Source organism: Pseudopodoces humilis, chromosome 3, assembly GCF_049639895.1.
Source record: "Pseudopodoces humilis isolate 2021_Gansu_Grassland_sample_001 chromosome 3, ASM4963989v1, whole genome shotgun sequence".
NCBI classification, from domain to species: domain Eukaryota; kingdom Metazoa; phylum Chordata; class Aves; order Passeriformes; family Paridae; genus Pseudopodoces; species Pseudopodoces humilis.
In genome coordinates, this window is record NC_142202.1 from 33,042,776 (window position 1) to 33,114,864 (window position 72,089).

A 72,089-nucleotide genomic window follows, 5' to 3' on the forward strand; every position below is an offset into this window, starting at 1 on the left:
GTCCCCTGCCACCGGGTGCAGGGTCCCCTCTCGAGCTGGTCACTCGCCTTCGACGGGAAAGGACAAACAAAAGAAGTGCGGCCGGGTGGTGGTGTCGGTCCCCGGGGAATGTCTCGCCGGCTTGGCCCACCCCCGCCAGCACCCAGCGCTCCAGAGGGGTTTGGCAGGGCAATGGAGAGTACAGGGGGGCTATTTTCTCGCAGAACAGAACCCTTAGAGCCCCCCTCGGGCAAGGGCAGCCTGGGTCGACTCCCACACTTAGCTCTTTCCCGGGGGTGTGGAGGGTGTAGGGATGTGTCGGACTGCTTTTCTCTGGAGGGGCAGCAGAAGAGTTGGTGTTTGGGCAGCTGCTGTCACTTCCCAAAACTTTTTAACATTCAGCCCGTGTCCAGAAATACAAAAGATGCTTTTGTATGTGTACGCACAAATAAGTATATATTATAAATAAACATTATACATAAATATAAACCACACTTCTGTATGGAGGCAGCTCTGGAGGCCTCTTGGCTTTTCCCTCTGCAGTTCAATAACATCTCACGTGCTCATGGGCTTCCCTGGCCCTTTGCCTGCCCTTGCCCCTGCTCCTTGCTGCATCCCCCTCCCTAGCCTCATCCCATGCCCACAGGTCTGTGTGCATGCACTATGTACAAAGCAGCAGAAGAGCAAAACCTCATGCATTTCCCTCAAGGAAAACCCAAAAGTGACTTTAAAGAGTAGAAAGGTTGCATTTGTATAACTCTGCACATGAACTGCCGAGGTGATGCTGTGGCAACCATCCCACTCCCTCTCTCTGGCATATTCATCACCCCACCATGCAGGCACAAGCACCTCACTTTTCCAAAAGCACAGCCCAAGATTCAGGCACAGCCAAGCCTTGGCTTGGGGGATTGATCCCACTTCACACCAAGCCTTCACCAGCAAGCAGCCACCACTTGTCAGGAATGGTCAATGGCATTGCATTTCTTCACTCTAGAAACGAGGGGACAGAGGGAGGACACGGTGATGAAGAAAGACAGGCAGTTTTTCATGCTGACTGGAAGCAGAGAGGGGAGTGGCACTCACAGACATCTGCAAGGGAGAGTGTCACCCAGAGAAGTGCTGCTTCTTGGCTCAGCAAGCAGGCATTTACTGTGCTCACCCTTTTTTGGGAAAGGGCTTTTAAAAAAGACCTGGGGAGAAAATGTGCAGGGGCTCTTTGCAGAGGTTTCCCTGCCTTGCACAAGGATCAGCAGCAGTTTTTGGGCACCCTATACACATCTATGGATGGCACCTGAACAAGTGAGCAAACAAAGGGGTTTGGTGGTTGTCTTGAGGGACCTCAAAGTGTGTGCATTTTGAGATTGAGGAGCCTGAGGAGAGCAGAAGTCTGGCAAGAGTCCCCAGCTGGTTTCACAAAATACCTAGCAGAACTGCAGAACCAGCAGCAAATGCAGTGCCAGAGCCGGTGCATAGGCAGATGTTCAGCATCCTGAGGCTCAGGGCTCTGCCACTCAGTATCTCTGCTGCTTCCACTCTCCCCATAGTCCAGACCCAGCCCCTGTTCCCTTTGCCCAAAATCTGTTTGCCCTAAATGGTTGCCTCCTGAACTCAGCCTGCCGGCAGTCAATGTTTGCCCTCCAATGAAATCATCCCCAAGCAGCTGTTGAGTACATTGTGAAATCACCACACCTATTTCTGACTGTTCATGAGCTCTTTTAGCTCTTTTGTCCTTCCTCTGCTGAAACATCCAGCACCGCAATAAAGCTATTTCTGATTCCTGCTCTGTGTCTCCTCTTGTATGAGTCCGCCAAAAGTCAGATGCTGATTTACAAATACGTGACAAAATTCCTTTATTTATGTGAAAGAGAACTGGAAAAATCACCTACAATACAAAGAGGGTCTATTTTCCCACCATACAAGGTAATGTTTGCCTTGCCCTGCTTTTTTTCTTGGAAGCCTGGAAGGATGACAGAGGAGCTTGTCAGATGGAGACAGAAGAGGAAAAAATCAGGTGAAAATTGATTTGCAGGGAAGTTACTTAATCGTATTTTTGTACTTTTCATTGTGCCTCGAGCTTTTGTTTATATCTGCATATCTCATATATTTTGGAGATGCTGGAGATACATGACAGTCCTGTTGATGCATCAATTAAGGACCACAGTGACAAGTGCCATGATCTCTGAGGTGCCCAATGAGCTTTCCAAGACAAGAATCAATGTTCCTGGAAAATGAACCTCAAAAGGAAAACAAATGTCATGGCTGGGATATCTTTTTTAATTTTATCTAGAAAAGTAAAAATTGCTTTGCCCTCGTGGCCATATATCATGAGCAATGAAGCAAGACTGTCCTTTTATTTTTTTCCAGAGAAAGCTGCCTCCAAAACAGGCAAAGAAGAGCTGAAAGACCTAAGTATGAAGGAGGAGGAGAAGCAGAATTGTGCATGCCGATGCCATTGCGTGCATATCAATCTTCCCACAGTTGTACAGAATGGTGCAGACAAACACACGTGCCTGCCTCTGAGCCAAGTGCATCCTCAGTTATGGAGAACTCTTGTGTCCTCCCTGCTGTGGAAGCTGTGCTGGACCCACTGTGCTCATGGCCTGAAAAACATCATCTTAAAACAAAAGGCAGCAAGACACCTTCTGGGGCTGAAAGTTGCTGGAGGTTCTTTGGGGACAGTCAACCATCCTGAGGCAACATCCACCGGCTCCTGCAAGGTGGCCCCTCAGCATCAGCAGCAGACAAGCAGAGGGACCATGTGCAGGGACAGGCTTGTGGTGGGGTCTATAGACCATTCCCAAATCAGCAGTGCCAAAAACTGCAAGGCCCCATCAGCTGAGTCGGGGAGGATAGGCTCAGGCAAGAAGAGTACAGGAAGGGCATGGAATCCAGGAGAAGAGGAGATGGTTGAGGGTACTGCAGACCAGAGAATGCAACCAAGACATGATCTCCACACCAACACATGACCCAGAAAGTTTGTATGGGAGACCAGGTGAATTAGGAGAAAGCAGTAAGTCACTGAAGGGCCGATCCATGCAGTTACCAACAGTGGATCCATCCCTGAACTGCCAAGCAGTGGGCACAGGGGAAGCATTGCAAGGTAGGTGTTTGCCACCTGTCTCCCAGTATCAGAGGGACAGGCTGGAGGGCTGCATGGACCACTGTGCTCCAGCACAGCCTGCTCCTGGCTGGGCAGCACAGCACCTTACTAGGGCCAGGACCGTGGTCAAGGAGGAGAAGGGAAATGCTGTCACTGGAGATGAACAGAGCCAGACTGCAGGGGAGATGGCAGTGGGCGAGGCTCAGCCTGCGTCGTGAGGGAATGCTGGGCTCCTTGTTAGCTCCACGTTTTCCTTTCCTCTCCCTGCTGGTGTGAGAAAACGCACGCTGCATTTGTTCAGCTGCCAGGATTATGGCAGCTCAAGCACCATCTTGTTAGCTTTGCTGTGTGTCTTTTCCCACAGCATTGCTTTAAATAATGAAGGGAGTCATGATCCACCAGCTGGATTAGACGTTATGAACTTATCTGGCTCAAATCCAATGGTGATATATTTGGCCTCATTATTTTATGCACAAATGCCACAAAACAGCACAAGGTATTTTTTTTCCCTAAATACTCTTTTTCTTTTAGCACTGACATTTCTCTTATTTGCATTAAGATTTGCAATGAACAGCCTGTGCCAGACCAAATTTGTCAGATACTTCTGCTTTTATAGATGGTTTGTTCCAGGAAATCAGGGTTGGAATTGTATGCCCTGACCTCGGAAATAGGCCAGCAAGTACTCCCAGAATGGGGAACAAATTTTCACTTTCAGGGACCTACTATGGAACAAATGGAGGGGTAACTGGTGACTGCATCATGGTGCCATGGCCAGGACATCAGTTTAGGAAAATTGAAAACGAGGTTCTCATGTGATGGGGCTTTTAGCAAGCATCTGAGCTGTAGAGGGAGGATAAAAACAATCAGCCTTCTTCCTAAAGTACTCAGAGGCTTACAAGACATTTTTTAAATGTAGGTCTAAATGGAAGTGGTGGGAAGTGCTGTTGCATGAACCACACCCATGCTCTGGCTGCTCCCAGCACAGGGACCCAAAAACGCTCGTGCAGGGTGACAGATGCAGCAGGGTAGGGAAGCAGACACACAAGACTTTCTATCCCCTGCGGTGGGAATCAGCCCCACGTCACTGGGGAGACAGAGACAGGGAAGGTTTTGTAAGGGAGGACAGCTGACTGCATGCAAAAGCCAGAGATACAAGAAGATCAGAGGTCAGGGATGGATGAGAAATGCTTTGAGCACAGAAAGATTAGAGGGCAGAAGCCTTCACTGTGGATGCTTTGAGCTTGAAACAATACAGATCCTACAGAGTCTGGCCCTACCCGAGAAGCATGGAATTGCTCCAGACCAGGCTCTTGCGTCCTTTGCTGTTCTAGCAAAGTAAAATAAAAAATTCACAAAGAGACGCCAGCCACCTGGGATGTTAATGCCCATCAGCTTCAAAATGATGATTTTTTAGTGATAAAAGTTCAAGAAATGAGGGTGCTGTGTGGGATGCTTTACCTAGCCATCCTGGCAAGATCATGCTGTGTTAAATTCAATTCAGCCTTCAGGCGATGCACTCCCCCTCTGCATCCAGAACCAGTCAATGTCTGCTCTGAGTATTTCGTCTGACAATCCAGAGAGAACAGGAGAATAGAGAAGCAGAAACATACAGCATTTAGGGGGAAAAAATAGTCTTTTCCCCTCACTTTTGTTTTGTGTTTCATATAGTGTTAGTCCTGTGCATGCTGTTGTGCTGAGTCTGCTGTTTGAAGTAGCTTCTGAGAAGTCAAGACCAAGTTCATGAGAATCTGGAAAAAACATGAACACAATGAACCTGAAAAGCAAAATCAGGCTTTCCCCATTTTGTTTTTCATTAAGCAGAAAAATGGAAGAGAGTGCTCCATGTATTCAGCCATTCAAGTGCCATGTACTCAGATACCGTCTGGGTGAGCCGAAGCATCACTCTGTAAATATTGACAGTCTCTTCATTTAAGCAAGAGCCCTCAGAGTCTAATTTTAAGTGCTCATTTTGTGTATTCCTCGATAAAAGTCAGGCAATTAGGGGAAGAACAAGCCTGAGTGTGGTTGGTATCTCTTCCAGACATTTCCACCCTGTACGACGAAGCACCTACTCATGACACGGCTGCATCATTGCTATTGTCAGAACCAAGCCTCCTCCCCCAGCAGTTCAGCTCCTACATGGATGTTTTTGTCTCTCATGTGAATCAAATGATTTAAGGTGAAACCTAGAAGCGCATTAAATTAATGAAATTCTCCTTTTTTTTCTTTTTTTTTTCTCTCTAATCTTTTGGTCTTTAGCATACTCTGGGACATTTTACAACCTGATTAAAATGCCTGCTGAACTAAAGATTTCTTCTCAAGGTGCTAAGTGCTGTTCCCAGGCACTTCACAAACCAGAATGACATGTTTGGATCTTCTGAATTCACAGTGGAAAAATTCCCAGCTCTGGGACAACATGAAGAAATTGTTTGATTTCCGACAGTTTATTAACATAACTGGAAAACTCAGGGCAGGAAGGAGGTAATGCCTCTTTCTTGCAGTGTAGTCAGGATGTGGGATTTAGGAAGCTGGAGTGTATTTCCACCTGCACGCAGACACACACACACACCCACACACACACACCCACACACACACACACCCCACCTTGAATGTGCTCAGGACATGGGTATTAGTCCTGCAAAAAGCACCACTGGATGTTTAGTGGCCACAGGTGGCCAGGATTTTGACTACACATCATTTGCAGACAGTTCAATAAAAGAAAGGCCAGTGAGCTTTCTCTGCTGGGACAGTTTAATCCCATGGCTCCTGACGTAAATCGCAGGCCATCTGTGCATTAAGATGGCCCTCTCTCTTTTCCTGGGTTACAGAAATGAGATACAATAATTAGATCCTTTGAGCTGAAAGGACATAGGGCCATGCCTCCTCCTTAATGCGATGACACGAGGCGACAGGCAGAGGTTTCAGCAGCATTTTAAACCCGCCAGATAATCAATACGGAGGCTGAGGAGGAATGGTGGGGTTTACAGCTAAACTGAGGAGGTGTCGCATCACGTTTGACCTATTTCACAGCATAAGCATCACTTCTGCCCCAGTTGTCTTTTAAAAGATACCAGTGGATACTGCTACCACTGCAGAACTAGAGCTAAACATCGCGGTCATCAACAGGGTGTTGAATGGGCTCCCTCAAGAGTTAAATCACCAATCCCCAGTGCAATATCTTTTGTAATATTAACACTGAAAACGAAAACAAACAGTCCAATGGTTCAGTGGTTCAGGGCAGACTGTCAGCAGGCTTCTGCTTTCTCATACCCATTGGTCTACTCAGTCAGCGTCAAGTGTATTTAGGTCCCTCCCAGGCAGCCCCACCCCTATGGAAGAGTGGGGTATCATCACTCCCATTCCCACTCTCCCGGAGCCACTACAGGCTGACTCTTACCAAATTCAGGGCCCTGCCAAGCTTCCAGACTGGAGTAGGCAGGCCCAACAATGTAGGAGTGCAATCATCCCAGCTCATCTTGCGAAATGAATCCTTGCTACTGGAAAAACAAGGCCATGCTGATCAGCAGGTATTTGTGTGTCGGGGTCCTGCCCCAAAGAGGTGTGTTGGCTCATGTCCCAGCACCTATGGAAGGTCAGTCCCAAATGCCATCACATGCCTCAAGGAAGAAGCTGCTAGGTTAGGAGACTCCAGCTATTATCCTGCAAGTGTTGTACTGGAGGTATAAGGCCACTAGGTCAGTAAAGGTGTAGGCAATGAGGAACTGGTCCAGGTTCCTCACATATGGGGGAGAAGGCAAAAGCAGGCACAAGGACCTTTTTTCCAGGTTGTCCCACTACCTGAATGACTGGCACTAATGACTGCCTCCAGTTTTTATGTTTCAATGTACAGAAATACACAAATGATAGATGGTTCTTCTTCCCAATGAGGGCACAGATCTGCCTTGGGTGAAGAGCATGCAAGAGAAGGACTATCCCTCACACGGCACAAAGTGCTTTTCACCGCTGGGACTCCATGCACCAAGTAATTTCCTCCTTAGCAAGCTGATCTTACACTGTGCTCCAGATCTGTCGCTGCAGGGTGAAGTCAAGGCCTATGTCAAGGATATTTAGAAACACAGGTAGCAATTTGTATCCCTCCTTTAATGAACAAAGCCTCTATGCTAGATTGAAACATGAACTACATGGCTTGGATCCTCATCTGGCATTTAATGATCTCTCCTCCTGGTGCTAGTGGCCAGGAAACAAAACATTTTGGATATATCTGACTCATAGGCAGTGGGACTGGAAGTGCCTGAAGAGTACTTTCAGCCTCTCTGAACCCCTCACACATGAAGAGAGGCAGGAGAACATTCCTCCAGCTTTCAAGTTTGCACACCTTTCCACCCTGTTCTCCCATGTTGACTGGGCACTGCCATTCAGTGCAGCTCAGTGCAGTTCAGGACATCTCCTGTGTACCCTAAACTCCATCCTGTCAATTTCAAAGTACACAAACATGTTTCAGCCCCCTGGATGGAGAAACTCATGGGAATTTCAGATTCAGTTTGAAACTGAATTACAAATTACAAATAAATGCTGCTGGGCAGATGAAATTCTGCAGGTTGGATCTGTAACCGCACGTTTTGCTACTGAGTTACCTTGTGTCTAATGTTCTCCCTTTAGCAATTTCTCCATTTTGTGCTGCAAAAGGCAGATATCTGCTGCTTCAGTGCTTGTAAATCTCATTTCCTTCATGGCACCTGCTAATGCTGCTCCTGAGGTCCTGCAGGTCTGGGTTTGTTTTCTTCTCAGGTACCCATTAGGACAAAGGAACCGAACTGCAGGGACTGAACACCTTTGAGAACATCACCTCCCTCAAACTGGGCAGAAAGTTTGGGATTCCTCTGGAGAGAGCTAACAGGATGATTGTCTTGGCCTTGTTTCCACATGAAACAAGGTTAAATAAAAGCCCCACAGATAAAAAATTATGGAAGCCTCTTTAAGCCTTAGGAGAATCCTTTGCTGTCATCCCCAGTACAGCCAGCTGGTGCTCTCACCCTTCCTCTCCTCACAGAAGTGTGCCAGACACCGAGACTATGACCTGTGTCGCTCACAAATAGTCTCAATGTTTAGACTTCCTTCCCAGCCACTGTGTGTCCCCAAGGAGACCCTCATCTTATTTTACAGTAACAGACTAGTTCAATCTGGTTTACAAGTTGCTTCCAGTTCCTGTGTCCTTTCCTCTTGCTGCCACAACCCAAAAGCCAGACAGGTTTCTGTGGGGTGGGAGCTGACTTCTTGCACCCTTTGTTTGCTCCTGCTCATGCCTCACTGATCCCCCTCCAGCACGAAGCTATCCTACATCTTTCCATTCTGTGATAAGGGCAGCATATGTCTGGATCACATATCTGGATCAAAGATCCAAGCTGTATCTTTAGGAATCGCCAAGAAAAAAATACTCCTTGATCCAGCCCATGTGTTGCTTCTCCATCCTGGTGCCAGAGCGTATGATTTGAGCGAGGCACCCACCCACCTTACGCCTCCTGAGGAGAGCTCTGCATCAGTTATGCTCGTGCACGAGAGCTGAGAGCCGCACAGTGCTGCTCCTCTTCCTCTCTGTGAGAGTTAGATCCAGGCTGTCACACTCCTTCGCTTTTCTTGCTATTGCAGGTCAGCCCTTCCTGCAATAGTAGGTGCTTGTCCCTGGCATTGTGGGGGGAGTGTTCTGCCTGGGTGAGCCTTGGAGAGAAGTTTTCCCAGAGCTGCTGTTTATGTTAAATCACTTACTCTGTTATCTTCCAGGGGAAAATTATTTTATTTTTTTTTTTCCCAGATGAAGAACATTAATGCCATTAAAATAATAAGAGAGTTGGAGCATCCCTTTGTTTATAGAGTGACATGCCACAGTGACAGGCACAATATAAATAGCTAAACACTGAGGTAACCAAACACTTAAGCTGATGAAAAAACCCCAGCATTTTTCTCATTCCAAATTCTTTAGAGTAATCTGATTTGACCTCCAGCACAATGCATACTTTAATGATGCCTGAATAATGACTAGGCAAGGAATTAACTCCTACAGTGGGTTAATGCACTCACTTTCACCCAGAAGACCTAGGCTCAAATCCCAAATAAATCAAATGGATTTGGTGATCTCATTCCAGTTCCTCACGGTCCTTTGTTCACATCCCGTGATTTGATGGAGCCAGCAGCCCCTGCCTGCCTCCTGCAGAGAGGGGCCAGCCTTTGGGGAACAGAGATGGTGTGGGTTAGGGGGGGTACAGCAGCAAAAACCAGCAAATCCCTCTGATCCAGGGATCTCAGCTACTGAAACAACAGGGACAGGGATAGGGAGGGCTTTCACAGATCAACAGTGTTGCCACATCACTTCCTGGGTGTGGGACATTCACTGTTGACAAACACCTTGATGTTAAAAAAAAAACATTTTTAACTGCATAACTGGTGCTTGAATATAAAGTGCCTAAGTGTGACCAACCAGATGTTTGTCTCCCCAGGTTTGCATGCCGGAGAGCAAACATAATTCACTTAGCCTCTGGCAAGGTTAAGGGAAGTCTTGAGTAGGTGCCTGTGCTGACAGTATTTATGAATCTTATGAAGGTGTCAGCAGGGTGGGATGAAACCATGCACCTATCAAACAGGAAACACAGAGAAAAGATATTTTTCTGGTGTCCGGTTTTCTGCATTACTTTTGTGATCACTGCTAAGGTCAGTTGGATGACAATGGAACCTTTGGGTGGTATTTCCAAATTCTATAACCAAAAGCCAGACTGCTGGCACCCATACTGGAGCCTACAAAATACATCAGTGAAAACTGAAGTTGTCCACAGCTATGAAAATTACATCACTCCTGCCTAGGAACTCCACTTTGGTTAAAAAAAATTGAAAGGCTGCTTTTGTTTTCTTCTATTTTTTAATTTTTTTTTAGCTTCTCCTGCTAAGACTGTAACAAAGTCACAACCAGTAACACCATAGACAAGTCCCAAGGAAATAACTGAGGGAGAATATCCTTTTACCTTTCCAAAGGTGGGCAGCAAAACATGAAGGTTGATGAAACAAAGGCCGCGTATCCATGCAAATGTAACTGGTATTAAAAACACCATGTGGGTGGTGTGCTCTATCCCAAAGAAGACAGAAACATTGGTAGTTTTACAGATTCAGCATGGAAATCTAAAATGACTAAGTGCTTTTTAAGATATTAACATGGACAAGTTTTAACAAGTTTAACTGTGCCTTTTTCTCGAAGTGCCATTGACTGCAATGCAGAGGCCCCCAAAGCGATGTGAAGAGAGTTTGTGACAGCTGAGTAGCGCCAGCCAGTGAAATTCTGGTTACACCAGCATCCATGGAGGTTGCACCATTATTTAAATAGTGACAGGATGTCATCCTGTGTTTTCAAATTCTTGATGCATGTATTAATAATCCAGTCTTTGTGATGATGCCCATTGCAGAAACACTTAACACTTAAGAAAAGAGTTTAAGTTTCAGTCAGGAAATCAGAGGAATGTTGCTAGCACCAAGCAGGATATCCTTCCTGTGCTGACTTGACAGTGAGAAGCTTTACTTCACATGTGAAACACACAGAATAAACCAATGCAGCTGAATTATGAAGCCCCAATGATGTCTGCCAAGCAGGCACAGTCCTTAGCCTTTGTCACATCAATCCTATTTATTAGCAGTGGCAGGGGGGTGTGCAAGGCTCTTTTCAAGCCGTAGCTCAGCAATTAATGTTTCTGGGCTTAGCTCAGTATTTGTGAACCATACCTGAGGCACAGATGCTCTGTGCTGACAGAGGAAACTAAGGCACAAAGGGATAATGCGGCCCCTCAGCCTGATCTCTGGGAGCAGTCACATCTGGGAAGCAGAGCTGGGAAGTGATCCCAGCAGGGCACCACCCTCTTCCTACCTCCGGAGCACCTGTGGCTCTTGCCTGGGAAGTGCAAGGAAGTCCATGCTGCGTCTCCAGGTATGGAAATCCACATCCAAAACCACATCCACTCTGTCACAGCTCACCACCCTAAGCCAGCACAGGCCAGTCACCAAGTTCTGGTTACTGGCAGGAAGCAGGAGCCAGCAACCACTGAGGTGGGTTGGAAAGGTGGCAAAACCTTGGGTTTGTACCCAAGTGATCCCACAAACACCCTGATATTCTGGGTACTTCATCAGGGAAAGCACTGCCACGCTGGGAAGTCCACAGCAGCTCCCAGGACGTGACCCATGTAAGCCACGGGAGGCTGCAGCCGCAAAGGATGCAGAGGCTTTTAAAATATCACGCAGACCTGCAGGAGCCGGATGGGGTCAGCCTGGCTTCCCAGCAGAGCAGCCAGAGGGCACAGAGAGGATACAGGCTGGCAGAGGTGCTGCTGCCGGCCCGGAGAGATGAAGCCATGGAAGCGGGCAGCGAGAGACCAAGCGAAATTCACCTCGCCCAGTACACTCGGCACATGCACCGGGGGCTGCTGCTCCCACAGAGACCGGCAGTCAGGACAGGCTCTTCTAAGCCCTTCTCTGCCAGGAGGGTTTGCGGCGCTGTAGCTCGAGGTACAAGCCCGCGGCGATGGGTTTACGGCAGGGTCTCCTGAACCTCTCTGGCTCCCGAGGGATTTCCGGAGGCCACCAGGGCCAGGCAGGCTGGCAGCCGGGGAGCCTCTGCCTTCGCCTGTGCCCCCGGGACAGGCACCGCGGCCCCGGGAGCCGCGCACGCCGCACTGTTTGTGCTCGCGCTGTTTACACACACGAATCTAAAGCATCTCCCCCGGTTTCTCCGCAAATTGCTGCATTCAGATGAAGTGGCAGCTGCTGTAATTAAGACACAGTTAATTACATATCCCCTTAATTGCAATGATAGGATTTTGTCAATTTGGTAAATAAGAATTGTTAGGTTTCTTCCGGCAAGTGCAGCCTCAGCAGGGCTCAGATGCGGCTCCCTTTGTCTCCCGGCACGGGGCGAGCGGGCCGGCCCCGGGCAGGGACGGCAGCGCTCAGGTGCCAGCGGTGCCCGCGCTTGCCTGCGCGGCTCTGTCCGGCTCCTGAGCAACCCTTGCAGAGGGCAAATGTTGAGCCTGAGATCCAATGAAAGTGTGGTGCTGGGAAACTTCAGGGGCAGGGCGGGTAAGTTGGTAGGAGAAGCAAATTTTCTCCATTCTTTCTTTTTCTTTATTTATGAAAGAAAAAAATAATGGAAATGAGTTGGATTCCTGAAATCTCCCGCTCACCTGCTGCTGGGCACAGACCGTGGCCCTCAGTACGAGCACTGTCACAATAAATTTTTAATTTTTTATTTAAAATTTAAATTCCAGCTCTGCTCCCAAGAATGAGTACAAAAAAACCCGCCTCTGTCTATTTCTTTATTTACTGTGTCTGTTTTTCTCCGTTACTGCCTCTGTGGAATTTGCAAACCGTTCTTCTAACTCGCCAAGCTCTAGCACATGCCCTCTGTCCCTGACAATTTCTGGCTCTCACATCCTGTGCAGCCCCACAGCTGGCAGGCTTCTCTTCCAGGGACAAGACTCCACCTGCACCAAGATTACCACGTTGATATAATTTTGTCTGAAAGAAGAAAACAGGAAGACAGAAGGGCTGCTAAACGCGAGGGCTGAATCTAACCATCATCACCTGTTTCTGGATGAGAGGCTGATCTGGGCTCCTGCAGGAATGGCCAGAGCCTGGAGCGAGCAAAGCAGACAGCGTGGAGACCCCTTTCCATCCTGCTCTGGAGGCTGCTTGGTACCGATGAGATGTATGTCCCTTTTGGAATTTTAGTGATTCAGTATACAGAGCTGTCATCCACATTAATTAATGAAATGTGGTTGACTGAACAAATATGCTCAGAGTGCTTGCACACAAAAAGAAAAGTGGCAGCAAAAACTTATCTAACTACAGCCAATTACTTAAGATCACCCTAGACTTAGTAGTTAGTTATTATCTAGAAAATAATGAAAATACTGTTTATTTGCCTCCCAATTCTTCATCCAACAGGCAAACTCAACCTTTCCCCTCAAGGGAAGCAGCAAGCACCACCTCTGTGTAAGCAAGGCAAACTGGTTTGGCACAAGGCTCAGCAACCAGAAAGCAAAGATCAGGGTATTTTCTTGACAGCGTTGGAAAGCTGTTGGTATCAGCTGAAATGGTGACACATTCAGACTTGTAGGATGTTTTCATAAGCCAACAGAGGAATGTGGTTAGATGAAACTAATTTGGAGTAGGTGCAGAGTTGGTCAGGCAACAAACAAAAAAAATCACATCAAGCAAGTGGTTCATCTTCAAACAAGGAATTCAGTGAATGGGTCCTGTTTCATACAATTCAAATTTTTCACCAGTGAAGTCAGCAATAGTAAAAAGAGTGTCCTTAGTAAATGTGCAGGTGATGCAAAGCTGAAAGGAACTAAAAGTACATTAGAAATCAGGGTAAGAGTTCAAAATAATTTTAACAAATTAGAGAAATGGTCTGAGAAAAATAGGCTGCAATGCACTAGGGCTGCGGGCAAGTTTCTAAGTGTAAGCAAAAAAAAATATCAATAAAGCAAATGGAAAATGGACTAGAATATGAATCAGCAAAGCAATGACATTGAAAAGCTGGAAAACATCATACCATAATCCATAATTAAATTTCCTGATACAAGATACTTGATTTCATCCATCCCTTACACTCACATGCAAACATCAATGAACAAACTGTGACCATTTTCAGGTCTCAAGTCCCCAGGGACAGAAAAAAATGAACAAAACACACCACTTTGGACATCTCTAAAAATTACCTGCAAGCAGAACCTCAGAGAGTTAATCAGCCTGAGGAAAACACTGGGACACAGCAAATACACAAAACAGTACTGCAGGGAAAAAAAGGGAATAACCTGTCCTCCCTATCCATAGCAACAGACCACAGAAAAGCCAAGCCTAAACTTGCTGAGGAGGGCTCTAAATGGCTGATAGGAAAAACTCTCCAAGGGTGAAACACTGGAACAGATTAGCACAGAGGGCTATGAGGTCTCAGGATAAGAGTTTAGATCTCTGTCACTAAAGGCAGAAATCCTCCTCCTATCCCAGAACCTCACAGTCTCTCCTGGCTCCAGGACATTGTGTCTCAGAAAAAAGCAGAGCCCTTCCTTCTCCCCTGCCCCACCTTGTTTTTCTTGAGGTCTCCCTATTCCAGTGCCAAGATGTGGGTCATAGCTCATATGACAGAAGGGTGCATAAAAAAATCCAGACTCAAATTACACCTAGGCTTCTAATTCCAGAAAGGTTAAAGAAAGATTTACCTTCTGTCTACAGCAAGTAAGATGCACTGGAGAGTATGTCCAATAAGACGTCAGAAGATTTACCCTTTAAGACCCAACCCTGGACTCCCGCCCATGTCACATCTTTTTTATTTTCTCACCCTTTGATGTTCTTCTTTAAACTTCACCAGTTAGGAAATGCTTCTACACTTAGATGTAGGAGTAACTTGAGGAGAATGCAACCTGAGGATTAGCAGGTACTAGCGTCTAATTTACCAAAGTGCAGCAGCACTCAGGATGATGACTCAGGTATGCAGGGACACAAGTTTCCAAGTGATTTGTTGACACATCCTCTCCCCTGTCCAGCTCTTAATCTCCCAAAACACCACTCCATCTTGTTGTGTATATACTCAACTGCAACACTGCCAGTATCCTCACAAGGCTGACAACTGTGGGACTGCTCCCCTTAACCCTTGAAAACCAGTAAGGAAAGAAGGAACTATTACAAAGCCAGGCTTGGTGAGGTCTTGCTCCCAGCAGCTTAGCAAGGCAAAGGGAGCCCAAGCTGACAGCACCCGTGATTGTACCTGCAAGATTTGCCTTTCCTAATTTTCATCATTTATCTAAGTCTGTAACCTCACTGCATGGATGAGGAAAGGTAAGCTCACATGGCAGCCTCAGTCTTTGCCCAGTCTGTAAATAGAAATACCACTTAGTTAAAAAAATATTGCTGGTATGGCCTTCCTTGGTTCTCAAAAGCAGTGTAGACTTCATCCTAGAAAAACAATTCCTTTTCAGCATATTAAGTTTGAAAAAGTTCAAAACCAAGATTAGGCTATTTTTTAGTGGATTATTATTATTTAGCACAAGAAGTAGATTACGGATGGTCCTGCAAGTTTAATTGCATGGCTGTGGTATTTGGATGTACTGCTTCCCCTTGACTGCACATGCTCCCTGCAGGTCCCTACATGAAGTATTTAACCTTTGCCTTAAAACTCCTCTCCTCCTGATGGGGCTGTCTGTTAAGACTGGAGCCACTCTTGCTCACAGCATGATGAGGTTTTTTTAATACAGCAGGTTTGAAAAGGTTCTGAGATTTATAACTAAAGTTTTATGTGCAAAGTTACTAGAGAAAGATGTAACCCAAGCATTCTAATGGCAAATTTAAAAACTATTTCTGGATGTATATCCAGGGTGAGAGATAAAATTCTGTAACGAGGGCCCTTGAATTGTACACCAGGAGACAGACAAGCAACCCAAAGTTTGGAAGAAACCTTGTAGATTCTGTAGTAGACACAGTCACTACTGGCATTCTCTCAGGTAGCTGGGCTGGCAACCTGAATACATGATTCCTGCTGGAGGAAGGAAGATGCAACCTCCCCCATTTCCCAAAGATGAGGGATGAGAAATGCTTCCTGCTGAAGCCACGCCAGGGTAAAACTGGAGAAGAATCACCCCCGGGGACGAGTTGGGGAGAGGAGAGGAATCTCTGTTGGTGCTGCTGACTATGATGAGGACAACAGTTGTGCAGAACTGGCTGACAGGGATATGGAAATGTTGGTAAATATAACAGTGATTCTCAACAGCTCATATTGTGTGTGAGTGTTGGAGTTGTCACTTTTGTATGTTGTATAGCTACATTTTCCAAGATTGACTGAAATTATCTAAAGCATGAAAATACATTCTTTTGTAGACTGGATTGGATAAGGAGTTTTTACATCGTGCTCTGCAACTAAGTGGAAGATGCAGTGGTCTTAGTTTCAGAAAAAAATGGAACTGTGGATGTGTTCAAGGAGTTTCTAAGATGGTTGTGTCATGATACTATTCAAAACAATACTCCTACTTAAGATCTCTGGTGAGAACGAATTTTAACATCCAACTCCTGGAGCTGCAATATTAATTCACACTCCAGTGAAGTATTGCCATGGAATAGCCAAAACATAATTCATCGACTTTGATGGGCAACAAAGCACAGAAAACATCTACTTTGTTTTCCAAATACTGGTGAGTCAGTGTTTTACACACAGCAGCCAAATTTCATTCCTCAGGAGGCAGAATAAATTATTACTTAATTGTGACAAACAAGCAGACCATATCAGACCATGGATAAAATGAATCAGTTTGTGAAGAAATTCTGCCTTGAGTCACAGAACAGCACATTTTTGTCCTGTAAATAAGTCAGCCGGTTCCTGCATTAGTTTCTACTCTAAGACCTGCCACTAATCATGTGCAACTCATTCTAGAAACTCCCTAGTTCTGCAAAATTTAACCTTATGTAGAACCTTTTCTGTTACATGCAGTTGCTGTTTCTTTTCTTCCTGAGGGTTTCCCAGTAGGCATGCTATCCCACAGTGAATTTTGCTATCAAAATGGGGATTAATACTTTCAAGCCACATAAGCATATTGTTTTAGATTCAGCAGCAGCTCCTTAACAAAAGCACAAACCGACAAAACACCCAAATATTTTACACTAATGCTTGTAGGAATTTGGTATGTTACACTCTGCAAAAGAAGCTAAGGGAGTTTAACAGATCCTGCACCAATCTTGCCACCAGCCTCCTAAACCACAGAGCACACAGTATGTGCACAGGTCAGGCTATCAGCTGCATAAAAAACATCCACTAAAGATTCTTAACATTCAGAGTGGTACATTTTTGGAGGGAAAAAGTTTGCTCAGCTTTTAATTCTTCTATTCAAAAAATTGCATTCATCTGCATAAATTCACATTTTTTCAACAGAGGCAAGATTTTTGCCTTGTGATCAATCTCATCCCCTTATTCATTTGTAAGCTCTATACTGGGACAAATGTATTTCTTTTCCATGACCACTATACAAAAAAAAAAAAACCTTTCCACAGCTTGGGTGGGATTCTTGCTCTCTAGTCTGCTGCTCGTACCTTCACTTCACTATCTTCCATTTGCTTCCTTCATCAGCTCAGCTGTTCATCCTGGAAAGGATGTCTGGTTTCTGTCATGAGCAGTTAGGATGGCTCCACAAGTCACATGCATCCACAGGAGCTCCAGGGTAAGTTTGTGCATTGAAGTAAACCCCGGAGACCTGTGGAATAAGCCTTCCCCCTTTTATGCCTATTGTGGTCAACACTGCAACAACTTCTAGAGATTTATTACTTTTATCTACAAAAGTAACAGGCAGAGGAAACCAAAGCTACATTCAGAAGTTTTTTGCCGTAACAGGAGTGCTGCATGGCCTGAATTTATCATAAATTTGAGAATCTTGAATGGAAATTGCTGTAAAGAAACCTGGATTTTTTTTCTCCCCATTAAAATTTGTAGTATTGCACATTGAAGTGTTTGATGAAAAAAAAAGAAGTAAAATGTTGTAGGCTATTTATATTGGGTACTCAAGGCTTTGAAAATCCTATTGATACTGAACTAATGCAGTTAGTTGCTTGACCACAAGAGGCACAACCCTTATCGGGCTAATTAAGTCAGATGGAGCCAATCAAACAATACTGAATTATTAAGGTCTTACTTTACATTCTCAGGCTGTTAATATCTATTAGATTACAGCTGCATTATACTGAGTGCTCATTTCAGCAGGAGATTAGAAAGTACATTTATAACGCTGGCTACCCTTTGGGTGGATCATGGTATTTACATACCATATGTCAGCATGAGATTACAGAATGATTTATGCTTTTTGCCCAGACCTTTCAGTAAACTGCAACTGGCACCAGTAAACTACAAAGCTGAAATGCCATTCCATCCTGACTCTGACAATTCAGCTCTCAGAAAAAGACCACCAGTGACTGGTATCATCACGCTTCATTCAAAGCAAGAAATGACTTGCCCTTTCTCAACACAACAGTTTTCCTGTTGAGAGGGACACAGAAGATAAACTAGGGAGGTGTGCTTCATTATTAACAAGTTAATCCTAAATTGCATGCAGGGAAAAAATTGAATAGTCTTCTCATGTTTTGGAAAAAAGAGCTGCCCGCAAAGCCAGAGCCTACCAACACTCAGGTACCCCAGTTGCTTATGTAATAACCAGACCACCTTTTGTAATCACCAGATTGCTGTCAACCAGCGAACAAGACAAGGAAATTAATCCGTACTTGGGCAATTGTTATCTAAATATAGTTACTCAAATACACTATTGATAATTTCACTATCATGCATCAAAAGAGCTAAAAAGTACCTGGATGTATGCACAAATAGATTAATCAGTGAAAAAATCTAATGGAGTATAAGAAAATACATTGCTTTGATACACTTGACTAGTGGTTCCAAAGTGGCAGTGAAGGACACTGGGATTTAACACAGTGTTGTCTGTCTAAAGCTGAATGGAAGATATTTGAATGTGTATCTATTGCAAGGTATTTTAAAGATAAAAAGTCAAATGGGTTGTTACACTCTGATCAACAAAAAATGGTGTAAAATTTTAAGTCAGTAATGCATCAGCTGTGTGTACAGAGGGATGCACAGCAGTCTACACCTTACCTTCAGTATGTAAAGCTGTCAAACACCAAAAGTGTGTTTGATTACTATACCACCAGGTTTGTTAAGTTTCACTGTTTCAGAGACTATGAGCAGTATGGCCAGGAGAAAAAAACTCACCTGACTGCACTGTCTCTTTCCTTCCCAGCTATTTTGCCCTTTTTTATTTTTTCTAAACTACTCACACATTTATGTTTCAGTAAGAGATCTGGCTGTGACAGCAAAAGGTAACTATCATCTTTTATTAGAAAGTAGATTTCCAGGATGATGGTAGATGAAAGCACCATGACATCAACATCACATCTGCCCCTTCACCTGAAGGTTTCGTGCATTAGCTGCATGTCAAAACCCAATTACATGTGGAACACAAATGCAAAGGCTAAGCAGCAGAAGTATCCCTCACTTTCCCTTATTTATTTAGTAAAGGAGGCTCACTAATCTGTAGGGACATAAGGGCTATTAAATGCTATGGTACAGCACAAGCCTCGGAGATTGAGCCTTGTAAATATTTCAGCGGCAGCAAGAACAGAGTGAGATCAAAATGCCTTGTCTGTCATCAGCCTTGTCTGGTCTAACAGGTATCTGTGCCTCCTGTAAACATCCCATTAGCAGGAGGGGACACTTGGAGGAGAATAAATTTCAATTACTATCCTATGCTGCCATCCTCTCCCCTTACATGGCAGCGACTGAAGAGCCTTCAGAGAGAGAGAGAGAGAGAGAGAGAGAGAGAGTGCCTTTTGCCAATGAGTGGGGCAATTCCTTTGAGAATTAGTTCAATTCCTTTCTTAACTGAAGGTCAAGTATTAGGCTGCTGTTCTCTTCTTCCTTCTTGGTTCCACAGTTGAACATGAGGCTTGAAAGAACCCCTGTAACTTGTGGTATTTGTTCCCACCACACTCAGGGTGATGATTACATCCCATCTATTTCCCCATCTGTACAAGTGAAATAACGGGGAGAAAAGGAGGGAGAAATTTGGAAATTTGGTAGGGTATAACCCAAGGAAAGTGTGCACCAGTCTAAGAATTCACTCCAGGAAAACTTAGGCAAAACTAGCATGCAGAAACAACATAAAACACTTGACAGATGCCAAATGTAACCACCTGAAATTGAAAAATTCTTTGTTCCAGGTCATGGGAATAAGTACACACCAACAGATCCTAGGCCACATATACCTTGGACAAGTTCTGTTTGGAGAACGTTTTCAACTTTCCAGGCCTGCCCTTGAATGGAAGAATCAAAGAAAAATCTCAGCTGAATTTAAAAGACAGAAAAATAACATAAACCACTATTGCATCCAAGGCAATTCTATTTTGTTTCTTTCAAAGTACTGCACAAATACTTAGTATCATTTTAGGCTACTGCTGTATTGCTCAGAAACACTGCTGCATCGGGGAATATGAATTCCTCCACTGAAAAACAACGGTAGTTTGTACAGTGGAGTTACAACAGTGGAAAAACTGAAACCTTGAAGGTCTCAGCTTGGCAGAAGTGAAACACAGCTCTATAGATGTGTTTTATTTATTCACTGACTGAAGGAAACATGGTCCCATTTACTTATTTATTTATTCACTTCTTGAACCCGCTAGGCTCACAGTCTTTGTCTGGTAGTTTCACTGACAGCACAGATCGCCTTGGTGCCTCCTACAGCTATAGGGGAACAACAATACTTAGTAATTATTACCTATTGCTCACATTGCAACATCAATTCCCTCTACTGCCTAGAAAAAAATAACTTTTTTTCCTTCTAAATAAACACTGAAATTCATATTTCCCACAGTTCTAGCCCTCCTTCTCTCCATCTGGGAACTAGGAAAATATTTTCAATTCAAGATGTCCTTTAGCTAGGGAGGGATAGTATGGTTCTCTCCTGGACTGCAAGGCTGACAGCAAAATTAAATCTTCATCTTCTCCAGAAAAAAAATTGAAAATGTATGACATTGCTTGCTTTTTAATACTGATGAGACTGATCTTTACATGCAATGCTGATACAAAAGGTTCTCAGTGTATTTGCCAAATTTCCAGCATTCTGTGGTATCCACCTCTTTCCTCATCTTACTCAAGTAAAATACAGCCCCCAGTAACTGCTCTGTCACATGCAAGCAATTCAGTAGAAAATGCTCCATAAAAATCAGCAGTTTTATCCTTCAACCCTCTTAGGATGAGCAATTTTATTTTGTGTCAGTTTAGAATATAAAAACTGTGCTCACCACCTCAGCAGCAGCATAGTCCAATAAATTATTAAATTTCAGGCAACATGTGGTTAGTCAAGACAAACAAGAAGGCCTCGTATATTTTATTCTGCATTAGAAGTTTCTTATATTCATTCATATATTCTTATATGCAGCCAAAATCTACTAAACTAAATCTAAAACTACTGCCCCACCCTGATACAAACTTGGGTTTAGGAAACAAAGGAAGTTTTATTTGAAGTGAAAAGTAAGCACACGAATACCACAGCACAGTGTATAAAAACAGTGTCATTCTCAGTAATCTGGAAAGGGAAAATGCAGTTACTGGGTTGTTGAAAAAATAAATCAGATTCTTTGGAATAGATAATAATGGTTATAAATTTAAATAATTCTTGAATATTTCCACATTTCCCAACAATAATCCAAAGTATGTCAGATGTCTTGAGGTGAACACTTGTTATTTACCCCACACCCAAAGCAAATACATGGAATACATTAAATGTTATTTCTAAAGCATCTTCATTTTATAAATACTGAAGTATCTGCACTTTGGCAATCCCCCAGAGAAGGATCTTCAATTGACTCTGAATAAAGGAATTTAGAAGGGCATCAAAATGTTAGACTTCTCACAAAACATAAATATAACCCCATTTAATTAGGGGAACAGTTTAAGAAGATACGCTTGGAAGCAGATCAGAAACACAAAGTTTTTAAAATGCCAGGAAAAGAAAGAGTAACATTATAAAACATTTAACTCAAAATCAGAACGGTTCTTTAATAATTGCAAATGAACTTTTTACAATATCAGGTTTCTGACTTTCTGGGCACACTTCCTGGTAAACACTTGAGTATCCTCTGTGAGTTACAAAGAGTAAGTTTCCTGTGTTATACAGCTAAAAAAACCTGGACATTCATAACAACTTGGCATCACATCTTCTTTTAAAAAAGAGATCACACAATAATTTAGACAGCATTTATAGCATTATAAAATCAGACTCCCCCTCTTTAAATCACTCACAAGAGCAGTCATTAAGAATACAACAGCCTTAGGAATACAAATAATGAGGATGTAAAACTATTTGTGCAAAACTGCATTATTTTTACTGTCTAAAATTTCAGGGAAGTAACACCGCCAAAAGCAGAGAGAGGATAACAAAGACAAATAGTCATGAAAGCAATGCTACCTTAGATTTTCAAACAGGAATTACATTATGAAGTACATATTAGGTAAAGAAAAAAAATCTGATGGCACCTTGAACAACAATGACAAGTGTCCTGGTAATTGCAGTTGAACAGGAATTGATACAGGTTCATGTTAAGAGTCTCTTTGAGGAGTAGCAATTGATCTGGGGGTATCAACTCTAGCATTTCTTCCCATGCAAGAATCTATCTTTCCAACATCTTTGCTTTGCGGGCTACTAATGCATTTAAGAATGAGCAGTCTTTTGAGGAGTGTGCTTTCTTCCATGCATCTGAAATCTTTAAAACAGCTGGATCATTGATTCCCTGGATTTCCCTACTCCAATCCATTTAACTGCAGGAGAGAAAAGCAAACTTCTATTGTAAGTAATACAAAGCAAGAGGAGATTGTATCTTAAGATACAAACTCATCTTCTTAAGCACCACATTTTGAACAAAAACACAGCATCTACTATTCACACATTAAGAAATGGTAACTTTGTCTATTGGTCTCAAAGAATACACTGATAACTTCAAAAAGCAGGTATTCCTGAAACTGCATAATACATTATTCACTTTTTCGAATTATAAGAGAAAAGATAGTCAGAAACTATCAGAAAAGTAGAAAATTTGCATCATCTAACTCCCAGCTTTGGATGGAACCACAGGATCACCTTTATTAGGGAGCATAGAGAAATGTATCAGTTCAGGATCTCTTACTGATATATACAGTTCATCATACTAATTAATAACCCATAGTCCCACTGACTTGACAACAGCAGCGAAACTAAATCCCAATTATAACAAGTCTAAAATACTTGAGCAAATTACGAAAAAAAAAAAATAAAATAATTGAACAAGAACTATAGTATAAGCCAAAGAAGGAATGTATATTAAAATTTCTGAAAATTTTGAGTTCAACAACTAAATGAAAAGTAGCAATACCATAATCACCAGTGGCACCAGGTACATCATAATAAGCACAGATAGAAAATAGTTTTCAGTATTTTGCGTGTTTGGCATTAATACAAAATACCAAACAGATTTCATGGAGCAGGAATAAACCTGACAACAAGAAAATTTGTTTTACTTACCAGGAACACCCAACTCCATTTCTATAAAACGAACGTAATTTTGTGCATTTACAGGCAGCTCATCAAACGTCCTGGCATTTGATATGTCCGTAACCCATCCTGGGAGTGTCTCATACTGAACCTCTACTTTGTTTAAGACTTCGTGGTTGGCTGAGAAACAAACAGAAACAAAAATTTTATGTCCATGGGTACTGTATATTCTCTATTATGAAACATTAATGGTAAAGCTTTTATTCTTTCCTTACACACAGAGGTTTGCTCATAAGGTAATACAAGCACTGCAGCCGCTAAAGTGTTGGGTTTTTTGTTAGTATAATCATAGGGGGAAAAAAATCCAGAAACCATCAGGATTCAGACTTTAGGAATTCCAGTGCTCAGTCACATACATATATTTTGCTGAAACCATAATTTTTTCAGTTCAGAAAACAGCTTTTCAGGAAAGCAATTCCCCAAAATGTCCTGATTTTTTTTTTCTTCTCAACAAATACTGAGATCCAGATCCCTCTTAATGAAGGAATTGAGAAAGCAGAATTAAGAACCAGCTTGTAAGTATCAAGCAGCTAAAACATATTTTAAAATGGTGTAGGACTGTACCTTTTACTAAACACAAGATGTAGTTAAGACTTAACAGACTTCTGATGCTCACAGACCCTTTGTCCCAAAACTCTGTGTGGAGTCCCACCGGATGTATGAACAGTAACTGTTCCCACTGCTTCTCAGAACAGAAGCAGTATTTTGTCCTTCATTTAGTAACTTGCTACAATGTTGTCCTATGAATCTATGAATCCTGTGATGATTTCTTATACTGAAAAACATGCTGGGCATACTGCTCTGGAACTGAAACACTCCAGTAATTATCTGAACATTAAGTCTTTCAATGACACAGGGCAGCAAAAGAAAGGGCTTAAGTCTGAAAATGGGAAGAGTCAGACATTCCTTCTTGCCTTCATGAAGAAGAGGGCATAATGATTAATGTTATGTAGGCTCTGTGTCTCCGTTCAAGTCACTCCTGCCAGGACAGCTACTCAGCCTGGAAAAGGGTTTGAGGTACAAGAGGCACAGTAGAGGTGCAATTACAAAACCACATGCTAATCTAATGTGTGCAGCCAGCAAACTCAAGCTCAGCACATTGAACAACTTGTCCTGATGCAGGCAATAGTTCAACAGCAGCAGTGCTGTATCGACTGCCTTAATGGACTAGGCATTTTCAGAAAGGAAGAAGACTGCTCTGCTGTCCTCCAAGTCTCTAACATCAAATAAATGTGTAAAGTTTTGGACCAAGGTGTTCCCAGGTTAAGGGAATCCTGAACCAACACTCGTGGCAATGACAACAGACAGGCACATTAAGAATGTTTGGTTGTAGGAACCAAGCTAAGCACTTTATTGTGAACAGTAACAACTGAGGCACTGTCTGCTGTCCAGGTGATCTGTACAACAGAACAAACACACTCCAAGTGCAAAACCACAAACTGATCTCCCAGCAGGGCAGATGGTTGCTAGCCTCACTCTTTCTGAAGAGGGAAAGTGAATGAACACCTCATCTTAGATGTTGACAGGCCCTTTTTCTTTGAAGCCTCTCTGATGAGGTTATAGGGAGACAGCTGAAAGCATTTGGTACTGAACAGTCTAATATTGACTACAATCTTCCATTAGCCTGTGTTAGTTCAATTCTTTATGTTCCCCTAAGAAAGAAGAAAAAGAAGGGATGCATTGTTCTATGTTCCAAAGGATTCTTTAATTTTGTTCCAGCAGGTGTGATACAAGATGACGTGTGGTAAAGACAAACCAGAAATTGAGCTCAGTGTAGTACCAGATCTAGACACCATCAAGATTTCTCTTAGATTTTCACTGAGGGGATTTATCTTTAAGGGTTTCTAGAATATTCCTTAACAGGTTAACTATATAACAGAGCAAATATAATGATATCATAATTTGAAGAGTGATGTGATATTACTTCCAACTCAGAAAAAAACCCCTCAGATTTGGGACCTGGGAACCTTTGTAAGACAACGATACTCCAGCAATTTCCAGAAACTGAATATGGAAACAGTCATGTAGCTCAGACCAAAGGTGCATCCAGAATAGCGTCCCAGCTCTTTAACCTACAGCAAATGCCCAGGGAAAAAGTGCAAGAAAAAAAATCAAGCATGAAAGTAAAGCTTGTCCAAAGTAATCTCCTAATTTCCTAAACATCTGTGTTTTCAAAGTCTCCTGAGCTAGAGGTTATGTCTCTCCGTGCTGAAATCAACTGATGTCTGAACTCAGACAGGAGACTAGAGAACTAGACCACAGCTTTCACATTTTTAAACTGATTGGCTCAAATCTAGCAGGAAGTTCTGTCTTCCATAAACCCCTGTCAATGGCCAGCAAAAGGCTACAGCCTCAGTAACACCAACTGAAGTCAGCCGTAAATTTACAAGACATTTTAGGTTCTTGCTTAAGAGGCAATTATGAAATGCACACAGAAAACTAAGCTAAAAAAAAACTGAGTGAGACTGGTATGATTCTCTGATCCAGGTGGAAAAAGGAAAAATATATGAAACATGGCACACTTTTCCTGAGATGATGGGTACTGGTGTGCCCTTCAAATTTAGAGACAGTCGTTTCACAAGAAGGATAAATCATGAACATCTCCAAGAGCGTGGGAGGGTAGGAAAGGGAGAAAAAGTCTGCCAGTGAGAGCTTCCCAGACTAGTTTTCTTCTAAATTACATTCAAATGTCAGTGGCCCGTTTGGGGAAAAAAAATAAAAAAATTATACAAGCACATAGCATGCAGAAATGTAGACATCAGAAACAGTCTAATGGTCTGCAAAACACAAAGTGGGAATAAAGTTACCTTCTGTTTTTTATGCCAGGGGCAGGGCTAACCTGCAGCATGTGTGTTGAAAATGCTGCCACATGTTGAGGAATATAGCAAAGAGAGGTGTGGAACACACAGAGGCACTGTGAGAGACAGCATCTTCCAGCTGAAGTTCATCTTAAACTCCTTCCTGACGCTTTAAGGAAGACAGCATGTCAACAGCTTCTACTAAAGTTCTACCAGAATTCTTAGTTGTTCGTACAGGAAAGAAAAATACAGGCAGGCGAGCCACATTGTGCTGCTATGACCAAAGGTCAGTGGTTACCTAGGGGTATACAGGGAACAAAGTTGCTCCCTCAAGAGTTGTATCTAACAAGATTCTGGCCCTGAGACATACAATGAATGAAAAGAAAGACCACAAATTACTGACATCTGAATACTCTACAACATGACCACCTGCTTATGTCATCTTTAAAGATGGACTGTGAGAAAAGGTTTCCCTGGCTTGAGCCCGGTCATACAACAGGCTACAGGAAAAGCATTTACTAAGCAAGTCTCAATTCAAACATGCAAGCTCCATTATGTTCAAAGGCCATTTCAAGTAAACACAAATGTCCTTAATATTTGGTATGAGTATCAATCAGGTAATATTTGAGTCTTAAAAAGGAAAAAGCATTCCCTGGTTTAGTGGAAGACGAGTACTAAATTTCCTGAATCAAAGTCATTCAGCATGCATTCAGACTGGAACTGGCATTTCTGTTTCAAGATCCTGGACAGCAAATCAGTTAGAGAACTCCCACAAGCACATGAAGAAACAAAAGGGTTTTTTTAATTCCTTATGAATTACTGTTAATAGATATGTGCTGTTTTCAAGGACTAGTGGCAGATCACCACTTATTCCTTTATACATAATTACTTTCTACTACATAAATCCTGCTGTGAGTTGTATCCAATCACTACAGTTGATGTCCTCACCCACAAGAAGTTCTCTGATGATGATGTGATATCACATGAAAAATTGTAACCTCTAAAAAATTGTAAACCGTGACCAGCCTCTAACCCTCAGGTACCAATTAAAATGAAAATAGGCATCTATGTGCACATTATGAAAATCAAAAGGCCCAATCTTTAGTACTGTTTTATGTTCTTTTTTTTTTCTGGAATATGTCTACCTATCACAAACTGAACAAGATCCATTACCAATAAAAACACTGGCTTTGTGACAGTTGAATATTTGAACATGCAGGTACACTCTTGAAGTAAAAATTACCACTGTCCTCCTCAGGAACCACAATTTCTATCATGCTAAGCTGATGTACATGGGCCATGCATTAGAAAATTGTCTTGCTTTCACCTAAACTAGTTGTTAGTTTCTTGCCCCACCCCTTGTCTCTCTTTCACACTATGTAACTTTTGTAGGTTTTTGGCTGCTCTGTGAATCATTAAAGGGAAATGAATTGTTAGAAAAGTACAGAGGGAAAGAAAAACTTGGCTTTTCAACAGGACCAGCTCTCTAATGGGGTTTAACGCACGCTTAAATGAAAACCTGGCCTGCTAAAAATGGGCATCAATACAATAGTGGGAACAAGATAATAGAGTTTAGAGTATGAAACAAGCTTCCAATTTAGTTTAAAGGTGATGCAGCCTGTATAAAATAAAAAGGACAAGTAGTAGCAACATTTATGTTTAACAAGCTTTATTTAGTTATTTGGATCTTTCTAGTAGATAAAACCCAGTATTTGGTAGAGGTATCTTTAGGGTTCAGGTACTGGTATGGTGAAAGATATGTCTGGTGCATCTGGAAGACATTAATGGCTTGATGCTGAAGTAAAATACTGCACTTTTAAGTTTTACAAGTAGAAGTCAAATGCATTTAGAAGTACCACATTACATTTCACCAAAATCTAATATTTTTAAATAAGCAGTCTTACCAGGGAAATGAGGTATGATTTCACCATCTAGTTTGTATGCAACACCAACTTTGATTTCTGGAAATACATCCAGGATATCCAATTTGGTAAGTGCCAATCTATAAAGAAACATTGCTCTGGTTAAACAAGATCAACAACTCTTGAATCTTATCACATTGTTAAAAAACAATAAAACAAACCACACAAGAATCAAACAAAACTGATTCCTGCAATTAATTTTATTTCTTTAGAAAAATATCTCATATGGCACTAATCTGTTGCCTGGTCTGACTGAAAAAAACACTCCAAACAAAAAAAAACCCAAAAACAAAACAAAACAAAAAACTGAAACAAGGCAACTGCAACAAAAAATGATTAAACAGGATTAGTTTTTGTGGCATCCTTCAATCTACTACTACATCAAAATGTCCAAAAAAAAATCAAAGAACAGGTATTCTCCAAATGAATGAATTTGTCTATGGCTTTAAGTGTTACAATTGTAATTGGTGAGGGTGCTGCCAAGATACCTAACCATTTAAGGTATAACCATTTAAGAGGACCATTTCATTGCATGATGCCTGTTGGTGTCTGTTCCTGTCCTCTGCCAAATGTTCCTGTCCTACAGTGAAGGCAGAAAAACAATCAAACACTGGCTCTACAAATACCTGGTTGCATATTATTTAAAACAAAACTCAGAAAGAACAAGAAAAACAGAAGTATTTAAATAAAATATGTATTTACACTCTTTGATCTGCTAGAATTTTATAGCAGGTTCTTTCAGGTACCTACCTTTTATTTTTATTAACATCCCAAAGACATATCCATATTTTTAATATTTACACATACTAATGGAGATACTGATGGGTTCCCATCTAGTTTTGAAGATAAACTAAGAAAAGAAATCTCCATAAAGGAGAGAAAAATCTACATGTAAGAATATGTCAAATGTAAAAATATTTAATGATAAGAAAAACGAGGAACAGCTAGTTTATCAAAATACCAAAACAATCAACAGAGCAATATTAACAGTGCAAATGTTACTAACTAGTATATGCACAATTTACAGTAATCCACAACATTTCATGATTTTCTGTCAAGTTGCCAGCAAAACTCAGCAAACAACTCACGCAGTAAATCCATTAATCATATAGACATATCGGAGTGAGACAAGGTCCAGCCAGCCACATCTTCTCTTCCTACCAGTGGTAACACCAAACTCTTTGCCTCTCTGTTGCAGCAATTCTCCAATTTCCTAACAAAGAATAAGACATGTGACTGTGTGGGTTTCTTTTGATTTGCAATACATGATGTAAGTGTTTAATTAACATTTTACAATATATTGTAAATTACCTTGAAAGTCCTTCCCCCAGTTATTCACAATGCTGTCCATTTGGATGAAGACAGCAACACAAAATGTTCTAATTCACGAGAACAATTTTTAGGCAAACTTCAAAATTTGTTCCTTCTCTAACCTTCTATTCCAAAGAAATGTCTAAGAAAATTGCAATCAGGTTTGGCAGTCCTGTAAGCTCAGTCTAGAATCAGAAGATTGAGACATCCAAACACACTGTCACCTATGTACTTGCACTTAACCATTGTTAACACTGACTTAATAAAAGACAGACAAGACACACCAAGTTATTTCACCCAGCAGGTCACACCTGAGGCTGTAATACTCACATTATCCTGTTCAGTAGGAAAGGCACCAATTCCAACTCTGGTTGTGTAGGCTTTCACAACCCCATACACTTCCCCAACATTCTGTGGCGGCATACCCAGACCTGTGCACACACCTCCAACTGTGCAGTTTGATGAAGTCACAAAAGGGTATGTGCCTATTAAAAACCAAAACACTGGCTTTAGAAAGTTATTAAAACACTGGGCTTAAACTGTTTGTTTTTTTAAAACGCCTAACCTGGTGAGAAATAGTATTTGCAGTGCACTTACCTAGATTTTACAATGCTCAAAACCAAAACACACAATAAATGTATTTCACAGTCAAGAACATATTCAATGGGCTCCTAGCTTTGTAGGTACATTGTCTGATCCACCTTCATTAGAAAAGGCAGAAATCTTACTACTTACTTCACCTGGTAAAGATGGACTATATACCAATTCTGAATGACTGTACAGGTAAAAAAATTGGAGTAAGACACACCAGAAAAACATGCCTTACTTTCTTACATTAAATATACCCATTAACTGAACAAGGCAAAAATCTGAAGGGAGACTCTTAAGAAAACAGTATTAAAAGGTTAGAGAATAGAGGTTTACTATTTTTCATTTTTGGAGGAAAAAATAAAATGCAAACACTACAAACTGATTGGCACATTATAAGGATAAGAAATTGCAATGAAATGCAGAATTCTGAAAAGAACAACTTTGTTTGCATAATCAGATGAAAAAAGAAGACTCCTGGAACATAGTCTAGTGGTACAAGTTTGTCACTAGTAAAATATTCAGCAGTCATTTAAAATGCAGCCTGGACTGCAAAGAAAAAGAGTTAAACATCTCAAAATTCTTAGGTTTATACCTTTTTTTTTTAATTAAGTAGTGGAAAATGAAACTGAGCATGCCAGTTCCTCAGCAAAATTGTGAACAAGTACTTCAGCCTCATTATAACTGCACATAAGCAAGAAACTTCTACCTGTTGTGTCAGACTTTTTTGAATGTCTTTTGATATGAATCAGAGATAAATAAGAAAGGAACAACCAAGACAAAAGGAACTAAAAGCAATACAGTTCTTTCAGCAATATAGGCATCTTTACAAAGTCAAAAATCCTTCAGAGACTGAACAGTGAGGTTTCACTCAATGATTATTATTACTGAAGATTAGCTTCAGGTATCTCAAATCACTCCAGAGTAACACTCAGGCTTACAGGTGATATGTAATAGCACTTTGCAAGCATTAATTAGTTTTTAATCTTAGAACACAGTAGTAAAGCTTTTCTTAGTACTGACAGAAGAATTTAGCTAGTGGATGTCAAAAACAGAGTCAATGAGCAGTTCTTACTCACTTTCACCTCCCAGTGATATTTATATATTTACATTTTTTATATTTATATTATATAAATTATATTTATTATTTCTTTATATTTACATTATATATTTACATTGTTTTATCGTTACTCTGTGCTTAAAAAAACACAGAAGACCAAACATGCCCACACCATCCCCCACCATTCCCAAACAAATGCACATGTGAGTTTCATTAAGGCTCCAGGAAAGTGGGATGAACTGCAAGCCTGGGGATTTACTATCCTCACAGCCAGAGAGACATTCACAAAACTTACTTCATGATTAAGACTTCTATGCAACAAAGCACAGACAATAGCCTCATTCAGAATGCTTAATAATCAAATTGGTGATGTCAAACCTTTTGACCAGGGCTTGCCTATTGTTATCACAAGTGTCCACTCCACTGATGGTATCTACCTATGGAGAGCAGATTTTCTCATATGTTTGGGTCTCACAGCAGAGGCGGGAAAAAATCTAACCAATCTGAACAACTCCGTATGTATTACAGACATACCTGGTGTGTTTCAGACTGCCTGCACCTTCTATTCACATGAAATCCAAAATACTCACCGTTTACAAGAAAACAACCCCCTAGACTTTTTTGCAAATATCTCCATTTTGCATCAAAGATTTCCCAGTGACAAGCACATCTGAAGACATCTTTCCTCTTCTTTTTTTGTCTTGTCAAAAAAGGATGCGTCTTCTAATATTCAGATTATCATGACAAAGTTTGGTGCTTATACTTACAGTGACTAATCTAAGACATATACTTACATTAAGACATACTCTTAAAAAAAGAGTCTTTCAAACTGAGTATGTTTGAAAATGCCCAACACCAGAACTCACATTGGTTGAAAGCTGAGTGCATGCCAGTTTCATAACTGTTTGACAGCAGTCCTTACAGGCTTCAATTTCAGGTGTTAGCATCTTCCTAACAATAAAAATTATGCCATTCCAAGGCTAGTGAGACTGAAGAAAAACGTGACTAAATACAGGAGCCAATCATATAGGCTGCTTACGCTTACACAGAGGTAGCAGATTATCTTGTCATTACAACATAATAACCAAACATAATAATCTCATAAAAAAGAAGCTCCTTCTACTACCTAGAACCTGCTAATTTATTAGCAAATTTAGAGTGATTAAAGAAAAACTGCTTCAGTTTGAATATCAAATAGATTGGGATAATCTTTTCAGTCTTGCCTCATTAGCAATCCAGATTACCAACACCTTTCCCAACAATGTGAAACAGTGGAAAACTAAGTGTTATACAACAATAAAGACTTTTTTTAAAAAGCAAGCTGATTTTTCAAGAGTCAAGAAGTATTTTCCATATATGCTTTGCCTCTCAAAACTCTCCATTTTTATTCACAAGCGATTTCCACAGACGCAAAAAATTGTGAGTTATTTAATTTAAAATTTAGAGATGCTGAAGTAATAGCTACACTCTAAGAGAAGCCACTTGATGTTTACTGTCAAGTTATTACCCTTGGGAGAGTCTACAACTTTTTGAAATAATTTAATTAACACACCCACTCACCCACCCCTGTATTATTTGCTAGTCAGAGTGCTGTTCTTCCAAAACAAAAACCGCTTCTGCCATGAGAACAGCTTATTACAGGAGAGTTTATATTTAATGTTCCTTTTTCACAACACAAGTGTATATCAACATGTGTCCCAAAGAGACCATACCTACCAAAATCTATGTCCAGCAGTGCTGCATTTGCACCTTCAACTAAGATCTTCTTTGGTGGTCCATGTAAAGCCTCATACATGAAATAAACACCATCCCTTACCATTGGTTTTACTTTTTCCATGTAGCCCTGAATAACACAAAAGACTATTGTATAGTATAATTTCATTATGATAAAGGCAGCCAGAGCAGATTTGCTACTGTTCCCTCATAATAACGCTCATATTCCTTTTGAAGAGGAAAAGCAAACAAATAAATGTTAAATATGCCATAATGTGAACCTCAGATTTACGTAACAGATATGTACACTCATCCTAGGAGGAAAGAAAAAAGGGGGAAGGATGAGGATGAAAGAAAAATCTAAACTTCTCAAATGCTTTAGAAATATTCAAGCATGAGTATTATCACTGGACTGTATCAGAGCTTTCATTTCCAAGCGTTCAAAATGTCTCCCCCAAAAACAGCATGTAAGGAGTTCCACTTCTGGCCATCTGAAGCAAACAAATGCGTATAATTGTGAACTATAATTTTTAAGTGGAAGTGAAGTTATTTATTGGAATTAAGTATCAAATGCTGGAATAACACTGAGTAGATGGATGCAAGAAGCCAGTAATGTTCAGATTATCACCTGGTACACAGGCTTTCTCCTCCATGAGAACACATGGAAGTTCTCATTTTAACAATTTACTCCACATGAAATGTAACACTTTGTCTTTCAGAATGGAATCAAGTGCATTAGCATAAGACAAGTAATTTTCTTCAAGCTACAAATACATGTGTTTCCACTTAACAAGGAGTTTCAGATACTCTAATCCTGAAATGCATTAAGTAAACTATAAAGCATTATGAAGCAATCAACTGTAACTGGTCTCCAGACCTACATTTTAGTAAAAATACTCCAACATGTGCAACAGACCTTACTTTAAGCAAAACAAATAGAAGTGCTAAGAACTCCCATATATTCTATTACAGAGCTGCAAAAATTGAAGACGGGAAGGATGATTTCTTTGGACTGATTTTCTTGAAGAATTATCATGTAATTGTGTGTGTCCTCCCTGCTCCCCATACACCTCAGTGGCTTTAAACAATGTCACATTTGGTTGACATTTTAAGAGTTAAAAAAAAAATCTAATACAGGTAAGTTTGTATAAAAAGCATGAACAAAAAGGTTGGGTAGAGTGGTAAGACACCTCACAAGACTTTCAGATAACTTGGATGCTGTGCAAATTAAAACCTAATTCCAGCAAGGAAACTCCAAATCACAGGGAAAACATCACATCAGAATCCATAATTAACCACAAGACCAGTCTGCTGGTAATCAGGTTTCATTAGTTCTGTTGTTATCAATTTCCATTTTTCTATGTTGCTAGACAGTATTTTTTCTTAAGGCTAATTACTTAAAAACTATTTACTTCAGTTCTTAACTTTCTGAGACAAGGACTTAACATTCTGCTTTACAACGAAACATACTTCCCCCAGCTACAATCCTGGCTTTTCTCCTAGACTGTATGTTTGAGCAAGTGTAAGTCAAGAAGAAATCACCCCATACAAGCCTTTTTCTTAAAATTCCCAGTATCTGTCTTGAAACCAAGTTTTGAAATGTTGCCATTTCAAACAGAGCCAGGAGCGTCCTTAAGGATAAGCAGCAGACTTGTAACAACACTGATACATATGGTTCCCCATGATATCGTCTAACTCCTCACACAAGCACAAGCATCAGTCACCAAGCAACTTGCGTATCAGTAACTGCACAGGGTGATTATATAATCTAAGAGACAGAAGCAGGCTTACCTTCAGCTTTTCCAATTCCCCTTCAATATCTATCTTTAAGGTAGGATATATTGCTTTGTACTGATTGGCTAACACCTTGAACCTGAAAGGCAAAAATGCTTCACTAAGGTTTCTGTTTGTTTTCCTCCTAAACTCTCCACCAACCCTTGATTTTTAGTGGCTACATATCTGCAGTTATTTGGTAATTTAACCATTTCAAACAATGAATTATGGTAACAATCACAATCATGTAAGTTAATAAAATTATATGTAATTTTTTATTTTAAAATAACTTTTAATTAAGAAAAGTAACAGGAATCAGATGTAATTGCTTCCACAGGGTACTATCCAGAAACTGAAAACTACGATTACAACTGCATACAGTAATTACCTCTCAGAAAAGTCATCAAAATCAGAAACAAGATCGCACATTCTGAGTCCACTTCGAGCTGCCTTTGAAGAATATACTGGACCAATTCCTTTTTTTGTAGTTCCCAGACTTTGAAAAGATAACAATAAAGAGTTATTGATATAAAGGTGTTTTTTCTTTAAAGCTATTCCACCCTTAGGATAAAATGAAATGCTGTTAATTATGAGCATTTAACCTTCTTTTAAGCATTAGAAACAAAAGATACTTTTAGGATACAACCTAGTGTCAGAGTATCTCTGTTTATACACGCCAATATGTTAATCCTCATACTTCTGGTTTTAAACCAATAATATTTGTACTTTAGTGAACGCTTACCTATTAATTTGTACACAATTCTGAACTTTTATACTTAAGGAACCAAATGCCAAAAAAACATCCTTCAGTATTATGAATTGAAACTAAATAAACATCTTCCTAAAACTCTGTCCTGAAGACCTAAGAAAGTCCTCCATAAAGCACAGCACAAAGAGTATGGATTTTAAGTTTGTATATAAGAAATATTTCAATTAATTCTAAATACCTCCGTTGGAGCCAAGAAAACAGAAAACACTGCCAAACATCCAAAAGAGACAGAGACACTCCAAATTCTCTCTCTGTATTACGAGTTCAGGTATGGATTTTCCACTGTAGCTGATTCTGAAAATCTGAATTCTTTTTCTTACCCTTACCTGCCCACTCTGCCTGAAAAGACCTTTCCAGCTCAAGTCCTGATGATATAATATGAAACTTGCTAGCACTGACTTTACTGTGAGAAAAGTAGAACTACTTCAGAGAATGCCTTCTGCCATAGTCATGCTAAGTAGCCATCAAAATGGAGCCCAACTGGACCCATTACAGGCAGATTATCAAATATCTTCCACATCATGCTCAGTGTATTAACTAACTTTTTTAGGAGAAGTGAACAGGTTTGCAGCATTTTCAGAAGTCTGCTACATGTTGCTAAGCTTAACTGTGCACTTAGTTTTAACTGGTTTGGGAGTCCCCCCCACACCGCCAGACAAAGAAAGCCTTCTCCAGTTATAAATTCTGCACATGCAGAGTGTCCCACAGTACTTCAAGCTGCCTTGAAGGTACCACACCATAACTCAATTCAAGAGGGTCTCCAGGTAAAGTAGGAGGCACAGGTAATACCCAAACTTTATGATAGTGAGTATCACTTGGTATGTGTGCGAACAGAAATATAGTTCATAGTTAGTACATAACTCCTTCGCAGTTTGGATTAGATTCAAAAATACCTTGGAAAATAATCCTGAATTCTTCCAATTAGACTCAATACCAAGTAATCTCAGGGAGTGATATTTATTTCCAGTCAAAGAAAAAAAACCTTCTAATGAACTTTGCATCACATTGTATCCTTTAACCAGACCTGGACTTTGTGGCTTTAACAACTGACTCTAGCCTCCACCCCAATTGATACTCTCCACAGAGAATCTTTTAAAGGAAGGGCTGGTTTCCATTTTTTTTTGTTTCATTAAGACATACCAATTAATAAAAAAGTTGTCAGAAGACTGTATTTATAGAAGCTAAAACAATTGCATAAGCAGAATATATTGTGTTAGATTAACTTTTCTATAACCTTTCTGCAAGGGAAGCTATATGATGAGCCATACCAGTGACAGTTTTTGAGATACATTTGACCAGGCAAAAGCATTCAGTTAAAAGAAAAAATAAACTTACCTTTTAGAATGCTCAAAGTCTTAGGCACAGAAGAATTTTAACACCAACTTGTGTTAAGTAGTCAAATCTACAGTAAGACATGCTAGCAGACTATTTCAGTTCCTTGCCCCCAACAAACAAGAGAGTCTTTTGATAATCCATGATAACCTGTTCTTAGCCTGTAGTAGTACTGTCCCCATTAAAGCTGTTTAGCCTTAAAATTTACGAAGAAATAGGGTAGTTTTAACAAGCTTGAAAACCATATGTTGCAGAATATCAAGAACTCCACAGAAAGAAGAAATACAGCATTTTAAAGAGCGACTTTAGTTGCTTTGAATATAACATTTTTCCCGAGGTGTTTTAAAGCAAATTAATTTGGCTTTCCCTAGCAATCTTTAACCAATGACGTGGTGCCTTCTCTCAAGCAGCTGATTTGACTCACAGTGTTTTGAACTGCAAATATCGTCATACAGCAATTTTACACTGCGCTCCGTAAGTATTCAAGAATAGCTGATACACACTAATAATAGCTGATAATGGTTCATTAAAATAAGAATATTCTTCCATATCTATCTGTATGTTCTGTTTGCTTTTTAAATCCTAAACCAGCAGGTAACAAGGGAGCTGGTACAATGCAGGCAAGTGTGAAAATGACGCCTCGTAAAAATCACTAAAAAATCATCACTTAATGGCAACTTGTGTGAAGCAAGATACACTCAAATCAGACACTCCCTTAAAGCTTATTATCATGGATGAAACATTTCTCAGATAAGTGCATCTGAATTACTTTTCATCCATGTAATCTCTCTTTTTGGAAGTTCTAAGTTTATTGTTATCTGAGAAGTCTATAGCAGTACACTGCTTCCCAGCGGTAGACCAGGCATGGTTAATTCTGCAAGCTTTTTTCCCATCCCCAAGAACTAGTGAGCTACTTGGAAAGCACAAGTTAAAAACATAGCAAGATAGTTTCTAAAAGTTTTGAAAGCTTCAGAAAGTCAGTAGCATTCTGTAGAAGACAATGTGAACATCTACATGCACCTCTGACTTTCAGTTATTTGGAGATGCCAAAGGAGTCCTTCAATATTCATAAAAAGAAATATATTTTTACAGAAACAAATTAAAACCCTGGGAAGCAGAAACTAGCAAATTAACAACTAGAAACCTTTTCATAAGGCAAAATATAAAGACAGAGTCCTTTAATTAAGCATATAATCTTTCATTGGAAGATAAAAGCATAAGAAATAATCCCTGCATAGTCCACATTCAAGAGTTACATGGATAATTTTTTTTTAACCCACTGACAAAGCAAAACAGAGATTCAATGTATTAAGTTCTGTTTGTACTAAATTGTCTCATGTTTGACAAAATAAAACTACCTACTTCTTTCCTGCTTGTTCTTGCCTTTGCTGTTCTTGGATGCCATCAGCAGCTTGGTGGAAATCAAACACTAAGAAAATACAATAACTTACGTTGAAAATTTGTGTGAAACAAATTATATCAGCAATGATTTCTTCAAACCATCTCTAGACACATTTACCAATGTGGAAAATAAATACACACACTGAAAAAAGGCAAATAAAATTACAGATTTTTCCTTTCTTTTACATTTTTTCACAGGGAAGAGTTATAAGGTTTTTCAGAGACTTTTATAGAAGTATTTACTTCGTTGAATATTTGTAGAGTGAGTACACACATCCCACACAGTAACTAAGCCATTTCAGCTTTGTAGTGGCCCCAAAGAATATATAGATAAATGATGAAAAAATGCAGTTAAAAAAAAAAATCCTGGAAATAGAATATAGTAAAGAAAGGTCATACTGCTAAAATTTAGGTGAGACCTGAAAGTTAACATTCTCACTCATTCTACAGATTTCTTAAACCATTTTATTTTTATATTTTAGGCAACATCAATTAAAACACATTTGAAAATACAAAAGCTCCCACCAATGTCTGTTATGTAAACAGAAGTCAACTTCATATGCCCTGATTACTTTTTTATGCATTATATTGTTATTAATGATAAAGATTATGCAAAGTATCTCTTTTATCAATACTTTGTCTACAATAAAAAAAAAAAAAATCAAAAACCAAAACAGAACAACAACAGAACTCAAAACACACACACATGCCCCCCTCCACCCCCGAAATCTTACAGGACTCATGTCAAACACAAGGACTGGTTGGCTGGTGCACAGCTTATCGGCTAGCACAATTAATTTAACTGGTTTTCTTAAGTACTATTTCCTGAAAGTTAAAAACTATCTACGCACTGCACAGGAAAGACTGATTTAAAAAGTATGCTAATCTCTCCAGAATGAGAGTGGTTTTCCTGTTTGCTGTACCGATTTGACTTTGGGTTTGTTTCCACGCATTCCCATATTTTAAAGAATTACATTATGCTCAGCAGTATGAACCTACCTTTGACTGACTTTTTGTTACAGACTAATCATTCACAGATCAATACCCACTTTAGAGAAGACATTTTTATCGTGGTAACAGATTTTCAAATTGACATCAAAACTTTCTAAATAGAGGCATTATGAAAACTCATTTCTGTGAAGAGGTTGAATGATTATGAGTGACAGTCAGCAACTGGTCCTTTTTACTCACAATCTGTTTAATTATAAAAAATTCACAGCATTTCCATTGCAATATAATCACCACAGAACAGTTTTTCTAGTAATCGAGCAATTTCCACATAACTCACCTACATTGATTCTACTGTCAGAAAAGATACTGGTAGCTTCGAAACAATTACTCAACTATTTCAAACTCCTTAGTTACTCCAAAGAAAAAACATATTTACTCTGAAATAACTGTCAATAAGTTCACTCACTAATCTCTTCCAGATTGGTGTAAAAAACAAAGCAAAGCAAAACCAAAGAAAGCAAAACCAAAAGCAAAACCATTTTTCCCCCGTGTTACAAGCTTTTACCTTATAAAGTCCTAAACAGTTTACATCTTCAGAAAATGACTACCAGAGGCAGCAATAATGTTGTAATATCTAAAGAGCTAATCTAAAGGATGAATTTATGTAATAAAGATGTAGTAGGAATGGTACAGGAAGAGTTTCTAAAGCTCTGTGTTGGTGGATTAGACTCAAAACTATTTTACTTCTTTGAACTGCAGTGCTGTCTGAAGCACAGGCTGGATTCAGAGCTTCAGTGATGAGCTCCTTGAGAGTAAGGCAGCCATTCTTTCCCTACCCTACAGAGTCCTTCCCATAAAATCTCCTTTAGGAAGCATGTGGCAATTTCCTTGGTAGGAAGGCCATTAGTTTCAAGTCACACCCAGTCACCTGATTTCCCAGAAGAAACGTTACTGTGAGCAACACCACTTTTAAACCAAAAGAGGAAATGAATCCTTAGTCAATTCACTTCTGAATGCTTTCTGACTGCTCCATGCTTATAATCTGACTTAGAAAGTGAACCTGCTTTCCTGCCTAGGTGATGCTTATGGAATAGAACAATAAATCACTAGAATATAAAACTGGGAGGGTTCTGAGTGATTTTTTTTTTTCTAGGACCTTCAATAAACCAAAGTAACCGAGGCAGACTTAATCCAAAGACAAGTATCTATATAAAGAGATGGCTAAAATCCATCACACTTTTACTGGCACAGTAAAGTCCAGAAAAAGCAAAAAGTAACAAACAAAAATAAAACAAACCCCCACAAACAAACAAAGAAAAAAAAACCCAACAAAAAACAAACCACAAACAGGAACTTACCGATATGAGCCCTGTCAGAAATTATTAGTCTCTTCTCCCAGCCTTCCAGTCCTTTAAAGGCAAAATGAAATAGTTTAAATTATGTTTTGTATAGCATTTTTGTCTTCTGATGTATAAAGTATAAATACTTTTCATGCTTAGTCTTCAGTCAATCTATTTTAAGACTGAGCAATCATATTGCAGAGTGAAAAAAAAAAGGAATTTCAGTAATTAAAACTTGGCATCAACCTATAAGCTGAGAAAATCAGGCTTATTCTGAAGAAGAATTCAAGCTACTAGCTCCTCAATTTTAGCAAACAATTAGTAGCTTTTTTGGCTCTGAATAATCTAGAACATTGATTTTCCCCACTAACAGCAGACTGCTGCCAAGCAGGGCTATAGACATAACACAAAGTATCCAAAAACTGAGTTCTGAATAAAGAAGTGATCACCACAGCACCTGTTACAGGGTCATCAAAGTGTACAACAATATTTTAAGAGGTAAAATGACTTTGAAAAGGTTAACATACTTTTATAAAGCATTTTCACTTCTTAAATTAACTTTTTTAAACAAAGAAAAATGTCTGCAGAAATTCTGATTTAGATTATATTCTGAAACTGTACAGAGATTTCCTTTATCTGCCTTCCCATGAGGGCTCTGGCACTTATACCAAGATGCCTGTCAGAAAGCAACAGCTAAAGGGAGATGTGGAAAAATACATTTGAGGAGTGTCTTGGCTTCCAATGCCAGATGTTATCCAAAAGTATGTATTCTATTACCAGCTGTTAAAACCAGGTGGGGCAATGTTCTTTATCTCTTTCACAACCCATCCTCCCTGCAGGGGGGTATCTTTTGTTAATGGGCCATTGAGTCTCACTGCATGACTGATAAAATTACATCATCCCATTGGGAGATGCTCCACCCAGGGGGAGGAGCCAAGCATTCCTATCTGAATATAATCCGGAGATTTACGTAACTGCAGCCAGCCTTTCTCCACTGGACTCCCAGAGGAATACTGGACCCATCTATACCACCACCGGACCTCCAGAGGAAAGCTACACCTTTCTATGGGATCATTACTTCAACAGAACCACATCTGTCACTTCAGGACTGCAGCCACCATTTAATTGGACTGCTACCAACACCCGGACCAACAGGGTGTCAGGTTGTATTCTCACTCTGACCGTGGGTTTGTAAGGGGTTTTTTTTTTGTTGATTTTTTACTACTGCATTTTTATTTTACTTTTCCTAGTAAAGAACTCTTATTTCTGTTCCCATATCTTTGCCAGAGAAAACCTTGCTTTCAAGACTATAGTAATTCAGAGATGGGGGTGCTTTACATTTTTCCATTTCAAGAGAGGTTTCTGCCTTCCTTAGCAGACACCTGTCTTTTCAAACCAAGACAAGGAGTGTCCCACAAAGTATTTTAAAAGTAGTATCTTCAAATTCTCACCTTTTCCTTTCTTTAAGTTTTTTTCAGCTTCTTCAAAGAGTCCTGGCAAATGAATTACAACACCATTTCCTGAAGAAAATCATTATACAAAATTTAATTACGTTGATAATTATGTTAATTATGTTGATAATATAATCATATTTCAAACAATATATTTATAGTTCAGACACACTTTGTATTTTGTGTGCAGAGTATTTTATTTAAGACTTTTAACTTAATGCAATTTTGATTCTTGGGAATTTGTCTAAACTGGATTTGCTCCTAAAGTATGCATTTCTACCTACCTGCCTTGAATCTAACAAATGCAACAAACTTTCCGTTTAGATCAGTACAAACAGTAAAGAATGGTAGAACAGTCTGAAGTCCAACTTCCTCTTATCTAAAATCAACTTCCCACTTTGTACTTCATTTAATAACCCTATTGTTTTCTAAAAGCTTGACACATTTCTATCACCATTGTAAACAGTAGCATCCTTGCAGGCACTTTTTTGTTGTAAACAGACCCAGAATATTCTGTACATAGAGGTGGGACAGTTAAGAGACTAGCAAAACCAACAGAGGAAAAAGTCCTATCAAAAGCAAGCTTGCCTTCCTACAGCTGTCGCATTGCTCAGAAAAAGACTACTAGTTCATACAATTAACCAGCATCAGTGAGTGCCTAGGAAGGAGCATTCTGCCAGCAAAACTGAACCATCTCAAGGCCATACCAAATGCAGTAGATTCAAAGCTACCAGTATAACATCTAGCTGAAAAAGGGATCTGCCATCCAAAACTATTTGCATATCACCTAATTTCATACCAATAAAAACATTCTAAACATAAATTATTTTAAGACTTCTTTATTATTACCTTCATGATATAGTCCTAAACAATAGGAATACTCTATTATAATACTCCCATCATTTTGCCCTTGCCCTTTTTTTTTTTTTTGAACATACATGAACATCCATTTCAGTGGAATCCTAAGCCATTTTTTTTTCCCTGAGATTTTATACATAAGACATACCTAAAAGAATATAGAAAAAACTTCAGAACAGACTAGACCAAAAGACAGAAGATACAGGCAAGAGAGTTTGTAAAAAGTTCTCTCCCAGCTACTGTATTGTTAAAGGATGGGGGCTTTCCTATTCAACCAAGTCCACCAAAGAACACAAGGCAAACGGGCATCCTTTTTTACTGTTTTCAAGCAATAATCTTAAGAAACATAGCACAGTAACATCAAAAGAGAAGTAGTATCATCTGCCTCAGCCCTCAAAACTAGGAACAGTTAACATCCCAAACTTCCCATGATCAACAGGAATCCATTACACTCACTGGCTCCATTTCTGTAGAAGTATTAGGCAGGCTAAGTTGATCTGTAACTATCCCATTATCAAGTCACAATGTAACAGCTGAAAGAGGCAATTAACCACCAAATCCCATCAAGTACCGATTTACTGCTGACAGAGTATACAGTCACTACCAGCTGGACTGTTTATGAATCAACACAACTTGCGACAGAGGCCCTTCAGCTGCTCTTTAGCAAACTGTCAATGACCAGTTGCTCTTGGCACATACACTAAAGCTGAAAGGCAAGACTGCAGGCTCAGAGCAATGAGATGCAGAAGTGACAGGAAGAGCATGGCAACTTGGAGACATACACTGCCTGAGGGACAGGAGCTCTGGATATCAAAGGAGCAACATGGAAGCATTGCTAAGTCATAGCCTTTAGTGACTCAGAGACCCAACCTGTCTGGTGAAACAGCACTCAATCACAAACATAATTATAATGGTGTGTATATATGTTTTATGTTTATCTTCATTTTTAGAAGGAAATTCCATGTGCTACACCACTTTATTAAGTAGGTTGACCATCCAAGCAATCCAAAGAAAAAAACCCAAATCATGCAGGATTGGAAACAGGATTCCAAGAAGGGAAAGCAGTAAGGACGTAAGTAGTTTTTTAGGGACAACAGATTAGATAGCCTAAATCCCTCTTTACAAAGCAAACAGATCCTGATGTCACTTAGTACTGCCACTGCCCTAAACCTTCCAATGTATTCTCCTGAGGGGACTTCTTAGTAAGAACTCTGGAGTGTGGAAGTCTTTTGCAGTTAAGCATTCATTTCACAATCCAATGGGAAAGGGAGGAAAGATCTATGGTTCAAAAAGTACTGGTAAGTAGTTAATAGGGCTGAATACTAAAAGACAGAGCAGTATTCTGAGAATAAAAGAAATAAATGGTAGAGAAAATAAGAGAGAATGGGAGAATGAAGGTACACTGGGCAGCTAGCTAGCATTGGTAGGATAGTTAAGAACAAAGGTGAACTATCCAACACAAAAGAATTTTCTGTAATCCAAACTTCACAATTGAGAAAGGGCAGTATTCGGAAGACAGTAAACAGTCTAGGCCTAGGAAAAATTGAAAAAGAATCCTGATCCTGTATGTCCTCACACATATTTTGTGTTATTTTAATGTGTCAGAAGTAACTACAGTACTGCCTGTTTTTTAGAGATGTCCCACTTACCAATGAATGCAGTGACTTTTGGATTGATGATCCCACTTGGCAGAAGATGAAAGTCATACTCCACAGCATCCACAACAACTGTATGCCCTGCATTATTGCCTCCCTGAGTGGTGGGGGGAGGAGAAAAAAAGTGTTAAACAGTTTTTGATACTAAAGACAAATGAACACACAGTACAGAGATAGAATAAATTGGTTCCACGGTTTTCAATTCTATTCAAAAAAGCATTCAGAGATTTCCCAGGAAATCAGCCAAACTTGTTCTGTCAAACTGGACAATTTCAACATCAGTATTATCTGCCATATAGACTTTGGACAGTGTTTTGGTTCATCAAAGGTACAAAATTGTGGAATAAGATTAAAATGTTTCTAAAATTATCAGATGGAAACATAAATATTCTAGAGCATGCAAACCATTTCTAAAAGCCATCATCAATTTTATTAGTTTTCTGTTACAGTTATGGAAAGTAAAGTATTAAGAGTGGAATTGCAACTTTAGCAAAGTAAAAAAAAAAACCCAACCAAACAAACAACAAATCTCCAGTTAAACTGGGAGTATAAAACCATACAGTTATTGGGGTAGGTAAGTCTTGTCATCTGGCAACATGCAGGCTTGTTCTGAATTTTGGGTTCAGTCTTTTGAGTGTTCTGTGAACAGAAACCTGCAAAACTACCTAGTTCATTCTATATCTCCTTTCTGATAAGAGAAGTTATGTAATAGTAGAAGTCTTTTATATTAAATACATGTTATGCTAAACATGCTGTTTAAGTGATGAATCTAAAGACAACTAAAACAACTCTGGTTTCATAAGTTACCAGAAACCATTTACAGCAAACCAACACTTCAAACATTTCTAGCTCTTTTCATTATGACAAAGAGAGCATTAAGAGATTCATTAAACTGTCAAATCCATCTAAAATACTAAAAGAAGCTTATGACCAAGTCTTAAAGACGGTCAAGAAAGGCTTATGAAACTAAAAAGATTACAAAACAGTTACCAAATATCCCCAGTTCTTCTTTGCTGTACTTTTGAAAACAAGCTTATACTCTCTTGTGACCCAGTCATTTGTGCAATAAATGGTTCTGTTTGTCATAACCACAGGAACATCCTTTATAGGCACCTCACACCAGAAGTAAAACAAACTGCTTCACAGAAAGAAAACCTTAAAGAAAGACTTTTAAGCTAAGCCACCTTTCAGCACAGACAAAATGAAGAAAGGCGTTATATGATAAAAGAGAAACTGTAAGAGTTATTAATGCATGGAATTTTAAATCTGAAATATTTCAGAGTATTGCATCACAGATGGACTTTTCTAAACAATGGACTCAACAGCTACTCACTACTTCTACAACAATTACAAAGCATGAATCCAATACATTAAGTTGTATCTGACAATACAAATAAAGAGTAGTTGTTGATATCAAACATTTGTGCCAGTACACAGACATGCATGCCACAGGCACAAGCTTCATCTCATTGAAGTCAGCAATGAAAATTTTGTAATTTCAGCACTATTTATTTGAGGACTTGCAACCATTTCACCTCCTCTGAAAACAGAGAAAACTTACAAACCTTCACCCAACAAAGCACACGCCTGAGTTTAATAAAAGTTTAAATTTTTTAATAACATACTGCAGAATTTTTCCATGCAGTAAACATTACCTTGAAGTAGCTGTAAAGATTTTTGGATGCAGATTTTCACTGCAAGTGACTCAACCAGACAATGAGAAATTTTCACTTCACATCAAATGAAATATATTGAATGAAGACATAAAGCAGGCTTTTCAAATTTAGTCTTCTAAGAAAGTAATAAATGCTCAAGAATAAACTTCCCGTTCCTGTTTGCATTCTTTCTACTCAACAGCTTTAAGAAAGGTTATATAGCAATCTACCACTCCACAACTGTGTGTTTGACTTAAAAGGATGCTAACTAGATACATTAGCAGATTGATCATTCACAATTATTTTTGAAATGCAACACTGATACTCCTGAGCTACTGCAAGTTTCTCCAAAAGTCGACAATATTTTAAGAACTATTAAGTTTTATACTTATATAAAATGCACTAGGTATTTTCAGTAATGAAAGACATGAGTTTTCTACTCAATGTTTGAGATGGTAAGCAAAACCTTGCTTGGCAAAGAAGTTATGCACTAAAGCATTATTTATAGTCAAGTACTTGTGCTGAAAGTGATAGTCACCTTCTTCCACATCAGACTCCTTTAAATTATTCCTTTCTATTAGATTCACTGCTAATATCAGTCTAGACAACTTTAACATGAGCACTGAAGTGCTTTAAATGAAAATTCAAGAGGTCGAAGTACAACACTGAAGTATGAGATATTAGTACTTTACAAATGGGAAGACAAGTCCAAAGTCTCCCACAGGAGCATAAATAAACTGGACTAACCCATAAATAACACTAACACTAATGAATGACTATTCATTTGAAATTCTCTACTAGCTGGACAAGTTAATTTCATGTTTTGCTTCTCAAATTATTAACATGAAAAAAAAAAAAAAAGAAAAAAGTTCTCTAGTGTCATGAATGCCAAAAAGAGGAAGAAAAACTGGCCACTCTAGAAATTAGATCATGATCAACAATACATTTTTAGTGTCCTAAAGTCTGCCAAGTTGCTAGTGCCATTCAGATATGGCAACTTAAAGTTCAGCAGTCATATGTGCCTGAACAAGGTGTACAGCATGCAGCCTCTGACTGCCACTCATGAGAGCATACTGCTGACTTCTGGCGGTGTCAAGATTTCATCTTTGCACTGCTGAATGATGCCAAGGGTGTTAGTTCCATGCTCACTGAAAAATACCTCATGGCTGACAGAATAAAAATGGCATTTTACCTTTTAAACCTTGAACTGTTCAGGCAACAGAGATCAGGCTTCACCTAGAAGCAAACCAGTGGTATTTAATTCTACATGTTTACTGTGAGCAGCTCTACTTTAAGGGATTTTGCTAGAGACTAAAGTAGAAAATGTGTAACAAATCACCATCTTAAGCCATGTGAATACCTCAAGGTTTCCAAAAGCATACTTTCAGATTAGACCCAAAGTTGAATCTCAGAAATTATTGATTATAATATTACAATGCCTACAATAGGAAAAGACTCAATCCCGAAAGTGCTATTGATGGAAGTTGTCTGGTAGAATATTAAGTCAGTCCTCACATTGCTCTTGATGTTACTCCGTCAAAATGAGCCATTTTGAAAAGCATTTTTAATTTCAAACCGTATTTTAAGAAAGCATTAAAGTAACAGCCTGTAATGAACTCGATTTTCAGAATTCTTCTGCTGATTTACAGGTATCAAACTGTACCCTAACTACAGAAATGCAAGCATGTGGTTACACAGTATGAGTTGTAATATATTAAAATGGTTTACACTGTACACTTTACAGTGAACTTGCAGTGAAGAGTACACACGTTGTGTGCTCAGACATTGCTCAACATGGGTTTGGTAAACAATTCTAATTACAGAAATCTGAACTCGGCGTTCTAGTGGTGCTGAGGTGAAGGGGAGGGTTGTTTTTAGGTTATGGGGTTTGAATTTGTTTTGGGTTGTTTTTTCCCTTCTCCAGATATTGATGTTAATGCAGGCAACTATTGCCTCTGAGCATAATTTAAGCTTTAAACTGATGAAGTCACTCCTGGCTTCTGTGCTTTCCATCTGGATTTCTCACTCCTCCTCCCTCATCCAACTAAACCAAATGGGACCAGCCAGGTCATTCAAACTAACACTCCTTTGATTCACATATTTAAACATTACTAATGGAGAACTAACTGTGGAAAATATTTTCACTATTAGTTAAACAAAATTCATGCTCAAATGATATGCAAAACCTTATATAAAGCTTTTGCCAGAGGGAAATTAAGACATACAAGTAATTTCAGTTAAGATATACAGACATTGAGGCTGGCAATACTCCCTAGTTAACTAAATAAAAAATCAGTTTACCACATCTCAGTAATCTTTTATGTACCCAAACAACAGGACTTCTCTCCCATATATATGAAAACTGAAATACCTGTGTGCCAACACAGGCAGCGCGCAAATGTGCAGCAAGACCAAGGATGCTCCTGCTCAGTCTGGAATACACTACACATGTGTAGCAGTGGTTTCTTTTGCCTTTTTCCCTGTGCAACGAGATTTCCTTTGGCTGAGCCAACAAGTGCACCATGGCCAAGATTCTCAGCCCTGAGAGCGAGGCAACTCTGGATTCAGCTACAAATAGACTGAGACTGCACAACAGGACGGACAGGGGTGAAAGATGGCTTCTTATACATGAGAGATGTAAGATCCCAGCAGAACTCTGAACAAAGAACTTCTTCAGTGGGATGCTTTCTTCCCATTCTGCAGAACAGCAGCAGAGGAAATCTCTTTCATCACAGAAAAATGAGTATATAGGAATAGAACAAAAAACAGAACACAAAACCAATTCTCCATCTGGGCAACAAAACAGCAACCCAAAACAAACAGCAGTAAGAACCAGCAACACCCAGTAACACCATGCTCCTTTCAAGGGGCTAACTCGAGCACTATGCCTGAAGTCCCAAGCATACTTTACTTAAATACAATGCCATTTATTTTTACATCTCTATCAAGACATAGCATTGCAGTCTAAGCATACTTTAAGGTTTCTAAAATTGGATTTTCAGAAGTCAGCAACCTTCTTAGCACTAAAATAAGTTAAATGCATTCAGTTTCTTTGTCTTTCTTCCTTTCACTATTTTTTTTCCTTGTACCTTTTGACACAATACTTGCAACAGCTCTCTCTCCGCTCCCAAAAGATTTTCGGTGACCAAAGAATCAGCGCTTTCAGCAGCCCACAGCTTTATCAAATTACAGTGTAAAATCCAGCTCAAAAGGGTGCCAGTTGGATTAGAATGAAAACACTTCCTTCCGTTTATTGGGAGACACAGCATGAAAATCATCATGAATAACAAGCATGAACCTTTGCTGTGTGTCTCAACATGACATGAGCTGCTGAAGCAAGTCCAGAGGAAGGCCACAAAGAAGATGAGGGCTGAAGCACCTCTTCTGTGAAAACAGGTTGAGAGAGTGGGAACTACTCAGCCTGGAGAAGAGAAGGCTCTGGTGCGACCTTACTGCAGCCTTCCATTACCCAAAGGACCTACAAGAGACCTGGAGACGGACTTTTTACGAGAGCATGTAGTGACAGGAAAAGGGGGAATGGTTTTAAACTGAAAGAGGGTAGGCTGAGACTAGATATTAGAAAGAAATTTTTTACTGTGAGGGTGGTGAGACATTGCAACAGGTTGTCCAGAGAAGTGGTGGATGCCCCATCCCTGAAAGTGTCTAAAGCCAGGCTGGATGGAGCTCTGAGCAACTCAGTCTAGTGAAGTGTTCCCGCCCACAGCAGAAGGGGACTGGAACTAAGTGATTTTCAAACTACCTTCCAACTCAAACCATTCTACAGTTCTGTGATTTCAGTACAAGGATCTAGTAAAGGACTTAGTTTGATGCCCTGATGGATGAACAATTTAAAATCCTATTAAGAGATAGTGACTTTTTTCTCCTTGAATAATGTTGACACTATTAAATTACAGTATTATTTTAAAGTATTTCAAGTGGAATAGGGAAAGTAAGGTCAGGAACATGATCACTCCTTAATTTGTAATATTTAAACAAAACCTGTATAGGATAACTGAACATATAAACTCTTCAAAGACATTATTACAGTTTTACTAGTGCAGTATGCTTATATCACTTCCTTGAAACTGCATATGATCCCTGACCACTAGCTGGTAATCTTGAAATATCCAAATTATTCAATGTGTAGAAGAGCTAAATTTACAGGAGACAAAGGTGCCAACTAATACACAAATTATCACACTACTACCGTTAAGATTGACAGCAATCCTTGAACAAAAACCTCATACCTACCTGCTTTCTATAAACATAATTCCATAAAACATTCACTACAAAACACTATTTTTGAAATATTTTACACTGGTAAGCTGCTCAGAGGTATTTTCATAAAGTAAACAAAAACATCACGGTTTTTTTTACCTCAGCTTGTTAAAGATTAAGTAGCCCAAAAATCCTTCTCAGGGTAAGCACCACACCCAAGAATCTGCATATTCAATTCAGATAGGTAGGTCAGTACTACACACAACACAAGATACCATTCTAAAACATACCTATCCTGGCAAATGTTAACAGAATCAGTGACACGCACACAGAGGGGTCATAAGATAGCAAAGGCAGCTGCAAGCATTGCTCATCTGGGAGCTGTTTGATAAACACTCTTTGCAAACACCCTTTTTACAAGACTGTTGAGGGCCTAAAAATACTAATTTGAAAGGGGAAAAAATCATTATCTGCTAGCTGACATTTTACTAGAAACAAGCCTGAAATATCAATAAATCAAACAAGTGACTCCTGCTAGCCAAAAGCCACTATCAAAGCACTGGAAAGCAACACTATACTTGTATACCTGAAACAAACACAACAGTTACACAACATTGTGCCCTTGTCCAGACAGCATCACTGGAAAAACCACTGAAGACTAATCAATAGTATCAAAGAGGACACATTTTAAACATGCTGATTGAATAGAGTTTCTAACAGAACATCTATGTCCTATTACATCCTATGACATCTATCAGTTTTAAGGTTAATCATTTCAGCACTTCCTCTGGCTATGCAAAATTACTTACTTTTACTTTCTATAGCTTTTAAACACCATAACTGGCAGCATTTTGGGAAGAACAAAGAACAGAACAGAACTAGAAACAATATTAATGGAAGCACCTGACTGCAATTTTACAGTTTTTTCCTTATAGCTCTGAAGACTGAAAAAAATTTTAGAAGTGTCACTATTACAGAGTCATGCTTTGGACCCAGACTGGTAAACTCCTAAGGATGTATTAACAACTTTAAGGATAAGTCTTCTCACTCTGAACCTTCCCAAAGCCCTTTAGGTTGCTACATTATGTCCATGCACAATAGCTTTCTAATCACATATACAGCATGGAGAAGAAGCATTAATAATAACATTTAACAGCAATTTTTCTTCTGGAATTGCATTGCTGTACTAGTGAAAAGCCCCCAAGGAACATTCATGTATTAAGCTGATTCAATGGACAAATAAGAACCAACCTTTTTATTTGAGTTATTGATAATTTAATATAGTTAATTTGATGAAACAGTGATGACCTATGCTGGTCTTCAGAAAGTTGAACTGATGACTACCTAATCAACATTTTTGCACCATGACCAATAAACTCCCAGGATTAAAGAGAGATGCTCTTTTTTAACCAAAAGATTATTTTCTTACAGAATTAAAATAAAACAAGAAAGTTTAATCAGCTAAGACTTCAAGTTTACAACACTAACCAGCCAAAATTCAGCAAATGAAAGTGGATGTTACAAGCTCTAGTTTATGTGGAATGCCTCTTAACTCAGGAGCTCATGTGAAGCTGAGTGACGTCAACAACCCAGGAAACATGGAATCTCACTTTCCAAAAAGACTGAAAATTATACAAAGCCCTACTCAAATGCTTACAGAGACATCGTGAACCAGAACACCTTTCCCTCTGGTGAGTTTGATCAAAGAAGTTCCTTGCTCTTCAGTTTGCAGCCAATCTCACTGGTTTGCCTGAAATGCATGCAAAGGATGTCACCACTTGTCTTTCCAGTTTAAGGGATAAGAATTTGCAGTGCTTCCATCTTCCTGGCACATGGGACTCTTTCAGGAAAAATATACACACTTAGTACATCCATCATTCACTGAAAGACAGTCCCTTTTAGTTTTAAATTCAGTCTATCTTAAAACTTTGGGGTTTTCCCTTCCTTTTTTTTTTTGGCAAAAAAGTGCCAACAATCTAATAGGAAACATGAATGGACCAATTTAGATATTCAGCAAAATCAAAAAGGAAAGCTGAGTTCTTATTCATAAAATGAAAGCAAAAATATAACTCCGCACCATAACGGGAAAAAAAAAAACAGCTAAACATTCCTTGTCCTGGAAAACCTTTGTGTAGAGCAAGAATACATGTGTGCCATGTGTGTCAGCCAAATATTACAAGTGCACATACGTAAATAGAAGATGCTAGTAAAAAATCATTGCAGAAACATATAGTGCACATATGAAACAACATGCATGAGGAACAACAGCGTATCTTTCTCTAGATTTTAGATCTACATACATTGAAATCAGGTATTTTATTTCCAGAGCACATCTTCGTTAGTCAAGGGCAGAGTAGATGTTAGCATAAACACCAGAACTGTTAAATCCCTTCTGAACACATCAAGACAGTTCAAACCACCTTGCCTACAGCAGTCCTCCTATCGCTGCTAAGACTGGTCTGCATTACAACTTCACTTTGCAGTGGAGGTGCTTAGGAAAAAAAGATTTGAGGAAAGCAGACTGAAGTTGCAATTAACACCATATTGTGAAATGACTCTCTAAACTGGTACTAAATACAAGAGTATTCAGAGCAGCTTTGAAATACTGACATGTGTATTTAAGAGAACCATCCACCCAAAAAGTCTATGATGACAGTCACTGCCTTTTCTTATGTCATGATCATGCCAAGTTGTCTATCTCAAAAATATGATGCCTCAGGGAAGAGCAAAGAAGTCTTTCAAGTTATTTCCTCTAGAATAAAAATTAGTTGTCTACTTTAAAGAGATGTTATCTCATGCAACGTTAAGGAAGAAGCCATACACTCCTTTCAGCTCTCTCCATCAGATGTGTGTGTGTATAATTTTTTCTACAGTTTACTTTTATTGCTACCACATTCCAGCATTCATTTTTAGCTCAGGGCAACCACTGTTGTTTCTGAGCTAGCTATCCAAGTGACTGCCAAGTTGGGCAAGAAGCAAGTCGATGTTGCTTTGGCATCATATGGTTGTAAACACTTTCATTTAACTCTCAGATGAAAAGTCAAAAATACACCAAGAAAGCTGAATATTACCATTACTTACAAGAAACATATGAAAGGCTGCTTCTTGCCACAATCAGATTCTGAATGCTGAGCACACCTTTAAAAAGTTCATCAGTCTAGTGAGGAGGCACGTCTGAACCCCATGATGTGTCTCAAGCAGGCACAGCTTTGCAATTACTATGCTATTCATTCCTGATTTCAAGACATATTGTCAAAAATGTATTTTGAACTTAAGACTGCAAACTATCCCCCTTTTAAAAATGTATAAACTATTTTAAAAACCACAAGGTTTTTCTATTAATTAATTTTCTCACATTCTCATATATTTTGTGATTAATTTCTCTCTCTCCCCTCTCCATCCACAGTGAATAAACAGCTAATAAACCCCAGTCTATAACCTATTACTGAATTTCAGTATAAACAGCAGCCAGCAGCTAGCCAGTTTAAAAATCCATTCATGTTTGCAAGATCCAAACCTAGTTCAAGGAGCCATCATGTTGCACACTTTATAAAGATTTCTCAAAATTTGGCTAGACTTCAGAAATTTCTGAATGTGTAGTACAAGTCTTGTTGCATCAAGAATGTGGTTTGAGGCAGAATATAACAAAATAAGAACACTATGTTTTACATATTCACCTGTTTTCTCCTAACAAATAAAACATTAACTTTACTGAAGGCTATTAATCTTAAGAAACTCTATCCATTTCTCTGTACTTATAGAATTAGCTCTGAGAACTACTGCTGAAAGGAATTATTCAGAAAGACTCTTTAGAGATGGTTCTGACTTGACCTGCAAAACTTTATTCTGCTGCAATGTCTATATATGCTAGGTAGGAAACAGGAGTCATTATTCAAGTCCAGAACAAAGACCAATCTATTCCTAAGAGATAAAAGAAATCAAGTGAGGCAAGCAGATAAGGATCAAGAAAAACATTCAAAGCACAGATATGTCCAGCACCACATTGCTTCAATGCACAAAACCAATGTATGTAGCAATCACAGCAATATTCAAGAAAGGACATGAAAAACAAAAAGTGACTTTGGGAACACTTACAGAAAACACCTTCCAAATGCGTGAAATAGTACACTAGAAATAATAAAAAAAATAATTTGAAATCTTAATGAGCTGCTACAGAGTACTGCATCTCAGTCAACAAACACATAAATTAAGCTTCTGTAGTAACAGGTGACAGTAAGATGTTAAGAGCATTGAGAAATCAGTAGATCAAGGTATAATTTGATCTTCAGTGCCTTTAAGGACTTCTTTGTTAATAGTACAAACTTTATGAGCTGGACAATCATATTTAAACTGTTCTTCTGTTTAAAATAATGTAGACACTGTGTGATTGTTTACAGTAATAAGAGATCACCTGCCAGTGATGCATTAAAGTAGGTCTGTAAGCACTGATGGGGTAGGCCAAAGACATCATTTTAGTGACTCTTTCCTCACCAGAGCACAACACTGGTGTGCTGCCAACCACTACAAGGTCCAACAGTGCACCCAGCACTTAAAGAAAGCTCTAGCTAAGCATCACTTACTGAATGCCTGAGCAGCTAAAAAATAAGCACCAACAGCTATAGCTATTGATTCTGGTATTCCTAATTCTGCATGGCTTGCATAGACTGTAAACTAAAATATTTTTCGACTAAGAATATTTAGAAAAACAGTGGGCTTGGCAAATGGAAGATTTAAAAAATTCCCATTTTTTTTAAAAAAGGTAGCCATATAAAAACTAGTGAAGGTGTCAGGCAGCATTGGTGTGAGGACTTCAGTCAGCAGCTGTTTGATAGCAACAATGTGATCCTTAACCACAAGGATCTGCACACTGAAATCTTCTCTAGATGTTGCATTACAGTTGACACATTACAGTTGACACATTACAGTTGACACATTACAGTTGACACATTACAGTTGACACCAAGTGATTAGCAGTGGCATTGCTGTACACACTGCTGTTGGGCAGAGGAGGAAAAGGGAGTATGAAGATTCTACACACTGCAATTCCCTCATGTTAGCAACCCAGGAGCAGAATCCCACAGCAGACAGATCACACTGAAACCAGATGTGAAGATATGGTAAGAAGCTGCAATTCTGCTTTGAAGTAGCAACAACATGTAGGACAAAACTAAAGAAGAAGGAAAATGGGATTCTGTAGCATGAGCAATATGGCATAAAAAAAATTGTGAAAGCTTAGAAATCTTACTTCTGTGAATTGTAGCTGCTGAATATATCAACTACTTCCAATAGTAAGAAAAGGAAGTGACCAAAAACTTGCCGATGAAATGAGTGAAAGAGAACAGAACCGGTGCAGATATGACATTTTTTGCTGCATGGTAAACACCAGTAGATTGGGTGGAGGGGTGCTGTTACTCTAAGAGATACACAGCATCTTTTGGTACTGTATTCGTTTTGAAAAAAATTATTATCTAAAATAACTTGCATGCATTAATTTGCCATTTCCATCTCTCCCACTAACAAATGAAACTCGGGTATTTAATTCCCTAACTTGGCTGTACTCTGTAATGGTAGGAAGTCCTTAATTAGAACAAGAAGCATTTTCCTTTAACTTTCCATTATCTGTGGAATTTACAAAGCACAAGGTAACCTTAAAAATTACCAGGTTTGCTGGCATCAAGGCTACCTGCTTACTAAGAGAAAATTATAACAATCAAATCATACAAAACCAAATTTTTTTTGGCAATTATTCCTGAATCTCAAATCAATTCTTGGTCTATTTTATTGTCTGAACAATGACTTATGTGATAGCAGGTACACAGACTTTGTTCTTTAATATACTGAAGACAAGATAAAGGTTTAAGTGCAAAAGTCTCACCAATCTATTGATTTTATCAATAGTATAACTTTACCAGAAATCTCCAAGAGGTAAATCAAGAGCAATTCAGATTTTACAGTGGAAGAACAACTAAATACTGCACTTGTTATGTAGACACGTTTGTATTAATTGTATCTGAACCCTGTGCTCTAGCAGTATCTTCACGAAACTATCGTAGTTGCCAGTGCAGTTGCATTAGCAATCACATATATGCAGCCCCTGGACATATTTTACTTTTAGCTTAGCTTCTTCTAACAGTTGTTTTTGAAACCATAATAGTAACTCTGATTAATTCTGGAGGTACCTTCTGAAAAGAAAACACCATTTTCTTCCTCTGAGCACAAGACTTCTTTTCACAACTTCTAAACCTAAGATAAAATACTCTAGAGGGTGCTATTTAGAAGTAGAGTCATAACACAATTTATTTCCTGACACACTTATTCAGCTAACTGCACCCTAGTAAGCACCTGGTTCCAGATGCCACAGTTGGTTGATCAAATTGGACTCATCAGCACACATGCCTAGAAGGCACAGCCACAGATTTCAGAGCACTTCTCGCAATGCCTCTACAGGCATTGTAACACTAAGTGGTAAGTCACAGCTTGTTTCTGGGATGGGACCATTTTCATACTCTGCATCTGCCCAGAACAAAGGACAGTGAGAAGAACCTAGAGTATTTCACTGCAAGTACAACACAAGTTTCCAAGACATATCAGACCTGCTACATCAACTTTCCTAGGCCTCCAACACTTGTACTAATAAATTTTCCACAAAAGCATGCTGGAAATGTTTGACATCATCTGCAGGCATTCTAGCAACTCTGTGGCCTTATGAACAGAAGGAACCATCCTGGAAAAAGTAAGAGCATAACGGTGAAATAAGAATCAGAAGCTCCAATTACAGAAAGCTGATATTAGCAAGTGCCAGACCAAGTGTGTGACTGTCTTTCTTTCTGGACTTGTACCACTACAAAAAGCACAAGGGTCACACTCCAATTTACCAGCAGTAACAAAAAAGTTCACAAATATGCTTGTATACACAGCAAGAATATTCGATAATAATAAATTATTTTATTTTATCAGTGCCACTGAAGGAGAATACTCCTATTTTCTCCTTTCACTCTGAGAAACCATTCTTTATGCTTTTCCTGTCCTGGACCCCTCTTTTCACCAAGGTCCTCTGAATCAATAAAATCTGGTTTTACTTACAAGAACAGTAGAAAGTAAATCAAACAAGTAAGAGTTTCGTGCCACTCTGATGACTTAAATAAACTTACAGAAGTGTTCAAGTCCCAGAGCTAATGCATGGGTGGAGACTCGGGGAGCACAACCATCAACAGGAAAGGGAAGAAAGGAGGAAGAAAAACTCCTTCCTTCATCAGGAGCAAGAAGCTGTTAGAAATGGCAGAAGTTCAGGGCTTGGGATATGGCCATGAATTTCAAGCTTGAGATAACATCAGAATTTTTCCCTTTCCTTCATCCTTTACCCAGCTGATTCAAAACAAGTAACAAGCACATTATGACACGTGCAGACATAAATTCACTATTTGCCTCTCTTGTCTCTCCTCCAAAACTTAGTATTAAACATAAACGTTTATGTGCCCTTTAGGTTTCAAGAACAGAGTGACTCAGTTCATCTTTTACCCATAAAGCCAGGCAGTCATATCACAGCACCACATCAGATTTTATTATTAAAAAAAACAACTAAAAAACCAACAAAGCCAAACCCAAAAACAGACAAGTGGAAAAAACAATTCATTTGTGAAAACAGCTATTTAAGAATATATTTTTTTACTTCAAAATTTAATTCTCTGAAGTTCAAGGTATTGATTTGTCAGCTTTGCAACTGACTTGATTTTGGAAACACCAGTTTATGTGCAGTTCTCACTGGTTAACAACCGTTCAGCGTTTGCACTCTTTGGGGAATGGTAGGCACTTCCAAAATGTGTTTATTTAAGAGCAAATTTAATTTGCGCATTCAACAAAAGCACACAGATAACAACACTTGACGTGAAACCTGCGCATAGTACAGGCATTTTATGTTGCTGTATCTCTCAACTTCAAGGAAAAACTGTGCGTAGCTTCAGTTCAGTGTGTTGTGCTCTACAGAATTGCTATACTAGAGATACTAAGAAAAACATCTCCTCAGATCTGTGTTGTTGTAACGTAGGCATTAAGAGTACTTTGCTTGCAAGCTAGACTCCCTTTTTTTTGCTTTTTGGCTGGAATAAGGCCTCCGTAGAGAGGAAAAAAATACATAAATATATAAACAGGTAAATGTAGGATCCCATTGGTACAACAACGATCTCGGAGCAGGGGCAGGCGAGTCATTTACCAGACAGTTTTAGCTGAAAACGACCGAGTTGTGGCGGACTACACGAATCCCCCACGTGCATCCTACAACTCGCAGTCGGTTTCGCGCCGCTCCCGGCGCTGCGGCCCCGGAGGGCTCCAGCCACCACTGCCGGGGCGGGATCCCGGCCCCGCGGCGATGCTGCCGGAGCCGCCGAGCGCGGCCCCTTCCCGGTGCCCCCCGGACACAAAGAGTGGGAGGCCTGGGAGGAGGGAGGACGCGACCCCAGGCGCATTCCTCCTGCCAGAGGCCAGCTCTGGGCGGCGAGGAGGGCGCCTTCCTCCTCCTCTTCCCCCGGCGCCGGGACAAAGGAGACGCGGGAAGGCTGCGGAGCCCGGCACGGGGCTCTGGCCAGAGAGGGCTCCGCTGCCCCGCAGCCCCCGCCGCGCCCGGCCCTGCGCCTCCCCGGGCGCTCGAGATAGAACCGGGGCGACCACAAGCGCCCGGCGGGGCCGGTGGCGGGGCTGCCCGCTTCAAGGTGACACTCGCGGCCTCCCCCGCGCCCCGGCCGCCTCCCTCCTCCTCCTCACCTGGCACCTGCAGACGATGTCGGCGTCCTGCGCCAGCAGATCCACCACCTTGCCCTTACCCTCGTCGCCCCACTGGGCGCCCAGCACTACGGTGACCCTGTTGCCGGGGCGGCGGGCGGCGCACTCGCCGTTGGGGATGCCGGGGCCGCCGTGCTCCGCCATGGCTCGCGCTGCCCGCTCCGGCGCCTCTCCAGGCACATGCGGCAGCGCGCGGCGGCCGCTCCGCTCCCCCCGCCTCCGCCTCCTCCTTCCCCTCCCCGCCAGGCGGGCGGGCGGTGCCGCTGCTGTCGCGTCCAGGTGCCGCCGCCTATCGGCCTGACCTGCCCCGCCGCTCCCCGCCAGCCCGACCCCTGCCCTCAGCCGGAGCTCGCCGCTCGTTCGCGTGGAAAACCGGAGCGGCCAACGCCGCTCACGGCCGCTCTTTTCCCTGCCGCTCCCCTACTACGCCTCCGAGCCTCGACTACATTACCCAGCGCGCCGCGCGGCCCCCCTACGCCGGACGCCGGGGGGAGCCGAGCGCGGAGCATGCTGGGGCGCATAGTCCCCGTGGGCCGCACCTGCGGCAGGAGAGAGCCTTGGCGGTTGCCCCAGGCGGCCCCGCGGCAGCGGGAGGCTGAGAGGCAGGGTGGGGGCGGCCATGGCGAGCAGGGATGGCGGCGCTGAGGTAGCGCCTGTACCTGCCGGCCGTGGGAAGAGGGCACCAGGGTGCTGATGCCGTGCCCGTCCCGCAGAGTTGGCTCTGGCTCCCGTTACCCCAGGGAGGTTCCAGCTGCCGCGGTACCTACGGCTCCTGCCGTGGGTGTCAGGGCTGCACTCGTGTGTGCAGCGTATCACAGCATTGTCTACGCGCTTTGGGCTTGCTGAATTAATGATTACAAGACTATAAATTAAAGTTTGGGGAACGGAGGCTGAGTATAAGAGGCCATTTTCTCCAGAGATACCGGAACATGGCCCCAGGCTTATTCATGAGGAAGAAAAAAAAAAAAATAATGGAAAAAACCATAGCAGAGAAACGCCTTCACCATGCTCACTCAGAAGTGGAACTGATGTCTCAGTGGCTGTCTTCATTCCTTCCTCCTTCACAGAACCAACAACCCCGAAGGAAGATTTTTTTTTTCTTTTTCTTTATTTTTATTTTTCCTTTTTTTCTGTAAAGCAGCTATTAAAAAGGCATAAAAATCTGAATGATGTAGTAATTATTGCCAAGACAGTTATTCAAAGACCTGAGTCACTGAGCAGTCACAGGCTGCAGCTGTCTGGCGGGCTGTAGTGTTTGATTTTGCTTTTTTGCGCCTTCAGATTTACTCCAGCCAAGGATCTATAAAAGCCACTGGAGTAAAATTTAACTGTGTCTTGTAAAGCTAGAGAGGTATGTAATGCATAATTAAATACAACATTGACAGAATTTTTTTTTTTTTAAACAATTGGAAATATAAATCCTGAATGTCAGTGCTTACAGATGCTATGACAAAGTAGTTAGATCAGAATGAAGATACTGAGGAACTGCAATGATGGGAGGCAGTTGATTGTATACAATTCAAGGAGCATAGTTCTGTACCTTATAGTTCATATTTTGTCTGCTTTTGCTAGAAAAAAAATATATAGTCATGACTTCTGTATCCCTCGACAGAGCTTGTGGGAAGTCACTGAAAGCCACATGGAGCTGCTGAAGTAATTTGTCTCCAGTCTTAACACAGTGGCAAACTTTGCTCTAGGGCACTCACTTCTGAGGCCGTAGATAATCTCATGACTCCTCAAGCAATGGTCAAGATTGTTTAAGGATATGATTTCCCAGTATAGCTGAATCATATTAACACTTCACCATTGCCAAAGCAAATATTACCTTGGATCTCAAAATAATTTTGAGTTCACAGTGTCCTAGTAATGGGACATTAGTGTAATGTCACTTTGTAAAGAGTCTCAGACACAAGAATCTGTTGTTCTGCTATTTTCATTTGGTGTAAGAGAGCTATGAGATTATGTTTTGGTATGGTTTCTTGTTAGGGAAGAAAACAATAAAGACTTCACTTCCAGAAAATATTCACTTCCTGTAAATATTTAATGAAGATCAAGTTAAAATCAATACTGGTTGGTACTGCAAGGTTTAGAATTTTTATCTAATATATGATATTATGTGGGCCCATCATCTATCCCCTCTCCTTTGCAAACTAAATGGAGGCTTTCATTCTAATACTAAAAGATACTAAATATTCTTTATTGGCATGATTCACTATCTGTATTTATAGTATACTTCTAAAACCTGGTAACTTGTGATCAAATCACAAACACAACTGGTGTCCAATGTTCTTTATCAAAATCATGCATTGCACTTCTTGTGGCTCCTCGGGTATAAGCAAGAAAACCAGCAAGAACATGCAATGCTACTGTACTGGCTTTTTCCTCTAACATACATGGACTGTATTTGCTTTTTTCACTGCTTGGACAAGCTGAATCTGCTCTGGGAGAGGTCAGATGGCCATTTAGAGGTGGTACAAAAAGGCAAGAGTTTATGTTAAGGAAGTGAAGGAATGTGACTGCCTTTTTGGCATTAGCAAGATGGTATGTGGGATTGACTTTGTAAAACTGAACCATGGAAGAAGTGTACACTGGTAAAGCTCAGGTTGTATTGGCTTCTGGATTGTTTAAAGTGTTATTAACTGGATATGAAGAACTGAGGCAGTTGCATTTATCACAAACTTCACTCTATTTTGGGTACATATAGGTTTTTCATCTGACTGCATTTCCTGCCTCCCAATAAACAGAAGAGATTCACGAATTTTTGATAAACACTGAACAGAAGCAGTGTGAGATCTGCATTTCATTCAGATGTATTAAAGATATATGTGAAATTGTTGCATCCCTGTGTTTTCAATTATACTAATGAAGTATCCCATGTTTTCTGATTATGCATTTAAAAAAATTAAATAACTAGTTTAGAGGAGAATTTGGGTAAGAACTTCAGTATTTCAAAAAATCAAGAGCATGAATGAAGGGAAAGTGGTATAAGAAGCAAGAGGGCCAGCTGGACTATCAGCTCATAGCTGATGGGTGCTATTTGTTTCTCCTTAATGATACTTCTTAATTGTGTTGAAGGACTACTGAGACATGTTAATACTTTTCTGATACGGTTTTGCCTACTGTAAGCAATTTCTGAGTCTCAGGAAAGATATAGATTGAAGAAATGACTGTTGACAGTGAAAATGTCAGGACACATGGCCTATAGTAGGACTTTTCTGTTAAAAGTGGTTCTGCCTGTGACAATGATGTGATACACAGATATTTTACAGGGAGGTCTTACCTACACTACAACAGTTTGCAGGAAAGTAGTCTGTGGGCCATGGTTAGCTAATGTGAATGTGTCCTACAGAACAGTGTTAAAGAATAAAATTTTGAAATTTTTCACTTATCTCATTAAAGCATCCAGTAAAAGATAAATTAGTTTTACTTACTGATTATTTACAGCATCTTTAGAGCATTTTCTTATCGGAAGTTGATGTTAAGATGTACAGTGACTCACAAAAAATATTAGATTTTGAAAATGTCAAAGTCAAAAAAAGCCTAAGAATCACTGTGCCAGACATGGCTGGCAGTAGTATCTGTAGTACTTCAAACTCTCCACAATGCTGTCAGCTTAGCTTAGGAGGAAGAGAAATCATTATACAGTCAGGACATACATAATTTTATTTGAACAGTGTGCTAATATAATTGATCCTTGCTTGTTGCCTATTATTACTATTTTAAAATTAGTTTTTTCCATTTAAAATTTCCCTTAATTATTTTTGTTACATTCATTAATCTTTTTTCATCATGATAAAAATGAGATAAAGAACATTACAAATTAATGTTTTTGTATGTTGTCACAAATTATATATTTGGATGCACTAGCTAGTGTTTCTACCCTTTGGTTAGATGTATCTAGAATATGAAATAACTTAATTTATTGAGTGGAAATTTCCTGATGTATATACTGCAGAAGATGAAAGGTAAAAAATCATAACATCACCACAACAGCAAGAGTTTGAATTCAGTGGGAGAACAGCCCTGATAATACAGGACACTTTGGAAATTTCAGTAGCAATTTACAGATGCACGTTTTTTACATGCAAGTGTAAATGAGATAGCAGTTGACAAGACTGGAAATAGACAGGAAAATAAAATACTGTGGTTGACAAATTTTAAAGCTAAATCCTGTGCCTGAAAATGAGATTTATAAATTATTATTTGTTGTACTGTAGTTGTATGGCAAATACAACTATCTTGTATAATAATACTAGGAAAAAAGTAAACAATTTTGAGTTCTTCAGATCTGCATACTCCATTTTTGTCTAAAAGAACAGTAAACAAATTGCTGCCTTTGCAGAGCAGAAATGAAATTCAGATTTCTGTATGTATGATACTGTAATTTAAATAGATATATGTTAAAGAGCTTGTAATATGTTGAATATGAAAATGGACATATATGTTATAAGTTAGCTTTTATTTCAGTGTTCCCCACAGAATTTCATTGCTATTTGTCATTTGAGCAGCAGGTTATCCCTCCAGGCAGCTGTAAGTAAGTTCCCTGTTCCGCAGTGTTACAGGTTAAGTCTGTACAAAGACACTATGTTGTCTCAGTCTCTAATAGCATCAGCCATTGTAAGTCTAATAGAAAGGAAATGTGGAAGATACTGGGTGATTAATTGTTTTTAAGGACTTTATAGATGTATAAATTTCTCAGAATATGCCTGAGTCAGAAAGAATTAAGCACTATGTAAAGGAAAGAAACAAACAAAAAATCCCTAATGAAGGTATAAATCTGTTTTTATTCCTTAAAACGGGATGCCAAACATGACACAATATTTGAAAGAAGAAAAATATTGAATTTGCTGAAAGCATTCCCTTTTTCCTAGGTCTGTTTTTTTGTTAGAATAGTTCCCTTATCTGGGTCATTGCAAGAGTGTCAGCTCAAGGGAGGGGAACACAGTAGCCCCAGTTTACACAGACTTAATCTGTTTGAAAACAGTACCCTGAGTTCACAATCTCTTGAAAGTGCAACTAGGGCTGTGGGTAAGAGCTACTGCATCAACAGAAATGCAATTTGTTGTTGTTAAATACAGGTTAGAATAAAGAGTTTCGTCTTTGCTAACCTGAAACACAAACCCCCAAATCTTGAAAACGGTTAATTTCTTTTGCTACTAATCCTATCTGATGTTTTGGGCCATGATAGTGTGAAACTAAGCAGGTGAATGGATCGAAGTGTGACCTTAAAGACAGGTAATCAAGATGTCTCTGCCTCTAGAATGACCCATTTGGCATTCTCGGAGAGCTCTGGGGCTGGGAAATGCGCCCTGCCAGCCTGTCACTCAGAGACTTGTTTATCGAGCTGTTGAGAGACAGTCGTCTTGTAGTCCCCCAAGTGTCACTGATACTGTACAGTAGCCAGGTTGTCTCACATACATGTAAGAAAAGCTTGAGCCAAAAGCTTTATGAATATTTTACATGCTTTTAGGCTCAAGTTTCTCTCAAATTATTATTTCTTTTTATTTTTCTCTCTCTTAATGCTATAATCATTCAGTCTCAGAGGTGTAGATTGTCTGTCATTGGAATGCTGAACTGTAGATATATTCTCAGTTTAAAAGAAATGTAAGGTTTTTCTGGGAGGATCCTAAAATCTTAAATTTTCAAGGTTTAATCTAAATAAATTCTTAGTTGTCCTTATCTCATGCTAATGAGGGTTAAGTATTTGTGTGTTATTTTTAAAATAATCTTAGTTCACCAAAACCAACACTGAACTGTCCATTTACTGAGACTTAGATAGTAAAACAAGAATAAAGTCTCTGTAAATAGATTTATGGTCTGACCATTATATACTCGTGATACTTTGGATGCAGATGTCTCTCAGAGCACCATAGTCTGTAGTGAAATGGAGCTCCAGAACTGGATATGCTATTTACAAAATAACACATCTTTGTTGCTAAAAGATTATGAAGGAAAACGACCAAGAACAGAGTTTCATTAGTGCCGAGATGGTTTGATGAATCAATGAATCTAAGATTTCTGATAGCCTCTTTTATTTTATATCATTATTAAGTATTTTACATGTATCCCTTTAGCATCCAGCTACTCTGTTTCCTCTACAGACCTAGCAGCATCCCATACCTTCTTCTCTGGGAACAAAAGGCAGTTGGTTATCATGTACAGCTGCAAAACCTGTCAGCTTTTGCAATGACCGCTAAAAGTGTTTTTATACTTAATTCTGTAGTATGATTAAAGCTTAAAAGGAATTTAGGATGTTACCAAATTTTAATCTTACATTAAATGGCAGATACAAAAACATTATGCAGACATTATTGATATTAATAACAATGAATGCAAAAAATGTAAGGAACATCTCTTAATTTCATGTTTTCTCTTACCAGATGAGATTGCTGAAACTTATTTCATGAACATCAAAACTAATTGATACCTTTTTGTGTTTGCTAGCTCTCTCTGAGTTTCCAAGCATGCCCATGTGTTTGTAAGTAGTCTCACTGAACACAAATGGACTATCTATAAATCAAAGCTTTTTCTACAAGTAATAAAGCATTATGTAGATGTATACGTTGATACAAGCAAAACATAAACTGATAGGACTAGGAAGAAGAGTGTATCAAAGCAAAATGTATTCCTGATCATTCTAATTTTTTCATGTGGTAAGTGGTGGCAGCTTCACAGACAGGTAAAGTTTTTTTCTGTGTAAATATTTTTTTATAAACATGTAATAGTATCATTTTCTGTAGAAAATAACAGATAGTATTTAATGATCTATGTAAATAAAGTAAAAAATCTACCAGTTTGGAATCTATGATTTTCGGATATTGCATATCTATATACAGGTCAAATTGAGAACTACTTTGTTTGCACTTTGAATTAAAAAACGTAAGAACATGCCTAAAAATGAAGGATATTAACAAGATGTAGCGCTGTACAAATCCACAGCTACCCATTGCCCAAGGCATATCAGCACTTCAAGACAATTGCAGAAGGCAGCTGAGCAATGAGCAACAGATTACAAAGAAGAGACAAACTTGGGAGTCAGAATAAAGTTGCAGATAAAAAATGTCTGTTCAAACAAGTATGAATTAAAAGTTACTGAAAAGACAGTGCTACTCGTGTGGAGAGAGAGAGAATGCTCTTGAAATATGCTAGAGAAGCCAGGAAAAATGAGTAGTGAAGCATAAGAGCACATATTTTAGCATAGCAAGACCTGACAGGAACCCTGGAAGTTGTCAGTCTAAGCCCTACCAGAGTTACGATCACCTTATACTTGGAAGCATTAGGAAAAAGGAAAGGAAAAGTCTAATGGTTGTGAGACTACTGAAAAAAGCTCTGTAGACTTTCTGAATAAACCCATTAGCTTTTAGGTGAAAACAGTAACTTGTATTCTGCTCCTATCATCCATGGAGTTTGCTAGTATTTGGTTTGCTTATTTATTGAGGAGGTAAACATCTGTAATGCTAGTCAGGAATATTTTAATGGAATATTTTTGCTTACAAAATATGCATACAAAGTCCTGTTTCTCTAAACATAATAGAAATAAATAGCAGTAGATTTATTTCTCATGAGTTTTGAACCTTCTGATAAATCTAAAGCATCATGTGCTTGCCCTCAAAGCCGTGTAACTGTTCTGTTTATTGTACAGGCTACTAAGCTTCTTACTTGGATTTTTTTCTGTCAATCCAAGGTAATCCTTAAGGCATGTCTTCTGTCTTCTGTTTGATTAATATTAGTAGTTTCTGAGAATGTCTTCCTAAATTTCCCAGATACTACTGTAGAAATGAGCACTTAATTGCTCTTTTAAATTTTGTTTTTCTGGAAGGAATCCACCGAGCATAGTTACCAAACTTAAAACATGATTGACAAGAAGTCAAAAACAGCCTTAATAGCAGCAATCTCTCATCCTGGAAGAAACATAGATCAATGTTTTCTTCTTCCACTTCAGACACAGTAATTAAAATTACTTGTGTATTTGCTTCATAACTACAAATCTAGTCTTGTAGTCATAGAGATTTTTTTCAGCAAATTTAAAGATAATCTGTAGTTACAGGATCACAGAATCCTTAGGGTTCCAACGCTCCTGTCAAGGCAGAGTCACCTAGAGCATGTTACACAGGAACTTATCCAGGTGGGTTTTGAATGTCTCCAGCGAGGGAGACCCCACAACCTTCCTGAGAAGGTTCCAGTTCTCCGCCACCTTCAGTGGAAAGATGTTGTTACTCATGTTGAGGTGAACCTTTTCGTGTTTTTGTTTATGGCTCCTCATCCTGTTGCTGAGCACTACTGAAAAGAGTTTGGCACCACGCTCTTGGCACCCTCTTCTGAGAGGTTTAAATGCATTAATGAGATCCTTCTCAGTCTTCTCCAGACTGAACAGGCCCAGCTCTCACAGTCTCTCCTCATAAGAGATGCTCCAGACCCCACATTGTTCTTGTGGCTTCTATTGGACCCTCTCCAGTAGCTCCTTGTCTTTCTTGTGCTGAGGAGCCCAGAACTGGACACAGTTCAATCCAGAGGTGGCTGCACCAGGGCTGAATAGAGGGGCAGGATCATCTCCCTCCATCTGCTGCCCACACTGCTCCTGATGCATGCCAGGACACCCTTGGCCCTCCTGGCCATAAGGGCACTGCTGGCCCATGGACAATTTGTCACCCACCGGTACCCCCAGTCCTTCTCCGCAGAGCTGCTCTCCAGTGGGTCAGTCCCCAGGCTGTGCAGGCACTTGGGGTCATTCCTCCCCAGGTGCAGAACCCTGCACTTGCCCTTGTTGGACCTCACCAGGTTTCTCTCTGGCCAATTCTCCAGCCTACTGAGGTCCTGCTGAGTGGCAGCAGAGCCTCCAGGTGTATCAGCCACTTCCCCAGTTTAGTGCCATCAGCAAACCGGCTGCGGGTGCCTCCAATGCCACTGAAAAACAAGCTGAATCAGAATGGACCCAGTACTGATCCCTGGGGAATGACAGTGACTCCAGGCCTCCAACTGCATTCTACTCCACCGAGCACCTCTGAGCTCTGCCATAGTTCTTTAACATTTTACTGGAAGAGTGATTAAAACATGCTTCTACATTTTAAACACTGATCACTGTCTACAACTTTCTTCCACTTTAACTGATGGATGAATTCTTGACCTCTTTTGAAAGCAGTGGATGATTTAGCATTGACTTAATCAGACTTAACATTTTTTATTTAAATTTGATTTTATTTATTTAAATTAAATTTTAATTTGACATATTTATTTCATGCAAACCTAATTCTATTATATTTCTGACATCCAAGATACAGCAATTTCCCTGCCTTTCCTCACCCTTGGACCTTGTTCATTCCTCCTGCAGTAGTGCTGCAGAAAACTTTGAGGCTCTAATTTTAACACAAGCAGCACTTTGCTCCATCATGTTACAGAGAGGGATGTGTCTACTCTGTTTGAGAAGGGAGTCTTCTCCTCATATAGGGCACAACACATGGTCTCCATTGTGCACTCTGATACAACAGATAAACTTCCTTGAAAACTGATCTTTTTAATCTGATACCTTTAAATAAGGTGACATTTTCAGAAGTCATGCTTTCTTTAAATAGTACATATTTTTGGTAAGAGAGAAGCTATGTTAGAAAAAACCTATGAAAAATGCCTAGAGTATGTTAAAAATGAGAAATATCAGCAAGTAAGGGTCTCTCTTTAAGTATTCAAACATTTATGCAGTGAAAACAACAAAGACAGTATGTTAAAAACATTATTTTAGACACTGTATATACATCTCATACAAGCAGACTGATTTAAATTGTGTAAAATACTCAATAGCAATCTTTTTAATGACAAAGTAATACATAATTTACTATTTTTGTAGAACTGATCCACTCTCCATCAGTGAAAGCAAGGTAAATTTAAATTTGAATATATTCTTTGGCCTTATATCTTAATTTAGCTTTTCCATTTTTTTTCTCATTTTTATGGAAAACAATTTTGACACAAATTCAGGCTGATTATGGCAGACTTTGGCAGACCAACCCATTATTAATGTCTTTGAATTTCTGTACTTGTTCGAAATTTTTTAAATGTGTGTGGCATACAATGACTCTGATTAAACATTCTATTGGTACAGTAAACTAATATCATCTTATTTATAAAATTCCTTATTTCATAGCATCTGCCAAATTCAATATAAAGAGTTGATAACATACATTATTTCTTACCTCAACCCCTCTTTGAGAAATTGTGATCATGTGGGAAAATATGAAAGCCTTCAATAGTAAAAAAAACTTGTCCTTGCTAACACACTGAATTCATAAGTAGTTTGCAGTCTGCTAAAAATGATTGAACTTCACAGCTGTGGAGGCAAGCTTATATTCTTCCTGTGCAAGTTCTTCTACTCAGCCACCTCTGAGCAAGCAGCTGTATGATTACTCAGCTTGCCCTATTCTAAGGATGGATTGCAAGACTCGGCATTTTGATTTGAGCAGATGAATAGGAAACCACAGGATGCAAACTGTAGGATGTAAACTTGCAGCATGTCAGCTGTTTTATAAAAACTGTCTCTGTGCACATCCTTACACCGCTGTACTTCATGGGAAAGGGCGTGAGTCTGCTCCACTGAATGTTTATTCCTCTTGCATGTACCATAAGATGGAAATACCAGGTGTTAATCTTCATGACTGACACAGCAGTATGTCAGCAATGCGCCAGTCATGGAAACATATGTGATACACACTGAAATAATAGCTTTGTAACATTTCCCTGGCAAATTCAGCAGTGAGTAACTCCTCTTCCTTTTCTGCAGCAGAACAAGCTGTATAAACCTGCACAGCACACAAGAATGGAGAGAGACAGTGAAATGGCTCCTGAGGGAAGCGTGATATCATGAGAAGACAAAAAATTCTTCTGCATGAAGTCTTATCCTTTCTCCCTTTATTTCTGATAAATGAGGTGCTGCTCCCCTCACAGAATCCCAGAATGGGGAAGGTTGGAAGGAACCACAGTGGGTCATCTGGTCCAAGCTCCCTACTCAATCAAGGTCATCCTAGAGCACAGGATTGCATCCAGAGACTTCACAACCACTCTGGACAATCTGTTCCAGTGCTCACTCATCCACACAGTAAAGAAGCTCTTTCTCATATTCAGGTGGAACTTCCTGGGCATCAGTTTCTGCCATTGCCTCCTGTCCTACTCAGCACCATTGAGCAGAGCCTGGATCCACCCTCTTGGTACCCCGCCTTAAGATACTCATAGATATGGATGAGGTCCCCTCTCAGTTGTTTCTTCTACAGCCCAAACAGGCCCAGCTCCCTCAGCCTTTCCTCATAAGAGAGATGCTCCTGTCCCTTAATCATCTTTGTTTTCCTGAGAAGTCCAGAATTGGACACAGAATTCCAGATGTGCCTCACCAAGGCTGAGTAGAGGGACAGGATCACCTCCCCTGACCTGCAGGCAATGCCCTTCCTAATGTACCCCAGGACTCCATTGTCCTTCTTGGCCACAAGGACACGCTGCTGGCTCATGGACAGTTTGTTGTCCACCAGGACCGCCATCTCCTTCTCTGAAGAGCTGCTCCTCAGCCTGGACTGGTGCCTGGGGTTATTCTTCCCCAGGTGCAGGACCCTGCATTTGCCCTTGCTGAGTTTCAGACAGTTCCCCTCTGCCCATCTCTCCAAGCTGTTGAGGTCCTTCCAAAGGGCTGCACAGCCCTCTGGGGTATCGGCCGCTCCTCCCAGCTTTGTGTTGTCAGTGAACTTGCTGAACTCCTTCATGCAAGTCATTGATGAACTTGTGAAACAATACTGAGCTCAGAACTGACCCTTGGGGACACCACTGGTGACAGGCCTCACACTAGACCCTGTGCCACTGATTAGAACCCTCTGGAATCTGCTGTTCACCCAAGCCTCCATCCACCTCACTGTCCACCTATCCAGTCCACAATTCCTAACTTTGCCTATGAGGATATTGTGAGAGACCTTTCTAAAAGCCTCACTGAATTCAAGGTAGACAATACTCACTGCTCTCTCCTCATCCATCCAAGTAGTTGTTTCATCATAAAGGGCAATCAATAAAAGGTTGGTCAAACATGATTTGCCTTTAGTGAATCCATGCCGACCACTCCTGATCACCTTCTTGTCATCCATGTCAATAGAGATGGCCTCCAAAATTATGTTCTCCATAACCTTTCCAGGGATTGATTGTTGTTGCCTGTGCAAATCAAAAAGAAACAAGAGTATAAGACTACCTTACAGCACCTGCCTAATATAGTTACATTATCTAGTGTGCTGTCACAAGAAAAAATGCTATTGCGGTGATAAATTAATGTTAAAAAACTATCAATATGTGTCTCTCTTTTACTCATTACAAGTCAATTTTGTGGCTATATAATCCTGAAAGTGAAGATTCTTCCAAATAGATCTTCTTCAATTATTCCATCACAAGCTGAAATTATGCTACTTAAGAGAAAAAGTTAAATGCATGTCTTGTGACAACTTACCAGTTGAAAGGGAAAATGTCTTATTGAAATATACTGCAGTATACATCTTTATTTATTGGCTTTAACTGTGCTAGGAAAAATAAATTTGCAGGGGTTTCTTTCCTGAAAATAATGCAAAAAATATTGCAGAAAATAAAACTGGTATAATAAGTAAGATGAAGCCTATTATCTATTTCATAGAGATAGAATAATTAGTAAGTTTTAGTGATTCAGTGAAATTTTAGTTTTTGTGATAATTTTATTCAGAAATTTTAAGTAGCAGTAACATGACAGTCAAACCAAAGACTCTTTTCAGAGTTCCTCAAACACCTGTTTGGCAAACTGTCAGAAAAGGGTTTAGACAAAAACAGTATGGGAGTCATGATATGTCAGTTTACTTGTTTAATTTAGACCTAAAATGTGACTACCCATTGTACAAGCTAATCTCTACAGATGGATCTCTGAACTCAATGGAGATTCATTTAAGAGATTATCCCACATGTATTAGTTGTAGGGTTTAATATGTACAATAAATTTTGTTATGAATGGGTTTCTGACCAAAACAATTGGTGGAAAGTAATTAGTCTTTAGCACAGTGTCTGGCACAAGATACACATCCATGGCATCACAATTAATTTTGATTTTTTCTTTGTTCTTAAGTTGCCATCATTATATTTTTTCTCATTTTTTAACATTACTTAGTATTTTCAAGAAAAAAATGAAAGAGAAAAGATGTACTGTGAAGGCATTTTTGATGCTGGAGTACTAGATGTTAGGAAATTGGTTTTGTTTTCTGTATGCTGCTGTGGAAAGACTGCAGTGAAAACTGGGTGTTGTATATTCTGAAATTATTACATTGAGTAAATATAATTTTAATGGTA

At 39.7% G+C, this 72,089-nt stretch overlaps 1 protein-coding gene across 1 annotated transcript; it reads right to left on the reverse strand.

The window, feature by feature from the left end:
* Nucleotides 1–21,645: 21,645 nt before the first annotated feature.
* On the reverse strand, nt 21,646–59,026 carry ADSS2 (adenylosuccinate synthase 2). Its single transcript, XM_005530583.2, has 13 exons — nt 58,752–59,026; nt 44,116–44,218; nt 41,609–41,677; nt 40,176–40,226; nt 37,828–37,894; nt 34,753–34,860; nt 34,383–34,464; nt 32,595–32,721; nt 29,561–29,715; nt 29,008–29,132; nt 27,902–27,999; nt 23,170–23,319; nt 21,646–22,430 (listed from the first exon to the last, which is right to left on the reverse strand). The coding sequence occupies exons 1-13, from the start codon at nt 58,911–58,913 to the stop codon at nt 22,378–22,380; spliced, it is 1,350 nt and encodes a 449-aa protein (XP_005530640.1). The 5' UTR covers nt 58,914–59,026; the 3' UTR covers nt 21,646–22,377.
* Between the last annotated feature and the right edge of the window lie 13,063 nt (nt 59,027–72,089).

Excerpts from the sequence above, each read along its gene's own strand:
- ADSS2 (XM_005530583.2), bottom strand. The coding sequence starts at position 58,913 with ATGGCGGAGCACGGCGGCCCCGGCATCCCCAACGGCGAGTGCGCCGCC. Across the intron at positions 29,133-29,560 it reads TTCCTACTGAACAGGATAAT|GAAATTGGAGAATTGCTGCA; the intron begins GTGAGTATTACA and ends ATTCTTTGTTAG. Across the intron at positions 28,000-29,007 it reads ATGATTAATGGATTTACTGC|ATTGGCACTTACCAAATTGG; the intron begins GTGAGTTGTTTG and ends GTTTCTTTATAG.